The sequence below is a fragment of the Helianthus annuus genome, chromosome 1 (genome assembly GCF_002127325.2).
Source record: "Helianthus annuus cultivar XRQ/B chromosome 1, HanXRQr2.0-SUNRISE, whole genome shotgun sequence".
NCBI lineage: Eukaryota > Viridiplantae > Streptophyta > Magnoliopsida > Asterales > Asteraceae > Helianthus > Helianthus annuus.
The window spans coordinates 82,532,619-82,587,534 of NC_035433.2; the positions used below are offsets into that span (position 1 = coordinate 82,532,619).

Sequence of the window (54,916 nt, forward strand, 5' to 3'; positions counted from 1 at the left end):
ATTTACAATGTGTTAAAGATGTTTTTGTCGGTTACGCCTGTATTACTATCTTATACAAATAAGTAATTCACCAAATAAGCTCAATACAATTACTGGTATCATAATTACTACGTTACATGACTTTTACCCATATAAGTAACCTATCGTATTAAGCTCCCCGCGTTGCGGCGGGGGCGTAAAACCGTAACAAATAGCACCAATGCCACACTATAGTCAACGACCACCAACATTGAAGTTGCGGCGTCTTAACGTGGAAAAATTAGACCGGCATATAAACCATAGAAAATAATAACTAATTTGATTTATGACTCGCACGTTGTGACGAACTTATTAAATGGGAAAAAATAGATGACGTAAAAACACACGTACGTTGCCCCATGTTAACTCGCAAAATTTAGAACGAAGCGTATAACAAAACGTAAAATCGTTGAACCACATACACACATTGTGCCGTGTTAACTCGCAAAATTTAGATCTAAACGTAAAAAGAAAAATTTTGCAAAATATGAAAAACATAGGGATCAAAGTTGAAAGTAAAAAGGTTGTGAGGTTAAATTGGAAAACAAAAAACTTTTGGGTTAAAACTACAAAATCAAGTAGTTTTGGGTTTAAAATGAAACATCAATTTTTTTTTTTGAAAAACCCCCAAAACATGGGGTACAAGTACAACACCCCAATGCCTTAACTTGTAAATTTATATTATGTAAATATACTACAAAAATCAGTCATAAAGTCAACTTAAGCTCATTGAGTTGCTACATGGGTGGATCTTCTTATAGGCCCGGGTGTCCTGACCCTTACTGATTTTTCGCTCGTAGTGTTAATTTTACTAAAATATATTGATTTTTTTTGTAGTGTAAAATATAGAATTTTTAAGAGTCCAGCCCCCCTCCCCCCCACTAGTTTGGATTTTTGAGAGTCCGGCCTCCACTGATTTTCTGTTCAAGCTCCACCATTGCTAACGATGGTGGATGTTTGGTAGCAACTAGAGTCAGTAGTAACCGGATGTTCGGGGTTAACAACCAGCGGTGCCAAGAGGGATTATTTTAGCTTATTTCTCAAAGTCTAAGGACGCTAAGTTGTCATTTCTCTCGTTAGTCTGAGGCAATAAGTTTTTTTTGAACGGCTAATTTCTTTAATTTCCTGTCGTATGTGGGACTTGAACCCAAGATCTTTCCATTTTCAAACCTAGGGGCAAGAAGTGGGGGACAGATATAGAGAACAAATTTAAATATCAATTTATGACTTATTACAAATTACCTTCCGTTTCTACAGCAGTTCTTTGATCTTTTAGTTATTCGTACATTATTGATTTTAAAACCGTTTTCTTGGCTTGCTTTTGTTTTCTTAAGTTTTAGAATTTTATACCATTCCTTGCCTTCGACTAACCTATTGCTTACCATCCCAAATAAGCCACTTGTCTAGTTGTCTATTTGTGCTATGGTACTAGTAGTTTTTTTAATCGATATTTTATAAACTTTATTACTCATTTATATATATAAAATTAACTTTAGAACATGATGAAACAATGGTTAACCAGTCAGGGTTGACACAGTTGACTCCTCCGACAATCTGATCTCCCCGGAGGATACTGGTGATCTGAACCTTAAGTTTGCTGATGGGGAGAAGCAACAGTCTGATGCTGAAAAGCACAAGACTCCTACTGCCGAGAAGGCTTCTGGTTCCACTTCTGGAGGTGCGGGTTATGAAGGACCTCCTATTCAGCCTGTAGAGTCTGAATTGGTGTTTTATTTCCGCACCTATACGGAGGATCGGAGTACGACCTACCACCGACCCCATGGAGTGTTATGCAGGGGGTGACATTTCAAGTGATCCTTCTGCTTGTAAGGAGATTTTGGGTGTCTTGGGCACTCCGTTAGAAGTTAACCGTGTCCGTGCCTTGCCCCGTGAGCTCCGTATCAACCAACTCTTCTCCATGCTTGTGGGGAGTTCCATAGTGGCGAATGCCATTATGGAAGATTATAAGGTGCTGGGGCGCAGGGAGGAGGAAACTGCTCGCTTGTGGGCCGAGGCAGAAGAGTTGGTGAAGGCTGCTCGTGAGGGTGCGGAGCAGCTCGAAAGGGATAAGGCTGCCTTTGAGCAGCATAAGCAGACTGAGGAGTGGGCTGCAACTGCTGGCCTTAAACAGGTTCGTACTCTCGCCAAGTTACTTTCTGATGAGCGCAAGAGTTGGAAATAAACACTTTCTAATGAGTGCAAGAGCTGGAAAGAATATTGGGCCAAACAGAATGAAACGCTGTTTCGTGTTCGTCAGGAGCTGACTAATGTCAAGGCGGCGAATGCTGCTTTGGGCAAGGAGAATGCCGCGGCTGGAGCGGTTGCTGGTAAGGCCAAGGAGGCGGAGGCCCGGACTGCAAAAGCTCTTGAAGAGGCCAAAGCGGCGGGGGCTCGTGTTGCCGAATCCAGCCTGCCCAATGATGGGAGAGGACTTATGTCACACCCCCAAAAACCCCACCCCGCCTTGGAGGCGTGACATGCCCAGGATCATAGCCACCAATCATATTGAACAAACATGTAAGTAATTTATAAAATTCAACACAATACAAGTGGTGTCAAAACATAGTTTAAGTTTACAACGGAAGCATAAAACCAAAACATATGTTTAATATAAGTTGAAATGTTTTCCCACAACGATCACGCCTCCACATGCAAGCTCCTTAAGCTAGGGACCTAACGACCTGCAAGGCATGTAACAACGAGTCAACAATAAAGTTGAGTGAATTCACGGTTGGTTCGCTGGCTTACTAGCCGTGGGGGTTACCCCATAGTTGTAGTTGTCCTACCCAAGGAGAACGAACGTACGTAATCTACCCAAGGAGAATACGCAGGATTTATAGTGGCATCCTACCTATGGAGGATGGCCGTACATATCCTACCCAAGGAGAATATGCAGGAATTAATACTGTTGGCAGCCTACCCACGGAGGATGGCCGTGCCTTGTAGAAAGTGTGAACTCACCTTTTCTTTGCTCGGTAGATAAACAAAATGGTCACTTGAGCTATCTACTTTGATTTGTAAGTGTATGGGGTAGAGTTTAGCTTATTGATAAACCTAATAACCTAATTTAAACAATGATGCACACGAAACTAGGTAAATAACTTAATACCACATTTACGATAACTCACAAGATCAAACCCTCACAACGAATGACAAAGTGCAATACTTAAACATCCAACGGATTCGCAATGAATGACAGAGTATAGCCCGAGTTCGGACAACACTCAAACATCCCGTTGGAATCACGACAAATGATAAAGTATAACCCTAATTTGAGCAGCACTTAAACATTCATCGGATAGTTTTAATCGATCGGACATTGAATCGTAATAGCGATCGAGTTATTACCCTGTTTTACGGCATCGTTTCGTGCTAGTGTGTGTTTTGTAGTAATCAGACGATATCTTGAAGTGTAGAGAGAATTTTAACGTCGAACGAACGCAGAAATCTAAGTGCCAATGCCCTCTATTTATACTGAAAATTTGGGACCTTCGCGTGACGCGAGGGGTCACATAGGGGGCGTCGCGTGATGCAACGGGTCTCACTCTACCATAGGGTAGCCACGTGTGTTTGTAGTCAGGTGAGTCAGCGGTTCATAAAAATTCAATTTTGACAGCAACTTATGAGGATAATCGTAAGTAGGGAATACCCCCTCCCCCCCGAGTTTTAGTGGCCCTGATCCTAATTCTGATTGTTCTGAAAATTTTAGGGTTTGTGCAGAATCACTTGGGGGTCTTAATTAGGGTTTCCTTTTGGACAATAAATCATAAGAAATAGAAATTTTTAATGAGGGTTGTTACATTCTCCCCACCTTAATAAAAATCTCGTCCTCGAGATTTATTGGAATAAGTGAGGATACTACCTCGTCTACTTATAATTTGGCTAATCTCTCCATATCAAAGGTTTTCTTTATACAACTCAAAATAAGTCGGGTTAAAATTTCCCCAGAAATGAGAAGTAGGGTGACTATCTGGATTTAATGCAATAGATAACGGGATTCTATGCAATGAGGCTATTTCATCCTTATATAACTTAACTAAGTGTTTTATGCTAAAGGTTTCCTTCATTGGTAGAAAATACACTGATTTGGTTAATCCATTTATAATTCAGCCCTATTGTGCTAGTCATTCGTCCCCGTTTTGTGTTTGGTATACCTTATGTGGCAAGAAACATCGGGGAGGACTTAACCTAACCGTAGCACTTAAAATGAATATTATAGAACACCAGTAAAGTATTGAGTCTTGCACTTGGAGTGAAGCGTCGTTGCGGATCATTGAGCACTGTACAGGTTATAGTCTGGTTTTATCAAAAACTTTTCCCTTTTTAAAACCAAGTTCACTATAACCAATGGCTCTGATACCAATCTGTCACACCCCCAAAAACCCCACCCCGCCTTAGAGGCGTGACATGCCCAGGATCATAGCCACCAATCATATTGAACAAACATGTAAGTAATTTATAAAATCCAACACAATACAATTGGTGTCAAAACATAGTTTAAGTTTACAACTTAAGCATAAAACCAAAACATAAGTTTAATATAAGTTGAAATGTTTTCCCACAACGACCACGCCTCCTCGTGCAAGCTCCTTAAGCTAGGGACCTAACGACCTGCAAGGCATGTAACAACGAGTCAACAACAAAGTTGAGTGAATTCACGGTTGGTTCGCTGGCATACTAGCCGTGGGGGTTACCCCATAGTTGTAGGTGTCCTACCCAAGGAGAACGAATGTACGTAATCTACCCAAGGAGAATACGCAGGATTTATAGTGGCATCCTACCTATGGAGGATGGCCATACATATCCTACCCAAGGAGAATATGCAGGAATTAATATTGTTGGCATCCTACCCACGGAGGATGGCCGTGCCTTGTAGAAAGTGTGAACTCACCTTTGCTTTGCTCGGTAGATAAACAAAATGGTCACTTGAGCTATCTACTTTGATTTGTAAGTGTATGGGGTAGAGTTTACCTTACTGATAAACCTAATAACCTAATTTAAACAATGATGCACACGAAACTAGGTTTCACGGCCCCCGCGCCCGGTTTGACCCGGTCCAGGAGCCGCAGGACAGAAACCTGTGGTACAACGGAAGTCTAGCAGGATCGTTTAAACTTGAAAATACCCGAGTATTATTTTATTTCATAATTTGGGATAACCCCGTAATTTACAATAGAGGAATTTTACAGGAATTCCCTTATTTCACAAAACATGTTTATTTATTTATTTATTTGAGCCACCACTTCAAGCTTGAGAGTGCTCCGTTGCACTTTTCCTTGATTCACAGTAGATCACCTGAAACATGTTTTAAAAATATTTTGTCAGCGGGGAAATACTGGTGAGTCACTCCATTTGATGAAATGACACATAGCTATAATTTACAGCATAAGAGCGATTACAATGGCTTCTATCTTATTTTTATCTGGCGCCGTGTCACCTCCTGGTGACGATGGTCATACCACTATTGGGCCCTTTCACCCAAGTAGTGATGATTATCACTGTTAGGATTTATTAGCCTAACAGTGAGAAATTAGTAATGTGCACAATACCCCACTTGCCAGTGATTCAAGATAACCACGACTTAATCCCTGTAATTATAACTTTTGAAAATAATTTGGAGTATTGTAAAACATAATTTGATAAAAAAAGAGAATGACTCACATTGCAAGTTTATACGGGCAGGACTTAGCCTACTGATAAGCCGAATAACCTAGTTTAAATCACAATGCACACGAACTAGGTTAGTAACTAATACAGCGTTTACGATAACTCATGAGATACAACCCTCACAACGAATGACAAAGTGCCATACTAAACATCCATCGAATTTACGACGAATGACAAAGTATAACCCTAATGCGGGCAGCACTTAAACATCCATTGGATAGTTTCAATCGATCGGATATTGAATCGTAGCAGCGATCGAGTTAATACCCGGTATCGTGGCAGCACCTCACTATATGAAAATTATAATTTTGAGCAGTATAACTTCGTTTTTTGAAAGTTTTCGTCGACACAGAATGAAAGCCCCATGCACAAGCTATTTATAGCCTGAATTTGGGTTTTACGCGGTCCGCGTAAACCCATACATAAGTCTTACGCGGCCCGCGAGGCCACCTAGTCTAGGCGTAGGTATGGTTGGTCACTAGTAGGGTCACCAGGTAGTCAACACGTGGTCCCGGAACACTTATCCGGTCAAACATGAGTTGACGCGGCCCGCGTAAGTTTCCCTTTATGGCTTACGCGGCCCGCCTGGAACCTTAAAAACTTATCTGGTCAATTGCCTAGTTGACGCGGCCCGCGTAAGGCTATGCTTAACCTTTAAGCGGCCCGCCTAAAACTAATTTTTCTTGTTTTCTTGGTTTTTCATGCACAGTAGGGTTTTTAGGGTCCGGGTTTTTATTTATGGGTTGTTTAGGGACATTTTTGCAGTCCTTACATCCTCCCCACCTTATTTAGAATCTCGTCCTCGATATTTATTGAAATAAGTGAGGATACTTTCGCTTCATCTCCGATTCCAGCTCCCAAGTATATTCAGGTCCTCTCTTTGAATCCCACTTGACCTTGACCAGCACCAATCGTTTGTGCTTGAGAAACTTGATCTTTCTATCTTCTATTTGAAGTGGTTTTTCAACAAACTTCAACTTTCCATTTACTTGCACATCATGGAGAGGGACTACCAGTGATTCATCAGATAAACATTTCTTGAGATTGGATACATGAAACACATCATGTACTCCAGCTAACTCTTCTGGTAGTTGTAAACGATAAGTAACTGGTCCTATTCGCTGGATTACTGGGAATGGTCCTATGTACCTTGGGCTTAGTTTCCCTTTCTTTCCGAATCGCACTACTCCTTTCCAAGGAGAAACTTTCAAGAGTACCTTGTCACCGACTTGAAAATCTAGTGGCTTGCATCGATTGTCTGAATAACTCTTCTGGCGATCTCGAGCTGTCTTTAGTCTTTCTTTGATTTGAGTTATCTTGTCCGTGGTCTCTTGCACAATTTCAGGACCTGATAATTGACTTTCTCCTATTTCTGCCCAACAAACTGGTGTTCTACACTTGCGTCCATACAGTGCTTCGAACGGGGCAGCTTCAATGCTAGAATGGTAACTATTGTTATAGGAGAATTCAATTAAGGGTAGATGATCATCCCAGTTTCCACCAAAATCTATTACACATGCCCTGAGCATGTCTTCCAGGGTTTGAATCGTTCTTTCACTTTGTCCGTCTGTCTAGGGATGATAAGCTTTACTTAAATTTAATCGTGTACCCATGGCTTCTTGGAAACTTGTCCAGAAATATGAAGTGAAACGACTATCTCTATCTGATACAATAGAGAGTGGAACTCCATGTAGAGATACTACTTCGTCTACGTATAGTTTTGCTAATCTTTCCATGCTGAAAGTTTCTTTCATGGGTAGAAAATGAGCTGATTTGGTTAATCGATCCACGATTACCCAGATCGCATCATTACTTTTTCTGGTTTTGGGCAACTTAGTAATGAAATCCATGGTTATTAATTCCCATTTCCAAACAGGCATTTCTAATTGTTGAAGTAACCCTGAAGGTTTCTGATGTTCTGCCTTTACTTGTGAACAAGTAAGACACTTAGATACATAACTAGCTATGTCCTTTTTCATTCCTATCCACCAGAAATTATTTCTTAAATCTTGGTACATCTTATTATTTCCAGGGTGCATGGTATACCTAGATTTATGAGCTTCTTTTAAAATCTTATTCCTTAAATTTCCCTGCTTAGGTACCCAAATTCTTTTCTTATGAAATCTCCAAATTCCATCAGTTCCTTGCTCCAATTCTTTTATTCGTCCTTTCATTCCTTCAGCATCATCCTTGATTGCTATGGCTTGAACATCTTTCAATTGTTCCATTAAATCTAATTTTAGATTTAATCTAAGTGCACGAACTCGCTTTTGCTTTTCATGATACTTACAACTTAAGGCATCTGCAGCGACATTTGCTTTTCCTTCGTGATACTGAATATCACAGTCGTAATCGCTTAAAATTTCCATCCATCTTCTTTGCCTCATGTTTAGTTCTTTTTTCCCAAATATGTACCTTAAGCTTTTATGATCTGTATAAACAGTAAACTTACTTCCATACAGATAATGCCTCCAAATCTTAAGGGCAAAAATTACCGCTCCCAATTCTAAGTCGTGAGTCGTATAGTTTTCTTCGTGCTTTTTCAATTGCCTTGAGGCATACACAATTACCTTTTTGCGTTGCATTAACACACATCCTAATCCTAGCTTAGAAGCATCGCAGTAGACTTCAAAATCTTCTGTTCCTTCTGGCAATGCTAAGATTGGGGCGTTTGTTAACTTTTGCTTTAAAATCCTAAAAGCCTCCTCCTGTCTGGGTCCCCATTCAAATTTTACGACTTTACAGAATGGAACTGCTATCTTAGAAAAATCTTTAATAAAGCGTCTATAGTATCCAGCTAATCCTAGAAAACTTCTAACTTCCATAGCCGATTGCGGGGCCTTCCATTTGGTAATCCCTTCTATTTTTAAGGGATCTATGTGAATACCTTCATGATTCACCATATGACCTAAAAATTGCACCTCCTGTAGCCAAAATTCACACTTTGAGAATTTGGCGTAAAGCTTTTCCCCTCTTAACAAAGTTAAGAGTGTATGCAGGTGCTCACAATATTCCTCCTGACTTTTGGAATAAATAAGTATATCGTCGATGAAAACAATTACAAATTTATCCAAATACGGTTTACAAATCCTATTCATCATGTCCATGAATGCTGCAGGAGCATTAGTTAATCCGAAGGGCATGACTATAAACTCGTAATGTTCATACCTAGTTTTGAAAGCAGTTTTAGGTATGTCTTTTTCTTGTACCTTCAATTGATGATATCCGGAGCGCAAATCTATCTTAGAAAAATATCTAGCTCCTTGCAATTGATCAAAAAGATCATCAATATTTTAGGTATCGATTCTTAATTGTAACCTTGTTTAATTCCCTATAATCGATACACTCTCATCGATCCATCCTTCTTTTTTACAAACAACACTGGAGCTCCCCATGGAGAGGAACTAGGTTGTATAAATCCTTTGCTTAATAATTCATCTAACTGTCTCTTTAATTCTAGCATTTCAGTAGGAGCTAACCGATAAGGTGCCTTGGCTGTCGGTATAGTTCCTGGGATTAGATGAATTCTAAATTCTACTTCTCTCACGGGTGGTAAGCCTGGTAGGTCTTCCGGAAAGACATCCGGGTATTCTGATACTATTGGAATATCCTTAAGTTCCTTACTTTTGGTATGAACAATTACCGAAATCATATATGCTATTCTTTGTTTTCTTGAATAATTGGCCAACTTCATTACTGAAATAAATTCCAGTGGTTTTTGTGGCTTATCTCCGGTAATCATCATTAATTCTCCTGTGGGTGTATGGATTTCTATGGAATTTTTATCACAGAGAATTCGAGCATGGTTGGCTACTAACCAATCCATTCCTAACACCACATCGAATCCGGCTAAATTCATAGGTAATAGATTTGCAGTAAATTTGTGGCCTAAAAGTTCTATCTTTCCTTCTCGTGAAACTTTATCTATTTTAAGAGTGTTACCATCCGTTGTTTCGACTGTAAGAATCTGCCTAAGGTTGGTTAAGGGTAAATTAAGAGCTTGGCAGATCGAAGTATTTATAAAACTTTGGTTTGCACCAGAGTCAAATAATACTTTCGCATAAATGTTGTGAACTAAGAACGTACTAGCTATGACGTCAGGAATTAATTCAGCTTCTTGGGTAGTCAATTGAAAGGCTCTTGCGTTCTTTTTAGTAGTTCCTTCTGCAGGTTTAGCTTTATTGTCAGCTGGTTTGACCAATTTAGGGCATTCTGGTCGGAAATGCCCAGCTTCTCCACAGTTGAAGCAGACTTTTGTTCTCTTTTTCCTGCAATCTTCTTCTTGATGTCCTGGAATTTTGCAGAAGTTACAGTACCCTTTGCATTTTCCAAAATGCCTTCCTTTGCAGGTACCGCAAAATGGGACAGTGGAAGATCGCCCGGTTCCTCTTTTCCTGAAATTACTGCTATTACCCATACGAAATCCTTGGGTAATCATTTGGGCCACTTCCTTCCTTTTATTTTCTTCTCGCGTGCGCACCAGACCGTCAGTCAAGGTGTTAGCTAATTCCACCGCATCGTCAATCGTGCGGGGTCTAGCAGCCTTGACAATATCACGAATCTCGCTAATTAAACGCCAAATATAGCGAGAAATAAGTACCGGTTCTGGCGATGCCAGGGTTGGCACAATTCTGGCATACTCGAAGAATTTCGAAGTATACCCTCGACAGTCAACATCCACCATTCGGTGGCTCAGGAACTTGTTTGCCATTTGTTCTTTTTCATATTCAGGACAAAATTTTCTTTCTATTAATTGCCTGAATTTTTCCCAATTCATGGCATAAGCCGAGTCACTTCCTTTGGCTTGCAGTACCCTATTCCACCATTCTAATGCTTCTTCCTTGAAAAGGTGAGAAGCATACATAACTTTATCCTCCTCGGCACATTTACTTATTTTAATTACTCCCTCGGTTTTCTCCAACCAACGCAGTGCTGCAGTTGCCCCTTCATTGCCTGCAAATTCAGCTGGTTTATAGGCAAGGAACTCCTTGTAAGTGCAACCAGGTGTTGCAGCTTTCATTCTTTTGTGTACTGGGGCTTGAATCCCATTATTATTATTACCGCCTCCATTAATACTATTACTGGAAGTATCGTCACGCGTACGTTTACTAGGGTGAGCTTGCGAAGGCTCAGCAGGACTTTTTACAGCAGCGGCGATTGCTGGAATAGCATTAACTATTCCCTGAGCAACGATGTTTTCTATATCTTGCCGGTTTAGAAAGTGATCCTCGTTATTGTGTTCCGATTGATTCACTTCATTAACTGGTTCATTAACCGCGTGTTCCATCTGGATGTTTATCAAGCACAACTATTATTTAGTATAAATACTTTAGGTATAATTGTACAACCAGACTTTATTTAAAATAGAAAACACAACAACCTTATATATTTATTACAACTTACAACTGGAATTCAAAATATACTATTATTTAATTTATCTAGGACGATTATGCTTCGTATTTATTTATCTAACTTCCAGGGTTGGTCTAGGTTTGGCAGTTTATCTTAATTAAGGATCAAGATTCACTGCTGTAGTGGCTAACATATAGAGATCTGATCATTTTTCATCTAATTTGTCTTCCCACGGCGGGTTTTTGTCTATTTCCTGAGTCTCCTTATTAACTATCACTTCTTTTGAATTGGACGTCCCTATTTTCTCGTGGCTTTTTCTAATAATCCAATTTCTTTTCTTGGTAGTAAGTGGGTTCTCATACTGTGCTTTACGAATAAATATTCCTTCATTAGTATTTACTGAATATCTTGAGGAATTTGATTGAGATGAGGTTCCCTTATCCTTTTGGGTACTATCTACTTGACGATAAATGTCCGAAAGCTTTTGCTTACCCATGCTGTAAATTAGCAAGTAGTTAAATAACACGAAAAAGACCAATAATCAAACTAACACGTATAGCCAAAATTGCCGACCTTGCGACTATTCGATTTTATATATTTTATATTATATTATGCATCCGTACACACTGATTATCTTACAAAAGTTTTATTTTTAAGCTATTTTACAAGATTATTATTATTATTATTATTATTATTATTATTATTATTATTATTATTATTATTATTATTATTATTATTATTATTATTATTATTTTACACTACAACCACACCACCCCATGCTATCCCTGTTAGCTGGCAATTTAGTAACGACGTTCCCTCTCGTCGTACTTCCAGGAGATCTGCTCTCCCACCTCCGGGATCCTATTTCCGGCATCCACCAGCTCCTCGCCATAACAGCGGAGTTCAGCTAAGTTTTCATTGCTCATTGGTGGGTTCGGGGCAGGTTCCGGGTCGAATTGAGGGAAAAAGGTATTAGGGCTATTCATAAGGTTCTGAAATTGCCAGTCGGTAGTCCACCATTCTTCCAGTGCTCCTGGTAGAGGTCTAGGGTGAACAATAGGGTCTGGAATGGCAGATTCTAGGTTAACAGGAAGTAGGGCTTCAGCTGGGTAGTTAAAGAGAGTTTCATCGGCAGGTCCGATGATGTCACCAAGTGCCAATTTACGGTCCAACTCTTCTTCCCAAGATAGCATTTCCTGGTTTTGCCTAGAACTCTCCCCAGTATCTATGCCTTTTACTTTATCTTTTGGGTCTTCCTTTTTCATAGTTTTCTGTGTTGCTGGCTTTTTCCTACGTACACGCCTCCAACCTACCCACCTATGCCTCTTTTTCACTACTTTTAGTTTTTCCTGTGGTTGGGCTTTGAACACCATAGGCTCCTCCATATCCGCCTGGTAACCAGTAGTAGTACCAGTGGTATCCATATCTGTACTATGGATAGAGAAATTTTGAAGGGCTTCTTGATAGTTCGTTCATGCTGTTAGCACACACGAAGACGCACACAATCCTAAGTTCAAATTTTGTAAACTAAAATTTTCACAAAATCACAGAATGGCAATCAGATAAATTAATCTAAATACTTGGCTTAAACCAGTGGCTCTGATACCACCTTTTTCTGTCACGGCCCCCGCGCCCGCTTTGACCCGGTCCAGGAGCCGCAGGACAGAAACCTGTGGTACAGCGGAAGTCTAACAGGATCGTTTAAACTTGAAAATGCCCGAATATTATTTTATTTCATAATTTGGGATAACCCCGTAATTTTCAATAGAGGAATTTTACAGGAATTCCCTTATTTCACAAAACATGTTTATTTATTTGAGCCACTACTTCAAGCTTGAGAGTGCTCCGTAGCACTTTTCCTTGATTCACAGTAGATCACCTGAAACATGTTTTAAAAATATTTTGTCAGCGGGAAATACTGGTGAGTCACTCCATTTGATGAAATGACACATAGCTATAATTTACAGCATAAGAGCGATTACAATGGCTTCTATCTTATTTTTATCTCGCGCCGTGTCACCTCCTGGTGACGATGGTCATACCACTATTGGGCCCTTTCACCCAAGTAGTGATGATTATCACTGTTAGGATTTATTAGCCTAACAGTGAGAAATTAGTAATGTGCACAATACCCCACTTGCCAGTGATTCAAGATAACCACGACTTAATCCCTGTAATTATAACTTTTGAAAATAATTTGGAGTATTGTAAAACATAATTTGATAAAAAAAAAGAGAATGACTCACATTGCAAGTTTATACGGGCAAGACTTATCCTACTGATAAGCCGAATAACCTAGTTTAAATCACAATGCACACGAACTAGGTTAGTAACTAATACAACATTTACGATAACTCACGAGATACAACCCTCACAACGAATGACAAAGTTCCATACCAGACATCCATCGAATTTACGACGAATGACAAAGTATAACCCTAATGCGGGCAGCACTTAAACATCCATTGGATAGTTTCAATCGATCGGATATTGAATCGTAGCAGGGATCGAGTTAATACCCGGTATCGTGGCAGCACCTCACTATATGAAAATTATAATTTTGAGCAGTATAACTTCGTTTTTGAAAGTTTTCGTCGACACAGAATGAAAGCCCCATGCACAGGCTATTTATAGCCTGAATTTGGGTTTTACGCGGCCCGCGTAAACCCATACATAAGTCTTACGCGGCCCGCGAGGCCGCCTAGTCTAGGTGTAGGTCTGGTTGGTCACTAGTAGGGTCACCAGGTAGTCAACACGTGGTCCCGGAACACTTATCCGGTCAAACATGAGTTGACGCGGCCCGCGTAAGTTTCCCTTTATGGCTTACGCGGCCCGCCTTGAACCTTAAACACTCATCTGGTTAATTTCCTAGTTGACGCGGCCGGCGTAAGGCTATGCTTAACCTTTACGTGGCCCGCCTAAAACTAATTTTTGTTGTTTTCTTGGTTTTTCATGCACAGTAGGGTTTTTAGGGTCCGGGTTTTTATTTATGGGTTGTTTAGGGACATTTTTGCAGTCCTTACACTAGGTAAGTAACTTAATACCACATTTACGATAACTCACGAGATCAAACCCTCACAACGAATGACAAAGTGCGATACTTAAACATCCAGCGGATTCGCAATGAATGACAGAGTATAGCCCGAGTTCGGACAACACTCAAACATCCCGTCGGAATCACGACAAATGACAAAGTATAACCCTAATTTGAGCAGCACTTAAACATTCATCGGATAGTTTCAATCGATTGGACATTGAATCGTAATAGCGATCGAGTTATTACCCTGTTTTGCGGCAGTGTTTTGTGCTAGTGTGTGTTTTGTAGTAATCAGACGATATCTTGAAGTGTAGAGCGAATTTTAACGTCGAACGAATGCAGAAATCTAAGTGCCAATGCCCTCTATTTATACTGAAAATTTGGGACCTTCACGTGACGCGAGGGGTCACATAGGGGGTGTCGCGTGATGCCACGGGTCTCACTCTACGAAAGGGTAGCCACGTGTGTTTGTAGCTCAGGTGAGTCAGCGGTTCGTAAAAATTCAATTTTGACAGCAATTTATGAGGATAATCGTAAGTAGGAAATACCCCCCCCCCTGAGTTTTAGGGGCCCTGATACTAATTCTGATTGTTCTGAAAATTTTAGGGTTTGTGCAGAATCACTTGAGGGTCTTAATTAGGGTTTCCTTTTGGATAATAAATCATAAGAAATAGAAATTTTTAATGAGGGTTGTCACAACTTACCTGGAGTATGAGAACGGTATAGTAATGCGGCGTGGCACCGCATCTGGTGTATGAAAACGGTGTACACATAGCGATGCGGCCTAGCACCGCATCCTACGCTGCACCGCATCTGGTGTATGAAAACGGTGTACACATAGCGATGCGGCCTAGCACCGCATCCTGTGAACACTTCTATCAATACAAGGGATCTGGATAACATCAACAGTCACCACAAGTGGCAATGCGGCCTGGCACCGCATCCCACAGTCTTTGCCAGAAGGACTACGCGGGAACAACGGCAGTTACCGCAGGTAGCGATGCGGGGCGGCACCGCATCCGGCACACAAGACAAGTGGGACTGACAATACAGAGCAAGTGGCACCAATGACGGTCGCCTGTCAGACCACACGTAAGCGACAGACTGACACTGCAGTAGGACGTGGCTTCACCTCCACAGCCGACAAGCCTGACACACCTGCATAAGGGCTGCATGTCGTTAGTCCGTCCTTTCAACTCCTCCTTCACTCCTCGGCTATAAATACCAACCCCAAACCAGGTTTGAGGTATCTCTTCACAACTCTCTCACTACTACTACTATCACACTTTGTTTCCTAAGCAAATTACTGATTCTCACGCCGGAGAGTGGTAACAAGGAGCACCCCCCACCCCATCCTCCTTGTTACGAGTCACGGCTTGTTTCCTTGTGCAGGAGATCAACCGGAGGACGATCCAACCAGCGATCCTCGAGAGGAAGGGATTAACCCTTCTTGACGAGACTAGTGTGTTAACCCTGCCCGGTTAACCATTGTTTCAGGCGATCGAGCGCATGCCATCACCTTCCACGATGAAAGAAATGCAACGACTAGCCGGCAGGCTAGCCGCACTGAATAGGTTCTTAGCCAATCACGCAGCTAAGTCCTATCCTTTCATCAAGACCCTGCGGAACTGTTTAAAAAAGGAACAATTCCAATGGACCGCAGAGGCCGAAGACGCTTTCCGGGAGATGAAGGAGTGTTTGATACAACTCCCAACTCTAACCGCACCACGCAAGAAAGAACCACTTATCTTGTACTTATCTGCCACAGACAACGCGGTAGGTGCGGTACTCATAGTGGAGCGAGAGGGAGTTCAAACACCCATATACTACATCAGCAAAATGCTCAACGACCCAGAGACAAGATACTCCATCATGGAGAAGTTGGTGCTCGCACTAGTGCACGCGTCAAGACGGATGCGACGTTACTTCGCAAACCACGTCATCACGGTGCTAACCAACTATAGGATCGGCCCGATCCTATCAAAACCTGACATCTCTGGGAGATTAGCAAAATGGGCAATTCAACTGGGCGCACACACGCTGAACTATAAGTCGCGCCCCACAATCAAAGGCCAAGTTCTGGCTGACTTCGTTGCCGAAGTACCGGCAAATCGCATCCAAGAATGCGAAGAAGAACAACACCCTGCACCACCACCATCCTCTTCAGAAACCTGGGCACTATATACCGATGGTGCATCCAATGAGGAAGGTGTAGGCGCGGGTCTGCGACTCGTCAGCCCCGATGGCCAAGAGCTTACCTATGCAATCCGCCTCGATTTCAAAAGCACAAATAACGAGGCAGCATATAAGGCTCTATTGGCAGGGCTACACCTGGCAGTCAAGCTCGGCGTACAACATCTGGAAGCACACGTCGACTCCTTGTTAGTTGCAGGGCAGGTGAGCGGTGACTATGCCGTAAAAGGGAATATCATGATCCTCTACCTCGAGCAAGCCTTGCAACTGAAATCAAAATTCATTTCCTTCAATATCCACCATATCAACAGAAGTGAAAATAAATCCGCGGATGCACTGTCAAAACTCGCATCCACCAGCTTCCAGCACCTGGCAAAGGAGATACGCATTGAGATTCTGCAAAATCTCTCAGTACCCCTGCGCCAAGTCAATGTCGTCCAGTATGGTACAACATCCTGGATGACACCAATCATTGCATACTTGCAATCAGGTGTTACTCCCGAAAGCAAGTCAGAGGCACGTAAGTTGCGATACAAAGCGTGCCATTATCAAATGGGAGACGGTATCCTATACCGTAAATCATACCTGGGCCCACTCCTACACTGCGTCGATCCCCAAGATGCAACATACCTTATCAGAGAGATACACGAGGGAATATGTGGCACACACGCTGGTCCACGCATGGTAGTGGCCAAGATTATGAATGCTGGGTATTACTGGCCCGGCATGCACCTGGATGCAGTCAAAGTCTTGCGCAAGTGTTTCACTTGTTAGCGACATGCTCCCAAGACCTTGCGCCCCAAGAACAACTTGATCCGTGTCACCACCGCATGGCCCTTCCGGAAATGGGCAATTGACGTGGTAGGACCATTCCCAGACGCACCAGGTGCGGTGAAATTTATCATAGTGGCTATCGATTACTTCACAAAATGGGTAGAGGCAAAACCACTCGCCTCAACCACCGCTATGATAACAAGGAAATTCATTTGGGAACACATCATCTGCCGTTTCGGTCTACCGATGTGCATCGTTACCGACAACGGCACCAACTTCGCCGCCGACGACTTTCAAAAATGGCTAGAAGAACTACACATTGAACACATATTCTCCTCAGTGGCACATCCGCAAAGGAATGGCCAAGTTGAGAGTATCAATAAAAGTCTAGTCGAAGGCATCAAAGCACGGTTGGGAACAGCCAGACGCGGCTGGGTCGATGAACTCCCAAGTATCTTTTGGGCCCACAGGACAAGCCCAAAAACAAGTCACGGCGAGACACCCTTCAGGCTGGTCTGTGGCTCGGAAGCCGTGATCCCTGCGGAAGTAGGTCTTCCCTCACCTCGGATGTTGGCTATCAACAAAATAGCCAACAATGAGGCACGCAGGCTTGACTTTGACCTCCTAGAAGAAAGGCGTGAAAACGCTGCCATCAACGAGGCCAAGTACAAAACCAAGCTTGAAAAATACTACAATTCACGCGTACGCGTTTGTACTTTTAACCCGGGAGACTACGTCCTTCGCGATAACGAAGCATCGAACGCTGAACGCCCAGGAAAACTTGCCCCCAAGTGGGAAGGACCCTACCTCATCCAAGAGGTCTTGGGCAATGGCGCGTATAAACTACAAACGTTAGAGGACGAAACTATCGCACACACATGGAATGCAAAACAGCTGCGACACTGTTACATGTAAGCCATGTTTTTACATTTTCCATGTAACCCATCGGGCCGCAGGCCATTTGCAAATAAATAAATGAGCGATTCAATGCAATATTGTTTATTACTACTATTACAAATGCGTGTTCCACTTTGCGGTATCTGCAAAAACAGATTGGCAAAATCTTCATTCGCGATACCCACACAAAGTGGTGACCACACACAAATATTGTAATAGGCCAGCAAAGGCAAAACATTAAGTGTCTATCCGGCCGGATACACACATACGGTTTTTACAAAACCAACACAATTCCTAACCTTTAACGAGACAAACACAGGAATTGACTAATACTCATACGACAAAGGTGTAGAGTATACTCAACCGCGCTTCACAGCCGATAGAGTTCTTCATACTTGCATATCACCTAGATATGCAAAGGGCAAATCCAGACTTAGTGTTGTTCACAATAACATTAACTCATACAAGTTCAAACATGCAAGTAATAAAAACACTTGTACAAATCGAACAAAAACGGTTAAACTTTATATTCAAAAAAATTTCTACACCCACCCGGTGTACAAGAGATTTACATAAAGTCTAACATTTACATTAAGGAAACAAAAAAGGGCACGCAGGCCAACCTAGTCCTTCTTTGTACCGGTGGTACCCGCGCCACCTTTGTCGTCACCAGCAGTCTCTTCCTTTTCCGACTCTTCAGCATCAGCATACAACATCCGTAAATGATCTACATAGTCTTCCGCATCCAAGCATTCGTCAAGCTTCTCAAGGGAGGAAATAGACATGTTCTCGTATGCGGCAAGAGCGGCAGCAAGAAGCCCTTCCGTATCAATGCCATGAAACCCGGACCTTTCATCAGTATATCCGCATCGGGATAAAACGTTGATATGACTGATGCATCAATTATAACCAGCTTTAAAACCAGCATCCTGTGCGCGCAGCCTAATCTGGTCTACACCAGTTACGTTCTCAGGGGCATCAAGGATAGCCTTAACAATCTGCAAAGCACAACCAATGAGGTTATCATAGGCAAACATAAACAAAAGCAAAGACATCGGATACTTACATGCCCGATACCGTGATCGCGCATCCAATCGCGATCGTCAAGAAAAAAGGCTATCTCTAGCCTCAGCAACCTCCCTTGCCCGCGCTTCAGCTTCGGCCGCGCGGGCAGTGACCTCAGCAACAATGGTCACCTAGTTCTGCACTTCAGCCTTTCAACAAACAAAGAACACAAGCATATAAAGATAAACATACTTGTGAAAGCAATTTACAAATTCAACAGAAAAAGCAACTCATACCTGAAGGCCCGCAACGGTCTGGTTTAAGTGGGTGCGATCAGCATTTGCTTCTTCAAGGGCCTTGGCAACACGAGCCCCCGCCTCTTTGGCCTCTTCAAGAGCTTTTGTAGTCCGGGCCTCCGCCTCCTTGGCCTTACCAGCAACCGCTTCAGCCGCAACCTTCTCCTTGCCCAAAGCAGCATTCGCTGCCTTGACATTAGTCAGCTCCTGACGAACACGAAACAGCGTTTCATTCTGTTTGGCCCAAGATTCTTTCCAGCTCTTGCGCTCATTAGAAAGTGTTTCTTTCCAACTTTGCGCTCATCAGAAAGTAACTTGGCGAGAGTACGAACCTCTTTAAGGCCAGAAGTTGCAGCCCACTCCTCAGTCTGCTTATGCTACTCAAAGGCAGCCTTATCCCTTTCGAGCTGCTCCGCACCCTCACGAGCAGCCTTCACCAACTCTTCCGCCTCGGCCCGCAAGCGAGCAGTTTCCTCCTCCCTGCGCCCCAGCACCTTATAATCTTCCATAATGGCATTCGCCACTATGGAACTCCCCACAAGCATGGAGGAGAGTTGGTTGATACGGAGCTCACGGGGCAAGGCACGGGCACCTCCAGAAGCGGAACCAGAAGCCTTCTCGGTAGTAGGAGTCTTGTGCTTTTCAGCATCAGACTGTTGCTTCTCCCCATCAGCAAACTTAAGGTTCAGATCACCAGTATCCTCCGGGGAGATCAGATTGTCGGAGGAGTCAACTGTGTCAAAAATCTGAGCCGCAGTCTTCTTCACAATATCCTCTGCCCGCGCAGGGGGCTCGCTTACCACCTTGACAAAAGGGCAGGTAAATTCCTTATTAACCCCCGCATCCATGGCCGTGTCATGCGGGGGAGAAAGGGGAGCATCAAACAAAGAGGAGAAGTCTCGTTGTTGCGGTTCTGTAAACAAAAAAGTAATAACCATCAAAAAACAAGTTACAATGGCAAATACTTACAAAGGATAAGTCACTTACCAGCTGCAACCACAGGCTTTGTTTGAGAAACAACAGTTGTCCGCTTGGTTTGTATCCGCGAACGCTTCTTTTCACCAGCATCAACAGCCTTCTCTGGTTTTCTCTTCCTCTCATCAGCAGGCTTGGAACCGACAGAGGTCCCACCTGCAGCCGCACCACCACCTGAAACACCCAAACCCTCAACGGTGTCAGATACTACCACGTAATCGGTATATCTGCGGTAACAAGAACGAGAGATACCTGCCGCATGCGACACCAAAGAAGGCACGGCAGTGGCCTCAGGTTTTTTCTTCTGGAAGCCCCGCACAAGTTTTTCTGCATGCTTCTTCTCCGCATGCTTCTTGGGGACGGTCTTCGCTTCAAACATTCCCAGAGCCCCAAGATTACCTGCGTTTAAACAATCAAGTATCAAATCACAAGGGGAACTTCTTTTCAAAGCAGTTACGAAGGTTATGGATTATACCTTTGCCTTGCGGCAGGGGTGCATTCAACACATCACGCGTAGGAACGCGAAAGTTGCCAACAATGTCCAGATTAAAACCTTCACCTTCCGCGCACGGAAGTAACTCAACCTTGCCCTTGAAGTCCGGATCAAACATCCTCCATAGGGCAGCATCCTCTGATGATACATTTGCATTTCAGTAAAATACAAGGGAATAAGAAAAACGGCACAAAACAGAAGGTACTTACCACCACTCTTTTCCCGCACAACGGGCCTTGCCCTCCTATCAGGCCTGGTCAACATCATCCGCAGCACCCACAGCTCATTGTTGTCTAGTTTTTTGAGTTCAATAGGTCTCAGCCTGGGAAACCAATCCACCGTCTTTGCGGTAGGAAGAGCAATATCCTCCGCAGGAATGCCCACATTCACATTCTGCAAGGTCATTTTAGCATGGACCGCAACAGCTTTAACGTAGATAAACTTCTTCTTCCACTTCCTGATACCCTAGGGAGGGGTCATCAGCTTGGTGCTCCCATACCGTTGATTAAAGGAAAAGAATCCTGTGTTCACCGTCAGCTGGTAGAACCGCCGGAAATTTTCAACGGAAATCTCCAAACCAAGAGCACGAAAAGTGTACTCGAAATTTCTTATCCGAAACATCCCAAACGGACTCAGTTGGGAGATATGAATATGGTAGTACTCCAACACCTCGGCAACAAACACCGTTAATGGCAGTCGGAGGTTGCCATCATAGAAGAAGTCAGCCCACAGGGTGATGAACCCCGCCGGAGCATCGGCACCGGTGTCACCCTCTTGTGGGTATGTAGCCCCAAACTCTCTGGGCATTTGAATACTGGTCATCAGGGTCTCAAACTGACCCTTCGACCACTTTAGAATTGGTAGACCACCGCCGGGTGCACCACCATCATCTTCATCTTCCTCCGCCGCCGCCGGCGACGAATGTTCAGGGTTTTCACCCTCCACATTGTGAGGATTAGATGGTTCAGCCATAGCACTGTTTGAAATAGAGAATAAAACAACGAGTTCTCAAAGAACTTGGAAACCTCACCGGAAAATTCGGACAATTGATTAGAGAAGACGAAGGAACTTTCTTTCTCTCACCGGGAAAATTTTGAAATTTTGAACAAGTGAGGGGAAACCACGAATGGTTTTCCACTTATATACTCATCGCAGTAAATGCGGAGGGGTAACTGAATCATCACGATCAAAAAGAACGAGTTACGCGGCGACACCTGTCTAGCGACAGTTCCGCTGACGGTTACCACGCGCCTGACAAAGGAGACGTTTACACTCCTGCTACAGTGCATTTATGACCTTGGGCAGTGCAAACGTGCTTTCGTTTCAGCACATGCAAAAAATCCTACCAACTTTCACCAACTCACACGTGCGTTCAACCACGTATGCAGCAAAAAAGCGACAACATTATCCAAATATAAGCGGCATGCAGTTTCTCTGGTACAACCGCGCCATAACCCATACCGCATTTCGTTTTTTACATACCCCTCAAAAAAGGCAAAAAATATATATCTCTACATTATGTAAAGGGGTATAAATAATATCCTCACATTCCCACGAGCACACATGGAATATGCGGAGATGACACACACGAGCCCGCACAGGTGTGTCAGATACTCAGAACCAGCGTTGTTCTTTGGACTGCGAGAACCGCATCTCAGGAACAGGTAACCCGCATCACCTTGAAGTTCTTCAAGCTTCAAATCCCTCGTGTCCGGTTCACATCCACAGAGGGTACGCAAACAGTTTCTCCGTAGGGAAAAAGGATGGGAATGTACGCGACCGCACATCAGCAACCCTGACTCCTGATCCTTCAAGAGCTACATCAAAGAGAAACCTTCCTTCAAAGCGAGTCTTCTGAAAGAAACCACAGACACTCATGAGTCACTGCGGTCATATATCCAGCTACGCGAATGGTAGCTACGGAAGAGCCACGACTAAGTCATCACACAGATGAACGAACCTACTTCAAGGAAAACTGATTCCCATTGAAGCGTGAAGGAAAATGGCTACAGAACGAATGCGAACGAGATATCCAACCATCTCGAGAGCCCTCGTTGAGCAACAAGCGAACGAATAGTGGTAACAAGTCTGCTTATAACTTCGTTTGCCCGCTTGTGAGATGGATAGAATAAACAATGGTGGGTATAACCATGCCTATGACCATGTTTATTTGACCATTATCTAGATTCAAATTGTTCGACCAAACACGGCCAACAATGACGAAAGTACCCCACATTGTTCGACCAAACATGGCCAACAATGCAAAGGAACGAGGTAACCGCAAAGGGGTCATAACCCCCGTCCCCCTAATTTCCTGGGAACGGGTGGCCGCGAACTCAGTATTGGTGGTATCGGTGTTTATTAATTTGGCAGCGGAATTTACATTAGGACCGTAGTTAGGAAATTATTTTATCAGAGTAAAACACCACATTTTATAAATAAACACATTGGGATAAAACCCAAGTTTTCATTACAAACTGATTTATACGGATAAATCCCATTTTATTGAATTTAAAACGCCCTCTTTATTTAGGTAACTTTTATAGCCACTTTTCCAAGCCTTCAGTGTTGTCCAGCTGGCTCCTATTTGGCTTTCACATTGTGTTACCTGAAACGCGTTTTTAAAAACATTTGTCAGTGGGAAATACTGGTGAGTGAATCCCAGTTTAATCAAGAAAAGTGTTATCAATTTAAACAGTATTGAGAGCGATTACAATGTTTATATCTACACAATTACTCATTCAGTACTTGCCACTCGACCGTATCTGTGGCTATGGTCATATCACACATTGGCTAACTCGTTGTCCAATTGTGAAGGTTATCAAGTAATGTATACAAAACCCCATATTACCGACAGTAATCGAAGAATTACAAAGACTCAATCACTGCTAAATTGCATTGTAAAATATTTAAGGTCTTGTAAAAACTGTTTACAAAAATGAGATTACTCACATTGTTGTTTTAGGGTTTTCAGTAAGGATTTCCTGGGAATAATATATAAATTACACAAATGCACGCGTGTTAGTATAATAACCCATTTTAACATTAGTAATACCCTCCCTAAGACGGCATTCCAGCGACTACGTCGGGCAGAACCACGACAGCCGTTACGGAACCCTAGATCAATCGGGCAGAGTATCTAATACGTCTCCAGGGGTTATAATACTTACATCGTAGCAGAACCTCGCTATTTAGGGGGTATTAGACTCGGGTATAATGCTCGCTATGTAAAATTGAGAGAAAGAAAGAAAGATTTCGACGAAACAGACTGAAGATCCGATGCATTCTATTTATAGGTGCTGATCCTGACTCTCTCGCGACCCGCGTAAGGTAAGGCAAAGCCTTACGCGGCCCGCGTCAACCCTGGGTCAACGAGTAGCTTGGCTGGGTCAGCATGTAGGTCCGCCGGGTGTTGGGCCACGTGGCCGCACCAGGTTTTGCCACCATTTTGATCTCACGCGGCCCGCGTAAGAGTTAAGGTGAGCTTACGCGGCCCGCCTAAACTTAAAATTCAACGAACTCTGGCCTTAGCCTTGATACCGCCCGCGTAAATGGTTGGGGTGGGTCTACGCGGCCCACCTCAACTTAAGTTTCAGATTTTAAATTTTATTTTTAATGATATGCTGTATTTCGGGCTCGGTTTTCACATACGGGGTGTATTTAAAGACATATTAGGATATTTTAGATGTATTAGGGCATCGGAAATTAATTGAGGGTGTTGGTTTACGTTTGGGTTGTTATATCCTCCCCACCTTGTTTTAGAGCTCGTCCTCTAGATCTACTGGAACAAGTGCGGATATTTCCTTTGCATTTCTGATTCAAGCTCCCATGTGTATTCAGGTCCTCTTTTGGAGTCCCACTTTACTTTGACCAGAACTAATCTCTTATGCTTGAGATTCTTAATTTTCTTATCTTCAATTTGTAGAGGCCTTTCTACAAACTTGAGTTGTTCATTTACCTCTATATCCTTAAGAGGCACTACGAGAGATTCATCGGCTAAGCATTTCTTGAGATTAGACACATGAAATACATCATGTATTCCTGCCATTTCCTCTGGCAGTTGTAGCTGATAGGCTGCAGGTCCTATTCTTCTAACAATTTCAAAAGGTCCAATATACCTGGGACTTAGCTTTCCTCTTTTGATGAATCTTACCACTCCTTTCCAAGGAGAGACTTTTAACAATACCTTATCACCTACTTGGAATTCTAACGGTTTACGTCTGTTATCAGCGTAGCTCTTTTGTCGATCACGTGCTGCTTTCAGTCGTTCCTTAACTTGAATGATTTTGTCGGTTGTTTCCTGCACTATCTCAGGTCCAGATAGTTTCTTTTCCCCAATTTCTGCCCAACAGACTGGGGTTCTGCACTTTCGTCCATACAGTGCTTCGAATGGTGCAACATTAATACTTGTGTGATAACTATTATTATAAGAAAATTCTATTAAAGGTAAGTGATCATCCCAATTACCTCCGAAATCAATTACACAAGCTCTAAGCATGTCCTCCATTATCTGAATTGTTCTTTCATTTTGTCCGTCCGTTTGAGGATGATAAGCTGTGCTTAGATTCAGCTTGGTTCCCATTGCTTTTTGGAAACTTGCCCAAAAATGAGAGGTAAAACGGCTATCCCTATCAGAAACAATTGATAAAGGTATTCCATGTAATGAAACAATTTCATTTACATACAATTTGGCTAATTGTTCCATACTAAAAGTTTCCTTCATTGGTAGGAAATGAGCTGACTTGGTTAGCCTATCTACAATCACCCAGATTGTGTCATTACCTTTTCTTGTTTTGGGTAATTTGGTAACAAAATCCATTGTTATCAATTCCCATTTCCAAACTGGCATTTCTAATTGCTGTAACAAACCTGAGGGTTTCTGATATTCAGCTTTAACTTGTGAACAAGTTAAACATTTAGAAACATAAGCTGTTATATCCTTCTTCATTCCTATCCACCAGAAATTTTTCCTTAAATCCTGGTACATCTTATCACCTCTTGGATGCATCGTATATTTAGACTTATGGGCTTCCTCCAATATACAGTGACGTAAATTTCCTAATTTAGGTATTCACATTCTCTTTTTATGGAATCTCCAAATCCCATCTGTTCCTTGATCTAATTCCTTAATCATTCCTTTTAATTTTTCAGTATCTTCCTTGATTACTGATTCTTGTGCTTTTCTAATCTGTTCATTTAAATCTACTTGTAGATTTAATTTAAGAGAACGTACCCTTCTTGGTTTTTCGTGATACTTTCGACTTAAGGCATCTGCTACTACATTGGCTTTTCCTTCATGATATTGGATATCACAATCATAATCACTAAGCAATTCCATCCAACGTCTTTGTCTCATATTCAACTCCTTTTGCCCGAAAACATACCTTAAACTTTTATGATCTGTAAAAATAGTAAACTTGCTACCATAAAGATAATGTCTCCAAATTTTAAGGGCGAAAATTATAGCTCCTAATTCCAAATCATGGGTTGAATAATTCTCTTCGTGATTCTTAAGCTGTCTAGAGGCGTAAGCTATAACCTTTTGACGTTGCATCAACACACATCCATAACCTAACTTAGAAGCGTCACAATAGACTACAAAGTCTTCAGTTCCTTCTGGTAACACTAGTATGAGTGCATGGGTCAATCTTTGCTTAAGGATTCTAAAGGCTTCTTCTTGTTTTGGTCACCATTCAAACTTAACAGATTTACCGGTTAACTTAGTTAAGGGAATGGCTATTCTAGAAAAATCTTGAATAAATCTTCTATAATAACCGGCCAATCCTAAGAAACTTCTAACCTCGGTTGGTGACTCAGGGGTTTTCCATTTGGTAATTGCCTCGATCTTTGTTGGATCCACATGAATTCCTTCATGGTTAACTAAATGTCCAAGAAATTGTACATGTTTTAACCAAAACTCGCACTTTGAAAATTTAGCGTAAAGCTTTTCCTTTCTTAATAAACTTAAAAGTAAGTGCAAGTGCTTTGCATGCTCCTCTTTACTTTTAGAGTAAATTAGAATATCATCTATGAAGATAATTATGAATTTATCCAAATATAGCTTACATATTCGGTTCATCATGTCCATAAATGCGGCTGGGGCATTGGTTAAACCAAATGGCATGACAGTAAATTCATAATGACCAAATAAATAAATGAGCGATTCAATGCAATATTGTTTATTACTACTATTACAAATGCGTGTTCCACTTTGCGGTATCTGCAAAAACAGATTGGCAAAATCTTCATTCGCGATACCCAAACAAAGTGGTGACCACTCACAAATATTGTAATAGGCCAGCAAAGGCAAAACATTAAGTGTCTATCCGGCCGGATACAGACATACGGTTTTTACAAAACCAACACAATTCCTAGCCCTTAACGGGACAAACACAGGAATTGAATATTACTCATACGACAAAGGTGTAGAGTATACTCAACCGCGCTTCACAGCCGGTAGAGTTCTTCATACTTGCATATCACCTAGATATGCAAAGGGTAAATCCAGACTTAATGTTGTTCACAATAACATTAACTCATACAAGTTCAAACATGCAAGTAATAAAAACACTTGTACAAATCGAACAAAAACGGTTAAACTTTATATTCAAAAAATTTTCTACACCCACGCGGTGTACAAGAGATTTACATAAAGTCTAACATTTACATTAAGGAAACAAAAAAGGGCACGCAGGCCAACCTAGTCCTTCTTTGTACCGCTGGTACCCGCGCCACCTTTGCCGTCACCAACAGTCTCTTCCTTTTCCGACTCTTCAGCATCAGCATACAACATCCGTAAACAATCTACATAGTCTTCTGCATCCAAGCATTCGTCAAGCTTCTCAAGGGCGGAAATAGACATGTTCTCGTATGCGGCAAGAGCGGCAGCAAGAAGCCCTTCCGTATCAACGCCATGAAACCCGGACCTTTCACCAGTATATCCGCCTCGGGATAAAACGTTGATATGACTGATGCATCGATTATAACCAGCTTTAAAACCAACATCCCGTGCGTGCAGCCTAATCTGGTCTACACCAGTTGCGTTCTCAGGGGCATCAAGGATAGCCTTAATAATCTGCAAAGCACAACCAATAAGGTTATCATAGGCAAACATAAACAAAAGCAAAGACATCGGATACTACATGTCCGATACCGTGATCGCGCATCCAATCGCGATTGTCCTTGAGCTGATTAAATGAAGAAACAAGGCTATCTCTAGCCTCAGCAACCTCCCTTGCCCGCGCTTCAGCTTCGGCCGCGCGGGCAGTGACCTCAGCAACAATGGTCACCGGGTTCTGCACTTCAGCCTTTCAATAAACAAAGAACACAAGCATATAAAGATAAACATACTTGTGAAAGCAATTTACAAATTCAACAGAAAAAGCAACTCATACCTGAAGGCCCGCAACGGTCTGGTTTAAGTGGGTGCGATCAGCATTCGCTTCTTCAAGGGCCTTGGCAACACGAGCCCCCGCCGCTTTGGCCTCTTCAAGAGCTTTTGCAGTCCCGGCCTCCGCCTCCTTGGCCTTACCAGCAACCGCTTCAGCCGCGGCCTTCTCCTTGCCCAAAGCAGCATTCGTTGCCTTGACATTAGTCAGCTCCTGACGAACACGAAACAGCGTTTCATTCTGTTTGGCCCTAGATTCTTTCCAGCTCTTGCGCTCATTAGAAAGTGTTTCTTTCCAACTCTTGCGCTCATCAGAAAGTAACTTGGTGAGAGTACGAACCTGTTTAAGGCCAGCAGTTGCAGCCCACTCCTCAGTCTGCTTATGCTGCTCAAAGGCAGCCTTATCCTTTTCGAGCTGCTCCGCACCCTCACGAGCAGCCTTCACCAACTCTTCCGCCTCGGCCCGCAAGCGAGCAGTTTCCTCCTCCCTGCGCCCCAGCACCTTATAATCTTCCATAAGGGCATTCGCCACTATGGAACTCCCCACAAGCATGGAGGAGAGTTGGTTGATACGGAGCTCACGGGGCAAGGCACGGGCACGGTTAACTTCAAACGGAGTGACCAAGCCACCCAAAATCTCCTTACAAGCAGAAGGATCACTTGAAATGTCATCCCCCTGCATACCACTCCAGGGGGATCGGTGGTAGGTCGTACTCCGATCCTCCGTATAGGTGCGGAAATAAAACTCCAATTCAGACTCTCCAGGCTAAATAGGATGTCCTTCATAACCCGCACCTCCAGAAGCGGAACCAGAAGCCTTCTCAGCAGTAGGAGTCTTATGCTTTTCAGCATCAGACTATTGCTTGTCCCCATCAGCAAACTTAAGGTTCAGATCACCAGTATCCTCCGGGGAGATCAGATTGTCGGAGGAGTCAACTGGGTCAAAAATCTGAGCCACAGTCTTCTTCACAATATCCTCTGCCCGCGCAGAGGGCTTGCTTACCACCTTGACAAAATGGCAGGTAAATTCCTTATTAACCCTCGCATCCGCAGCCGTGTCATGCGGGGGAGAAAGGGGAGCATCAAACAAAGAGGAGAAGTCTCCTTGTTGCGGTTCTGCAAACAAAAAAGCAATAACCATCAAAAAACAAGTTACAGTGGCAAATACTTACAAAGGATAAGTCACTTACCAGCCGCAACCACAGGCTTTGCTTGAGAAACAGCAGTTGTTGAACTAAGTTAAGCTAATTGCAAGAAAATAAAATTCAAGAGTTGATTTGATTGGATTGGTTTTAAAACTAAGTTTGACTAAATAAATTGCAAAATTGAGAATTAATTTTTGTAAACAATTTTCGAGACAAATGACTATCTTGAGTTTCCGGTTTGCTTCGACTTTTGTGCTAACATTCAACTAGAAAGAACTACATAGACATAGTTCGTGTATGACCAATTGCAGTGATGAAAGGGAACTAAGTACTCAGATTCCTAGAACTTGAGGTTGTTACCCGATGATCAATTAACCCTTACCCAAGCCTAACTATACCCATGATATCTCGATTGCCAACGACACCAAGAACGTATGGTTTCTAATTAGTTTAGCATAAAAATCAATACTTTACTAACAATCAATCATGCACCATAACAAAAAATTCAAAGAGAAAGGAGTTGTTATTCTAGAAATATAAAATAAAAGCACAAGTCTTACACAACCTTCAACCCAAGATAATCATAGAATGTTTAGCCACACATGGCTTGAAGTGACATCATAATGCAAAAATAGAAGGTAATGTTGTTCAACAAGATCACCAACAAAACTAGATGAAAGATAGATGATAAGATGATGTTCGTCACTCCCAAGAGCCTCTAATATACTCCCAATCTCGTTCTCCTCAAGTAGTAACCGAAAAACAATCATAAGTCTCCATAAAACCCCATCAAATGACCAATAAATGTGCAAGTTACAAAATAAGATCAGTCGGAGGTGTAACCTACGGCCCCCAGCCGTAGGTTACGGCGGTCAGCAGCTCCAAGGTCAACATAGGGTGTCGTAACCTACGGTCCTCAGCCGTAGGTTACGGCTCTGAGTGGTTCTTTACGGCAAGCCTCTTCTGTTTTACGGCAGAACTTTTGATGCAAAGGTTGGGGCCGTAACCTACGGCCAAGTGTCGTAGGTTACGGCGCTGAGTGTTAGTTTTTCCTTGTTTCCTTCATTTAATTCACCATTTCTTCAATCCCAACACCGCTAACTTCTAGCATCCATCCAAGCTCCATAAAACCTGCATTTTAAGCTCTTTAACACCTGTAACATCAAACATCTTGTGATTACCAAATTCAAGCTATTAACCGGGTAAAGTATGGTATTTTAGTCTATTTAAAGTCCTTAAGGGTTGTCCTACGGACCACCCGTCACATCCCCACACTTACCCGTTGCTTGTCCCAAGCAACTCATTCAAAAACTATTTTCAACACATACGCGATCAACATAAACAAAACAAAAACATGTCATCCTTTTACTAACCGTTCTTAACACCTAAAACAGTACACCCCTCTCTAAATCTCTCCTCTCGGCTACAAGTAAGTACTAGCAAAGATAAGCTAGACACACAATAGGCAAATGGGTGATTGCACAACTATAGGCTTGTACCTAAATCGGTCCTCCTCCTACAAGTGCCAAACATGAATGCAAATCAAATGGGCTTTTAAGGTTGTAACGAGGCTCGGCGAATGGGTAGGAAATGGAATATATATGAAGTAGCGAAAAATTAACCCGGTCTTTTATTACCCAAAGAAACAAACGAACAACTATCAAACTTAACTACTATATACAAGGCAACTAAACACCACTTTTTTTTTTCATTTTTTTTTCATTTTTCATTGCTTTTTCTCTTTTTTTTCTTTTCTTTCTGTTCTTTTTTTTTATAAAACAAACTAACTCACAAACTACTAAACAACCACTAATACTATAAGACCGGGTCAAATCGGGTAAATTTTTAGGTAACTAACTAGGGGTAACAAACGATAGGCTTGTAGGCACAAAATTGGGCAACTAAATGTCCAAACCCCCGCTCCTCTCACAACCATGCTCATATATATAATTTATGAGGTACAACCCCCCAAATCCCACACTCACACACACTAAAGACGAGGCTACCTAAATGCCCTTATCCTTTTCACATTCACGTCCAACTAAGGACTCAAACCGCATTCAAGCACAAGTTCTAATGCACCCCCGCCCGTTGCCACTCTCATCAAAGATAAATTTTATTTATGTACAAGTGTGGCTTCAACTCTCACCAAGAACAAAAGGGTATTAAGGGTTTCCGATGCATCATCTGGGGTTAGACTAAGGTGTTCAAATTTTTCATGTTTTGCTTGATTTAAAAAATTTTCAAAAATCTCAAAATTTCTCCCCATCCCCACACTTGGGATACATTGTCCCAATGTATGGCTTTGAGGAAAAGATCGCTTTTAACCAACAACATTAGCTTTCGCTAATACTCTCAAATCCCAAATTTCTTTTTATTTTTTTTATTTCTTTTTTATTCTAATTATTAGGAACACCACCAATCCTTCACAACCCATAAACTAAACACATCAAAACACCACCTATCCGCCCAACCATGAACAAAAACATGAATATATACAAAGGTGCACACAATGAGAAAAAGACACGACCTGATCTGTAAATCAGTAGTGTCGGTAATGATGCAGCTGTAGTAATCGGACAGGAACATAAACATCTCTTGGATTCGCTGATATCTCAACGGGGATGTTGCCAAACATCCCCACACTTGAATCATTGCATCCGCGAGGATTGAAACATAGTAACCTGTAAAAACACAAACACAACACCAAAACAAAATAAAACAGAACAAAATACAAAACACGAATACAATACTCTACATCCTCGGGTTGCCTCCGAGAGCGCTAAGTTTAAAGGTCTTCAGCCAGACCATACCTGATATGTGTTATGGTGGTCTGAATGCACACTTACCCAAAACATTTCCAATGAACGCCCGGAAATTTACATGCCATCTCCATAGATTTGTCAGTATAATTGGCATGTTAAGACTGCACCTGTGGGTTTCACTAATCCACTTCATGATGTATACCCTGATATCTTGTGGTTTCACCCTTCTCATCTTCTTACTCGAACCCTCTTCCCCACACTTATTATTTTGAATGATTGATATGGGAAGAGGTTCGGTACACATATTCATCTCCTCAGACTGTTCTGCCTCATCATCTGCACACACCATCTGATCCACCAGTGACTCTTCATCAGATAAAGGACTCATTGGTGTGGTGTTATCCTCCACAACCTCATCCTTCATGTGAGAATAATCTCTAATATCATCAGGTAATGGTGAGAGGCGTTGTTCTATCTCTATCTTCATTTTTAAATTATGACACTTAGAAACTAAACAGCTGATTCGATCTTCATCGGACAGGTTGGGTGTTGCTAAATATTGCTCAAGTTTAGACAAAGTCACTTCCAATATAGCATGCTCTTTCTCCTCCTCGGTCTGATAAGTATAAACACCTTCGGGCTCAGAATACTCTTCGGGATGATATTGTCGATATCCCTGATATGGTCTTAAGATGCGCACATCCATCATTTTTTTATTCCAATACTTTGGGTTTTCTGAATACACCGTGCACACATCATAATCATAAGTGTGATCGCGACCGCAACAAAAACATAGACTATCCGTCCTTGTCTCATAGTAAACATCCTCGTCCCGATCATATCCATCCGAGTAATAATCATCTTCCATTTCTGATTCATAATCATCAACGTATGATGGAGGTGGAAGCTGTGAAACATAAGACACCGGTTTTCCATGTGCCCTCCTGTAGTGGGCCTCATGGCAACCGATACACGGATGACGTGGACCCCCGCACAGTCTACACGTAGAGAAGCTGAAATCTGTGTAATGCACTGTCATCCTGCACAACACCACTCAACTACCAAGTGTAAATCACGAACATCAAAGAAAATCTTTTTGGGATTTTTTAAAATTTTTTTATTTTATTTTTTTAACTAATACACAAGATAACACACATTGCGCACTACTCCCCGGCAACGGCGCCAAAATTTGACGTGATATCGTGGTCACAATCAAATTTAATCCAATTACTACTAAATAGATAGCGGTAAGTGGGTATCGAACACATGGAGTTTGTGGAATATGTGTTATTTGAAGATTTATCTAAGTGAACTAAGTTAAGCTAATTGCAAGAAAATAAAATTCAAGAGTTGATTTGATTGGATTGGTTTTAAAACTAAGTTTGACTAAATAAATTGCAAAATTGAGAATTGATTTTTGTAAACAATTTTCGAGACAAATGACTATCTTGAGTTTCCGGTTTGCTTCGACTTTTGTGCTAACATTCAACTAGAAAGAACTACATAGACATAGTTCGTGTATGACCAATTGCAGTGATGAAAGGGAACTAAGTACTTAGATTCCTAGAACGTGAGGTTGTTACCCGATGATCAATTAACCCTTACCCAAGCCTAACTATACCCATGATATCTCGATTGCCAACGACACCAAGAACGTATGGTTTCTAATTAGTTTAGCATAAAAATCAATACTTTACTAACAATCAATCATGCACCATAACAAACAATTCAAAGAGAAAGGAGTTGTTATTCTAGAAATATAAAATAAAAGCACAAGTCTTACACAACCTTCAACCCAAGATAATCATAGAATGTTTAGCCACACATGGCTTGAAGTGACATCATAATGCAAAAATAGAAGGTAATGTTGTTCAACAAGATCACCAACAAAACTAGATGAAAGATAGATGATAAGATGATGTTCTTCACTCCCAAGAGCCTCTAATATACTCCCAATCTCGTTCTCCTCAAGTAGTAACTGAAAAACAATCATAAGTCTCCATAAAACCCCATCAAATGACCAATAAACGTGCAAGTTACAAAATAAGATCAGTCGGAGTCGTAACCTACGGCCCCCAGCCGTAGGTTACGGCGGTCAGCAGCTCCAAGGTCAACATAGGGTGCCGTAACCTACGGCCCTCAGCCGTAGGTTACGGCTCTGAGTGGTTCTTTACGGCAAGCCTCTCCTGTTTTACGGCAGAACTTTTGATGCAAAGGTTGGGGCCGTAACCTACGGCCAAGTGCCGTAGGTTACGGCGCTGAGTGTTAGTTTTTCCTTGTTTCCTTCATTTAATTCACCATTTCTTCAATCCCAACACCGCCAACTTCTAGCATTCATCCAAGCTCCATAAAACCCGCATTTTAAGCTCTTTAACACCTGTAACATCAAACATCTTGTGATTACCAAATTCAAGCTAGTAACCGGGTAAAGTATGGTATTTTAGTCTATTTAAAGGCCTTAAGGGTTGTCCTACGGACCACCCGTCAGTTGTCCGCTTGGTTTGTATCTGCGAACGCTTTTTCTCACCAGCATCAACAGCCTTCTCTGGTATTCTCTTCCTCTCATCAGCAGGCTTGGAACCCACAGAGGTTCCACCTGCAGCCGCACCACCACCTGGAACACCCAAACCCTCAAGGGTGTCAGATACTACCACGTAATCGGTATATCTGCAGTAACAAGAACGAGAGATACCTGCCGCATGCGACTCCAAAGAAGGCACGACAGTGGCCTCAAGTTTTTTCTTCTGGCGGCCCCGCACAAGTTTTTCTACATGCTTCTTCTCCGCATGCTTCTTGGGGACGGTCTTCGCTTCAAACTTTCCCAAAGCCCCAAGATTTCCTGCGTTTAAACAATCAAGCATCAAATCACAAGGGGAACTTCTTTACAAAGCAGTTATGACGGTTATGGATTATACCTTTGCCTTGTGGCAGGGGTGCATTCAACACATCACGCGTAGGAACGCGAAAGTTGCCAACAATGTCTAGATTAAAACCTTCACCTTCCGCGCACGGAAGTAACTCAACCTTGCCCTTGAAGTCCGGATCAAAGATCCTCCATAGGGCAGCATCCTCTGATGATACATTTGCATTTCAGTAAAATACAAGGGAATAAGAAAAACCGCACAAAACAGAAGGTACTTACCACCACTCTTTTCCCGCACAACGGGCCTTGCCCTCCTATCAGGCTTGGTCAACATCATTCGCAGCACCCACAGCTCATTGTTGTCTAGTTTTTTGAGTTCAATAGGTCTCAGCCTGGGAAACCAATCCACCGTCTTTGCGGTAGGAAGAGCAATATCCTCCGCAGGAATGCCCTCATTCACATTCCGCAAGGTCATGTTAGCATGGACCGCAACAGCTTTAACGTAGAAAAACTTCTTCTACCACTTCGTGATACCCTTGGGAGGGGTTATTAGCTTGGTGCTCCCATACCGTTGATTAAAGGAAAAGAATCCGATGTTCACCGTCAGCTGGTAGAACCGCCGAAAATTTTCAACGAAAATCTCCAAACCATGAGCATGAAAAGTGTACTCGAAATTTCTGATCCGAAACATCCCAAACGGACTCAGTTGGGAGATATGAATATGGTAGTACTCCAACACCTCGGCAACAAACACCGTCAATGGCAGTCGGAGGTAGCCATCATAGAAGAAGTCAGCCCACAGGGTGATGAACCCCACCAGAGCATCGGCACCGGTGTCACCCTCTTGTGGGTATATAGCCCCAAACTCTCTGGGCATTTGAATACTGGTCATCAGGGTCTCAAACTGACCCTTCGACCACTTTAGAACTGGTAGACCACCGTCGGGTGCACCGCCATCATCTTCATCTTCCTCCGCCGCCGCCGGCGATGAATGTTCAGGGTTTTCACCCTCCACATTGTGAGGATTAGATGGTTCAGCCATAACACTGTTTGAAACAGAGAATAAAACAACGAGTTCTCAAAGAACTTGGAAACCTCACCGGAAAATTAGGACAATTGATCGGAGAAGACGAAGGAACTTTCTTTCTCTCACCGGGAAAATTCAGCTTAGTGTCTGACTTAAAACAAGATTGCCAGTTCCAATGATTGGGCACGGGGCGTGTTCAGCGGGCACGACCCGTGCTGAGTTCCGCAGAAGCTGAAAAACTAAGAAAATCCTAAAAAAATAAAAATAAAATAAAATAAATGATTAGGCCGCTGATTCCTTACTTTCTTAAAATCCTTGTGTCCCCGGCAACGGTGCCAAAAACTTGATGCATGTGAAGTGTGTATATATTTTAAGCCCTTTTTACACTTTTTAGCCAAGTTTTAAATTTATAAACATGATATTCACTAACACTAAACACACATATGGGCAAGTGCACCCATCGTGGACGTAGTATAGTGTTGGTAAGATACCGAGGTCGTCCAAGGACACAAGAGCTTTTAGTACCGGTTTATCCTCAACGTCTAATCAAATCAAAATGTTAGAAAAAGATTTTTTAAACTAGGAAAATAAAACTAACTAAAATGCTGAAAAGTAAAATAAAAATAAAAACAGATAGACAAGATGAATCACTTGGATCCGACTCGTGTGTAGTGTAACCTTTGATTATTTTCGCACTTTTGCACTTGTTTAAGAGATTATCTTAGTTATTGTAGTAGGCCCCTCTTTTGAAGGTGACGCTACCCTCAACCCAGTAGTTTGAGTCAACAAGGATACAATCCTAAATGGTCGGATTATTGAAAGATAATTAATTAAGTTATTAATGCATAATGTGGTAGGCCCCTCTTTTGAAGGTGACGTTACCCTCGGCTAAGTAGTCTGAGTCAGCAGGGATACAGTCCTAAGTAGCCGGGTTAAAGTTTTAATAGTAGTTTAAATTATGAGGGGATCAAAGAGTTTGGATCCCCGCCATCCAATACCGTTGGGTATTGAAGGAGGTCCTACTAAATTTGACCTAGGTCCTTTGCAGGATCTATACACTGAACAATGGCAAGACTCTTACCAAACCGTTCCCTTAACCCCCGACCAGGTAGCCAACATACCTCCATATAGACCGTGGAGATATGAATGGTGAAAATCTTTTATTTTATATAGATAGTAAAATAATGCCAAGACACCAGGACAAACGATAAGGAAGAATCACCTTCAACATAAGAAACTAGTAATTAAAATCATTAATACAAAACCAATTAAAAAGTGCAAAAGATTAAAAATAAAAAGTATTACACTAAACACTTGTCTTCACCAAGTGATGTAAGAGACTTAGGCAAAAATGGCCTTTGATTGTCAAGAACTCTTACGATCAATCTTGGATCCCGAGATGACTCACACACTCTATGATGGACAATGGATGATGGTGGTGGATGATGGTGTTGTGATGGTGGTGGGTGGTGGGTGAAGTGTGAGAGAGGTGGTGTGCCAAGGGATGAGTTGCAAGAGCTCCAAGTACTCCTATTTATAGGCTGAACAGAAGCTCGGGCACGGCCCCGTGTCCACTGGGCACGGCCCCGTGTCCATCCGACTCTCTCTCTTCATTAATTGCAATTTGCAATTTCATTTAATGCGTCTGCAACAGTTGACCACGCCCCCGTGTCCACTGAGCACGGCCCCGTGGTGAGCAATAGAAGCTTCTACCACTTTGTCTTTTCTGCTGACACTTGGGCACGCCCCCGTGCTCACTGAGCATGGGGCGTGTTCAGTCTTCTGTCTTCTTGTTTTGCTTTGGAAGATGCTGTCGGGAGGTCGGGCATGCCACGTTTTGTTCCTTTTCTTGTATTTATGTTAAATTTAGCTGCCTTTTTGCTTCTTTTGTTCATTTGAGCTCATTTAATCCTGAAAATACAAAAGGAAGACAAAAGCACACTTTTTCCAACATTAGTACTAAAAAATGGTTAGTTTTATGCCACAATTGATGTAATTTATATGTTGTATTTTGTGCACATCAAATACCCCCACACTTGAATCTTTGTTTGTCCTCAAGCAAAACTCTTTATAATGTGGCTTTTTCACTCCCAAATGGAATGGGTAGAAGAGAAGGTTTTTGGACTTGTCATAGAGTGTCGGAATTTCCAAGATTCTTTATTTAAGTTTTATATTTATTTATTTACAATCCTATTCGTCATGATTTATTAAAAACGTTTCATAAGATAAATTACTTATTAGGGCATAACATGCCTTTTTAAAATTCCATTTATATACAAGTTCACATACCTCACGGGGGATCACTCAACACTCGGCCAAAGGTGTATTTTTAGTGAATCACTCGAGAGCGGCATGGAACTTACTCCTACCATAAGCTTGCCAAGCAATCAATCCTCCTCCTTTTTAACTATATACCTTTGTAAATATCAAGAGGACTTTTGGGGTGAAGGGTTAGGCTTGGGCTAAAGGTGGGTGGTTGGGTTAGTGGTTAGTAAAAGGGCGAAAAGCGTAAAAAGCATCGGTTTTTAAAAGACTTTTTATTTTCCACAATTTTATTTTTATTTTGATGAACCATTTCTTTCAAACGAGGTTAATTTTGATGAACTTGTTTGTTTATTTGGTTTCATCAACTATGTATATATATATATATATATATATATATATATATATATATATATATTGGAAAGTCATAAGAAAAACCGAGCTTTGTTACTAAAAGAAAGGGTTAAAATAAAAAGGTTTAGGTGGGTAAATAGGGTGATTGTTTTGGGTTAAGAAATGAAAAGGTTTAGGCTCAAAGGGGTTAACTAGGGGGATTTTGGGTAGGTGGTAAAAAAATGAAAAATAATGGTGTGGAAAGAAAAAAAAGGGTTAGTCCTAATGCCTCCATCATTTACTTATTTGGTTTTAAGTTGGTAAGGACCGAGAATGCATTGTTGTGGCAAGTTCTAGAGTCGTACGAACCAAGAGACTATTCACACAAGAAACGAAAAATGAGCATTTAGTGTAAAGATATGTATTTGTATGCTCAATAAAGGCTCAAAACTCACTTTTGTGGGAATGAGTTTTTATGTGATCAAGTATATATAATCAAATTTTAACTAAGCTTATCATGTCGTTTCATAATTTTCTTATATTGGTTCTTTTTATCACGACGCTATCGGTTGTAAATTTGTAAAAATATAACCTTTTTAGAACTTGAAATTCCCAACTTAAACTTAGACAAGTAAAAAAAATGAATTTTTTTTTTGAAAAAATATGGGGTGATTAGCGATTCCACACTACTAGAAAATACACTTCTCTTGACACGCGAACAATGACACGCGTATATTTTATGACATTCAAAAGCGTATGTCAAGAAAAAAATGTCATGGTTTACAAAATTTAATAAATCTATGACATTCTTTTTTGTGTGTCATGTTTTTAGCGTCATAAAAAAAACAATATTTATCTTGACACGCAAACAATGACACACGCTCATTTTATGACATTCGAAAGTGCCTGTCAAGAAAAAAATGTCATGGTTTTACAAAATTCAATATATTTATGACACATTTTTTTTGTGTGTTATCCTTTTAGCGTCATTAAAAAACAAGATATATCTTGATAATCGAATAATGACACACGCTTATTTTATTGTGAAGGTCCCATAATTTATCCTGGTAAAATGACTTTAGTGCATCGGCCTTTGGGAGGGAATTTTTGAAAGGGGGGAATATTAGTGAGTAGGAAAATTTGATATTAGTGGAGGGAAAATTGACAAATTTAAATTATTTAACTAATTTTAGATAGAATAAGCTAACATAAAAATTGAATTAGTTCTTAATAATTATCATATATTCTGTATATAAAACTATAGAGTGTAAATTAAAACCTTCATATAAAATTCAATTCGGTTTATTAAATTATAAATAAAAAGTGTTATATACACCTTGCAAAATGTTGTTAATATCATAAATAAGAAGTGTTATATACACCTAGCAAAATGGGTGGGTTAGTTCAAAAAGGGTAACAATCATAGTGAATTCGTGTCATAATAGGTGGTCAAAATGGGCCATCTAAATGGAGTATAAATTTGGTTCGGTCAAAACGTGTTTTTGTTAATATTTGTTTGGATCAAAACATCCACTATAATACATTAAGACATATAGTATTTAATAACCCTTTATGACCTATAAAGACTCACCACATCCTGATATAACATTTTAAGACCCAATCCAATATAACATAATAAAACATGTCATTCATGATCCATTAAGAGTCAGTATTACTATTAAAGCACAATACAGTCTATTAAGAGATACATAATCATTTATTGTACATCCTCGTCTAATATGGTTGGCTCACTACAACCCAATATAACCCTATAATACCCAATATGGTGTAATAAAGTCCGTCATCGTTCATTAAGAGCCATCTTGACTAGTAAAGCCTATTGATCAATTACAACCCATTATAATCCATTTGGAGTTAATGTGCCCTAACAAAGCCCATCCTGCTTACCTAAAAGTCATCATGATTGTTAATGCCCAAAATGATCAAATAGGACATATGATTAATGTGTTATTTCTCGTTAAAGTCTAATGCAACTAAATATAACCTTTTAAGACGTGATACAGCAAGGGGTTCAAACGAGCCGAGCCCGAGCTTGACCAAGCTCGGGCTCGATTAACTTATGAGAGCTCGGGCTCGAGCTCGGCTCGATCCGAGCTTTATTTTGAAGGCTCGAGCTTGACTCGTTTGTATTTTCTCAAGCTCAAGCTCAGCTCGGGATCGGCTCGTTTATTATCTATTAATTAATATATTAAATAAAAATAATAGACTTTTTAGGCTCGCGAGCTCGATAAGTGAAGCTCGGGCTCAGGCTCGTTGACTAAATAAGCTTATTTTTAGGTTCTAGGTCGGCTTGTAAATAAGTTTGAATAAGCTCGGCTCGCCTCGGCTCGTTTACACTAAGGCTCGATATGGCTCGACTAGCCTAACGAGCTTCACATACGAGGCTCGAGCTCGGGCTGGATAAACAAACGAGCTTTATTTTAGGCTTAAGCTTAGCTCGGGCTTGATAAGACTTGGCTCGTTTTGAGGTTTTTCTCGAGCCGGTCTCGAGTAGCCCGTGAGCCGCTCGGCTTGTTTGTACCCCTAGATACAGCCTAATGAAACCTATATTGACAATGAAGGGCCAATATGAACCATCAAAACACATATAATCTAGAGTAAATTACCCTTTGTGTCCTTTATGTATTACCAAAATTATGAAATGTACCCTTTAAAAAATTTAATTTAAGTTTATGTCCAAAAATCACATGTTATATAACACTTTATATCCTTTAGGGCTAACCTAGTTAAGAGACTCAGTTTATGTCCAACCTAACCCTCAAAGATCTAACATGATCTAATAAAGTTTATCATGGTCTATTAATAGTTATACGGCTTTTAAGGTCCGCATGGCACACTAAGAGTTATCATGACCATGAGTTTAGTTAGGTTAAAGGTAGTTAATTATGATCAAAATAATGTCAATCATATGTAGTACTCGTCAACTAGACCACTCGGTGTGTGTGTGTGTGGGGGGGGGGGTGGGGGAGGGGGTAGAGGGAGCCTATCAACGCCTTGCCTACCACCTTGTCCACATTGACCTTGGGCGTTGCCCAACACCCACTTGACTTTTTGCTCCTTTGCTCTTGCCTTCTTGGGGTTTCACCCACCCCTTCCATTTTGTAATGTAGAGGTTAAATCCCCCAATTTCTACATGGCGCCTACATGGCAGGGAATTTTCCCCTTGTCCTTGCCTACCACACTATGTAGTCTACATGGTGCCTATGGGCACCATCACCCATGGACCTTAGCTTCTTCGGGGAAATAACGCCCCATCCCCATACCATGCTAGCTATTGGGGCAGGGTGCTATTGATAGCCAGTCAAAGCAATAGCGAGCTCTTGTGTGTGTATGTGAGGTATTAAACATGGGGGGGGGGGGGGGGCTACTCTATAGAATTAGAATGAGGGGCTCCATCCCATACCATACTAGCTATTGAGCAAGGACAATAAAGCCCTCTAATTGACATGACACATACATGAGACAACGAAGTCTCTCTCCATACAAGTCCATTTAGTTGGAATATGCGAATCATAATAAAATTTACAATTGAAACTTGTGAGGTAAAAATATAATATTTTTCATTATTATAAAAAAATATTATTTTTATTTTTTATCATAGCTAAATAAAATATATTGCTTAAAACATTTTATATTTATAACTAACATTGTAAAATTACGTCATATATATTTTTTATAATGGATTGTTTTCTTATATATGTTTTTTTTATTTAATAATAATTAATTTGTAAAATTTTACTTTTTGGTTTCCCTCCCAATATCCCAAAATTTTTAGATTTCCCACCCACTGTGACATTCACGCCCAAAATTTTTACTTTGGTTTCCCTCCCCATATCCAAAACTTTGGGGCGGTGGAACTGGTTCCAGAACGTGGAAGGCATCTTCATAAAAAATCGAAGGAATCGTTGTAATTTTCACATGTAGTTCGCTTTGAGAGTCGCAATTGAATGATTGCGTCAATCTTTACTCTTCTCGTGGGTGGAACATTATTGTTGTTTCCAATTTTCTCAATCTGTAAGTTCATCTCTACTCAATTACCATTTTACTTGTAATTCATACAGGGGTTTTGATTATTAACCCATGAAAACTTGTAATGTTGTTCTTCATCCACCATCCAACTTCTAGTTTACGAATTATTTTCTAGAAAGGATTGACCTGATTCTCAATATGCTTGTATTTTTTCCCTTTTATTATGTATTTCAGAAATTAATTTGCTTTGCTTTGCTTTGAGTTGAATGAAATCGAAATTATATATGATTCCTTTTAGTATTATGCACATTGATGAAACAAATTGAACCAAATAATATGCATACTGATGTATTGATAGATAATAAATTATTTGTACTGTTTGTATGCAATTACGAACCTGTGGATTCGATAGAAGAATGTGCATTTTTTTTCTTTCAGTTTGCATTGAACCTCTACTTTAATCTTGTTTGGTGATCCCATTAGTGTGTTTACGTACAATGATCAAACTAGTTTGCCCATGTTATTTTTGCAAATATTACTTGTTCAATTTGATATCATATCGATTTACAGTCCAAAATATGCGTTTTTTGTTTTTGGCATTGCACTTTGAAAATGATGATCTGATTGAATGTGTTACTAAGAAGCAGATGTAGAGTTTCTAGGGTTTGGGTATGCTAGAACTGGTATTGGTTTCAATTATTTAGGGATCATGTAATCAATGTAGGAGTTGCTCAGAAGGTTTGATTTTCAAGCATTTCATGTCTTGTCTATGTGTGTTTTTGATGACTTTAATGAATCTAATGATGAAATTAGTTAGTATAATTATTTTTATAGTATATATTCTTTATATTTATTTATTAATACCGCCTCGTGAGGCGAAACCTCGAAACTTGTTTCTGTTCTTTTAAACCTTGGTTGGTGCTTGAACCCAAATTAGGGATTTTTTTTTTATTTATTTAACTTCAGTATCTTAATTGGATGAAACGAGTTATTGACTTAATGAAAGAATACGAGCACCATGCTTATCTGAATATTAGAATTTCACTTTGTTTTGAATGAGCAAATCATCATAATTTTCTAGTAGGGTAAAGTTCTTGTACAAATAATCTTAACATACTAAACATACAAATTGAAGGAAAACTCAAAAACTAAAATGCTAAAAACTAAACCCCCCCAAAAAACCTAAAAAAATCTAAAAAAATAAAAAAAACACACAAATTATTTTATTTTATTTTTTTAACATTTTTTATTAAAAAATCGCTACTTTTAGTAGCAGCCAAAAAAAAAAATTTTTTTTGCTAACGAAATGTAGCGATTTTTTAATAAAAAATGTTAAAAAAAAAATTGTGTTTTTTTAGGTATTTTTGGTTGTAACTTTGATAGTTGGTGGTAATTACAAAAATGCCACCTTGTCTTTTTGGGTTTTCCTTCAATTTGTATGTTTAGTATGTTAAGATTATTTGTATTTGATCTTTTGCCTTTTCTAGTATGTCATCAGGTGCAAGTTAAAACTACTGGTTACCATCTGGATGTTATAATATAACAGTATATACCTTGAGTAATATGTGATATTGGTGAGTTAAAAACTCAAAATTTTGATGTATATGAATATTTTAATAAACTACATATGATCAATTGTATATATGGATTACTAATGAGTTAAATACATGTTTTATTTCAGGTAAAGCTCCCCAAAATGTGTGAAGAATGCAAGTCTGGGGTTGGACATAATGTTTACATAATTCTAATCTTTTTTATCTAGTTTATTAATCTAGGGTGTTTCTGTAAAATCAAACCTTAACCAATTACAATCTTTTGCAAAGAATACTACTAATCTGATTAATACAAAATGAAATTACCTTTTTGCTATGAAAGTATTAAAAGATCTAGTTTGGGACCTAATATTCCGCGTTATTTCGATTAAAATTTTGACAAGAAAAATCGGGATGCTACATGAGCCAAGCCCAAGCTTGAGCTCGTTTAACTTATGAGAGCTTGAGTTCGAGCTCGGCTTGGTTCGAGCTTTGTTTCTAAGGCTCAAGCGTGTATCCCTGTATGTATACAAGTGCATGTACTTAATGTAAATTCATGAGAAATCTATCTAAACGCATGTTGTTAGGTCATGGCCACATCCAACTTGGAAATTGCAGGTATGTCTATCCGTTGTAATTATTAATATGTATTTAGTTAGGAATTTGGTATACTTTTTAATAGAACACATATTAATATATGAAAAGGATGCACACAATTGTTTATGTTATTGAATTTCATGATTTAATTTATTTGTTGTAAGTTGTAACTATATATTTAAGTACTAGATTTGTTTACAATTTTTTACCTATCTAATTATGTTTTGTTTTAGATTTGGAGTTTTACAAGACATAAGTTGAAAGTTGGTTGCACCATGGTTAAATGGTTTATAACTATTCTAATGGTATACTTACTATAGTTTCTATTTGTCTGTTTTTTCTATGTCATGCATATACATTAGTAGAAGCGGAAATATGACAATGTCAGTTCGGTTCAGTTACAGGTCAAAATGAGTCCTTGCCCAAATAGGTAGGTTTTAGTACAGATTCACATGCAATTGAGTGGTTCGTTAAGTGCTGAAAATACGGGTCATAACTTTGATACTGGACAAAATATGAGAAGGAGATCCTACTTAGCGGGTCAAGTAAATTTCTAACTGAAGATCTCGTCTTTGGAAGAAAGAACAAACAATTCTTATGTATTGAGGTATGTGTTTCTATTTTCTATCTTGCTAACTCTTGTTATACGTCAAGTTTTGGGACCCAAGGGACATGGTATACTTATTGAGTTGTAAATAGTTTTAGAGTCACAAAACTTGATACATGAAGTTTTGGGACATGATATGTTTATTGAGTACTAAATAGTTTAGGGACATGAAATTATGCATGTTGTTATATATCCAAACAAATGCTTAAATTCATATATTAGGATTAAATTCTGATTTTTAAGATTTATTTTATTTAATTGTTGTCTCAGGTTGGGAAAGGAGTAGAGGAATACTCGGCTGCGGATATGGATGGCATTTGCGAAGATTGGTCAACTATGTATTGACAAACAATTCTTTTTTTTTGTTAACATTAAAATATTTGTAGTATACTTGACAAATGATTATGTAATGGATTGTTTTGGTGTGTGTGTATATATATATATATATATATATGTATGTGTTTTATTAAAAAGATTTATTGTTTTTGTTATTGTACTTGTATCCAGGGCAAATTAGTAATTCTATAAAAAAATTAAACAATTAAAAGCATGACACGCGTAAATGAATGTCATACATATGTGTCATAAATGCTTGTCATCAATGGGTGTCATTAAAAAGTGTCATAAAATAAGTGTCATGAATGTGTGTCATTAAAAGATGTCATAAAATGAGTGTCATGAATGCACGTCATTAAATGTGTGTCATAAAAACATGACACACAAATGCATGTCATGTTAATTTCATGACCCCTCAATCAACGACACGCTTTTGCGTGTCATAAGGACCACTTTATGACACACAATGTGCGTCAAGAAATGTGTATTTTCTAGTAGTGCCAATAGAGTTTTGTGGAAGGCTTGTTGATTAGGACTTGCAAGATTCAAAGTTTTAGCATCCCCCCCACACTTAAATTACACATTGTCCTCAATGTGTCCCAAAAATAAGTTTTTTAGGTTGTTTGAATGTGTAAAAGGGTGTTAAAAGCAAAATTTTATGTTACTGGCACTCTAGACACGGCCCCGTGGTGACCGGGCACGGCCCCGTGTTCAGGTGCCAGTGACAAAATTTAGTAAAGAAAAACAGAAGCCTGGACACGGGGGCATGTTCAGTGAACACGGCCCGTGTCCAGTTACCTGAACTTGGCGTTTTCTGCAGATTGCGCAGCATGGGGCCATGTTGGGCGGACACGGCCCGTGCTGGACTTGCTGTAATGAAGAAATTTTTGTCGGATGGCCCTGTTTTCGTGCGTGGGGTGATGTTTCTCGTTTCCCTTGTTATCCTTTACCATCCCGAGTGTGTTTTATTCATTACAACACCATTCAAACATTAAAACCATCATTTCATTGAAGTCATAGAGAGAAATACATAATCCTAGGAAGTTAATATTTTAGATAATCGAGCACAAGAAGCTTAAACCAAGGAGTTCTAGCCTAAAAGTTATTCTAATTAGCAAAATTTCCGAAGAGATAATTCTCTCAGTTAGATGTGGCTTCAAAGAACTCCTTTCTCCGGGCATGGGTTCCTCATACGTCGGCGAGCCATTCCTCTATCTCCCTTGGGAGGAAGAAGGCGGGCTCGTTGGCGTCGGTTTGAGGAGGTACAACTTCCACCGGGACTTCTTGTAGATCTTCAAGGGGAGGCTCCGCTGGAATGTCATCCCATCCGGTAGGGTTGTTGACTCCGAGTGCTAGGTTCCAATCCTCTTGAGGGAGGATTGGTTCCATGGGAGGTGTTACAAGAATATTTAACCTCTGGTGCAAGAGGTTAATTTCTTGAAAACTATTTTCCAGCCCCAACGTAAGATAATTTATACGGTCTATTAGGACCTCCTCCACCGAAGTCATTTCATCGAGAGCTTCCCGTAGTGCCATGACGTAGTGTACAAGGGTAGCTTCAATGGAAGGCCTTCTTCCTCTTCGACTGTTTCTTGAATGTACAGAAGATGTTCCATTGTTTTGACTTGACATTCTACGAAAACAAACCAGAAATAACTTATTTTAGTGAAACAGTACTTTGGACATGGCCCCGTGCTCAACGAGCACGGCCCCGTGTTCACCTTTCTGCAGAATTTTGGGTCAAGGAACCTCGAAGTTTTAAGTTATTTTTTCAATTTGTAAAGCCTTGTTGAGTAATAATAACTTAAAACAATGTTATGCAACTTATTTTTAACAAGATTCCTTGAACTAAACTTCAACAATCCTTACAATAAAGCTTGAAATCTCAAGCTTTAATGGAGGTTTTGGAGAAAGATGAAGAAGAAGGAAATGGATAAAAGAGGAAAGGACAAGATGGTTGTTGGAACCTTCTTTTAGAACATACCTAGGATGGTAGGAGAGAAGATGTCACACCCTCAAATTACCACTTAGGGAGTGTCCCTGTTAGGCGTGTGACCACTAGTAATGAGCCACCAATTACATTGAATCCATAAGTTTTAAATAAAGTTTCAGCATTTAATAGTAATAAAATCCAAACATAAGTAATTCAAAAAAACCATCAAGTTCAGCGGAAGCGTTAACGTAACATAATGTAAATACTTTCCAAACATCCATAGTAAATAAATGTTTGATAAATAAACCCATCAATGCAACCATGACCACTCACGCCCTCCAGCCAGCAAGTTCCTGTTCCCAAGTACCTAACGACCTGCGAGCATGTAACAAGTGTATCAGACAAAGCTGGCGAGTTCACAGTTTTAGAAAACGTTTGTTACCAGTTGTATGTAAAACAGTTCACTGACAAATGCAAGTAATATTGTTAATATCTCAATTCCGAACAAGACGGCTCCTGATGTACATGACTGCCCTTTCGCACGTACTCCTATCCAGTACTGGGCCCGACTGGGTCATTAGTTCACATCCGTCCTATCTAGGAGCGGTGTGAGGGTGCCAAACCTAAGTAGCGCTACCAACTAATACCCGTTACCCTCCAGGTAACAATATAAGGGACTTACAAGAATGATAGGTGAGAATATTAACCAATATACCCGTTTTTACCCAAAAGACATATCCCTCCACGGGATACTCACTGTCTGTCCCCAACCACTGGGACGCATGCTCGAATGTAGTGAACTCACCTTAGAGTGCTCGGTAGGTTACGTTACTTGTGTATAATTGATTTACAGTGGATCAAATACTCCCTATCATGAGTACCAATATCAATCAGTTTTGAATGCACTTATTTTTGACATATCATGCATGTCTAATTCACATACTCTCTAATCACATACCACACAGTTCCATGTACATGTAACACACTCACACTATCCTACGCATTGTACCAGTTAACCATGAAATGAAATCAGCCACATACATCATCATATCACATAGTAATAGTAGTAGGTGATTAAATCCCCAGTGTCCGTTGGTTTTTATGGCCACATGTATAAGTTCTAGCTCGTGCCAGTGTGTGATCCTTATGTCTGTCCGCGGCCCATCATGATTGGCCCACACAAGTACCGCGGACGGTTTCAAAGTGTGCGGCCCAAAGAAACACCCCGGTTCCGCATCACCCACTATAACCCGGAAGGATGCAGCCCAACAGTGCAAAGCCCACCCTGTATAGCCCCAAACAAGTGTGTGTGTGTTTCTTTAACTGAATGGGCCCAAGTAAGCAATCTAATGCACACAAGAGTATGGGCTCGGCTGGTGACCCGGAGTCACGCAGCCCAACCGTATAGGCGTTGGCTGAACAACCACTTAAACCCCTCGACCCAACCGTTTGAATATCACATCTAATATATCGCCACAGTTTGCATAATTTAAGCTATTTCCTAAGTTTCTCATGACTTGGAAATATGATTCTAATACATAACCGAAACATCACATCATTTATCCGAATCTGTTATTCCTCTTGCTTTATCAATTCACTGTTTCATCCTCAATGATTACACACACAGATATGTATAAGGACTTAAATTTCACACATTCATCTTATAAGTTTATCATGACCTATGAGGGTATTTGGTGGTCACATAAAGTCAAGTGTTTAAAAGAGATAAGCTGCATTCCCATAACTAATTGTTGCTGGCCATATACCTGGATGATTAATAATGTTTGCATGTGAGTATAGTGATCATATTGTCAGGATCATGTGTGATAACAGTTATTATGTCGGCCATTACCAAACTAACATAGTTTATCATTCAATTTCATATTCCATTAACACAACAAATCACATATCGAATTTAACGTTTTGTTATCTTTATTAATTGCCAAAACATATTTGAGTCCTAGCCTATGCTTAAATATTCTTGTTTAATTTCCACATCTTGATAACTGTTATTATCACAACCAGTTTAATGCCATGATCATGAGTTCCATACGCTAATCACCAGTTAATCACACACCAGATTTTTTGCACATCAACATTAGTAATCATCTGATTAATATGTGACTGATGGATTTACTTCTAATGCATGTTCATGACAATATCACGTAGGGCATATATACATATAAGATAATGAGAATAAAATACTAACCTGACAAACGAAACAAGGCAAACAATTAACACCCAAGAAGAAGTTGCGACCAAGCTGATTCTCCTACTTGTTGCCGTCCACCTCAAAAGGGTGATTAGGGTTTGAGATTAAGTGTATGTTAATATGAGAGGCCATGTACATGTTACTTATATGCGCGTGTAACCATTAACTCAAGCTAACCGGCCCACTTTCAATATTAACCAGCCCACTTCTAAGTCCTGATTGGGTTTGTGTAGATAGGGCCTAACATGTGTGTATATTCGTTAAAACCACTAGCCGGCCCAATTACAGTGCTCGACTTGGGCTCTACCAAGCCCAAACGTAATTCCGGTGTGTAAATGTACTCGGGTTGGCTTCGGGTGTGTGTGCGTGGACTCACCATCGTCGGCCCAATCACAAGGATTACCAACCCGTCACACCCCTCCAAGACCCCACCCCGCCTTGGAGGCGTGACATGCCCAGGATCATAGCCACCAATCATATTGAACAAGCATGTAATTTATTTATAAAATCCAACACAATACAATTGGTGTCAAAACATAGTTTAAGTTTACAGCGGAAGCAAAACATAAGTTTAGTATAAGTTTTCCCACAACGACCACGCCTCCCAGTGCAAGCTCCTTAAGCTAGGGACCTAACGACCTGCAAGGCATGTAACAACGAGTCAACAACAAAGTTGAGTGAATTCACGGTTGGTTCGCTGGCTTACTAGCCCGTATCGCGGTCTCCCAGACATGTGTGCGAAGGTTAGTATTCGTATCGTATCGTATGTAGAGAGTGTAAGACGGGGTTGCGAGTCTTTCAGGCGAATTCATTTTGATCTAAAAGAATGAAGGTTTTTGTTTGGTGAATAACTACAATTGTTTATAATAGCACAGAGCGTTCCGCACAAGGAAGAGGGATGAATAATGAGAAGTCAGGATCATAAGATTAAACGATAATGACCTTGAAGTTCGGCTTGTCACAGAAGATCCCTTCAAATCTCTGTCCCTGGATGGTCCAAATGTGCAGGATTCTTGGCTGCATTTATAGAAAACGACAACATGCTGGACACGGCCCCGTGTGTAGGCAAGATCCTGACACATTTTGTCCGTATTCTGACGTAAAGTCAGAAAGGGAATCTTTTGGTGGACACGGGGGCGTGTTGGCTGGGCACGGCCCCGTGTCGAAAGGCTGATTATGAAGATTGCCTATTTTCAAGGAACTTATCCGGATCGGGCGGTTCCTTACTGGATGGGACAACCCCAAAGTGCCTAAGATACCTTAATTGCTCTAGATTAAGACGAGAACGCAAGAGGTTGTCGGTGAGGGTGATTCCTATGCTAAATGTAGGTGGACAAGTCCAACCCTTTTCTGGGCTCTCGTTAAAGAAGGTGTATGCCGAATCGCTCAGGTCTATGTATGCATCGAACGAAGTCGATGGGGAGTCCTTCACCGCACAATCGGCACAGGGACGACTATCGTCCAAGTCCTCGCTAGAGTGGAAGGTATTGTTGGGAGCAACGAGGTTGTTTTTATTTGAATGCGAACCCAACAATTCTTCTTGGTCAACGTCTTGAGATGAATTAAGGAAATCCATCTTAAGTTCTTTTAACCAATTAAGAACTAGATCTTCTAGTTGAAATAGTTCGTCGAGGAGCATTTCTCGTAGAATATCTGGTTGAGCGCATTCGAGGGAGAGATAAGGATTATTTTTACTTTCGCCCCTCTTAAGGCTACAGGAAAACGATGGGTCCGTATAGTGGGGCTTATAGTTTAGAAAATAACATTCTAATTCTTTATGACTGCCTCCACATAATTGACACCACGTACCATAAGAGTGCCGAAAGTAAAAAATATCATTATCACTCATGTTTGTGTCAGAAATTACCAACCGTCGGGATCTTACGGTTCTGTTTTCAGTAACTGAATCTTGGGCACGGGGGCGTGTTCAGTGGGCATGGCCCCGTGTTCAGCTTACTGTTTAACTTAAAACAGGATTGCCAGTTCCAATGATTGGGCACGGGGCGTGTTCAGCGGGCACGGCCCGTGCTGAGTTCTGCAGAAGCTGAAAAACTAAGAAAATCCTAAAAAAAAAAAATAAAAATAAAATAAAAAAATGATTAGACCGCTGATTCCTGACTTTCTTAAAATCCTTGTGTCCCCGGTAACGGTGCCAAAAACTTGATGCGTGTGAAGTGTGTATATATTTTAAGCCCTTTTTACACTTTTTAGCCAAGTTTTAAATTTATAAACACGATATTCATTAACACTAAACCCACATATGGGCAAGTGCACCCATCATGGACGTAGTATAGTGTTGGTAAGATACCGAGGTCGTCCAAGGACACAAGAGCTTTTAGTACCGGTTTATCCTCAACGTCTAATCAAATCAAAATGTTAGAAAAAGATTTTTTAAACTAGGAAAATAAAACTAACTAAAATGCTGAAAAGTAAAATAAAAATAAAAACAGATAGACAAGATGAATCACTTGGATCCGACTCGTGTGTAGTGTAACCTTTGATTATTTTCGCACTTTTGCACTTGTTAAGAGATTATCTTAGTTATTGTAGTAGGCCCCTCTTTTGAAGGTGACGTTACCCTCAACCCAGTAGTTTGAGTCAGCAAGGATACAATCCTAAAGGGTCGGATTATTGAAAGATAATTAATTAAGTTATTAATGCATAATGTGGTAGGCCCCTCTTTTGAAGGTGACGTTACCCTCGGCAAAGTAGTCTGAGTCAGCAGGGATACAGTCCTAAGTAGCCGGGTTAAAATTTTAATAGTAGTTTAACTTATGAGGGGATCAAAGAGTTTGGACCCCCGCCATCCAATACCGTTGGGTATTGAAGGAGGTCCTACTAAATTTGACCCAGGTCCTTTGCAGGATCTATAGACTAAACAATGGCAAGACTCTTACCAAACCGTTCCCTTAACCCCCGACCAGGTAGCCAACATACCTCCATATAGACCGTGGAGATATGAATGGTGAAAATCTTTTATTTTATATAGACAGTAAAATAATGCCAAGACACCACGGACAAACGATAAGGAAGAATCACCTCCAACATAAGAAACTAGTAATTAAAGCCATTAATACAAAACCAATTAAAAAGTGCAAAAGATTAAAAATAAAAAGTATTACATTAAACACTTGTCTTCACCAAGTGATGTAAGAGACTTAGGCAAACATGGCCTTTGATTGTCAAGAACTCTTATGATCAATCTTGGATCCCGAGACGACTCACATACTCTATGATGGACAATGGATGATGGTGTTGTGATGGTGGTGGGTGGTGGGTGAAGTGTGAGAGAGGTGGTGTGCCAAGGGATAAGTTGCAAGAGCTCCAAGCACTCCTATTTATAGGCTGAACAGAAGCTCGGGCACGGCCCCGTGTCCACTGGGCACGGCCCCGTGTCCATCCGACTCTCTCTCTTCATTAATTGCAATTTCATTTAATGCGTCTGCAACAGTTGACCACGCCCCCGTGTCCGCTGAGCACGGCCCCGTGGTGAGCAATGGAAGCTTCTACCACTTTGTCTTTTCTGCTGACACTTGGGCACGCCCCCGTGCTCACTGAGCACGGGGCGTGTTCAGTCTTCTGTCTTCTTGTTTTGCTTTGGGAAGATGCTGTCGGGAGGTCGGGCATGCCACGTTTTGTTCCTTTTCTTGTATTTATGTTAGATTTAGCTGCCTTTTTGCTTCTTTTGTTCATTTGAGCTCATTTAATCCTGAAAATACAAAAGGAAGACAAAAGCACACTTTTTCCAACATTAGTACTAAAAAAGAGTTAGTTTTATGTTACAATTGATGTATTTTATATGTTGCATTTTGTGCACATCAGCATATAATTAAATCGATGCTTCCAGGCATTTTAAATAACATAAGTAACATTCAAATTTAACATTTATAGTAACTAGTGGGATTCCCTGCTATGCGTAGGGTATTCGGTCAGTATGCATTCTGTTCGTTTTGTTCGTCTTAACAACCGAAAGGAAAAATAAAATTAAAATCTTATTATCCCAAAAAAGATATTGACACGTGTTTTAAATTAAAATCTTACTATTCCATATATTTTTCCTGAACTTTTCGTAATATAAACGTATGTATAGTTTAAAATTCACTACATACAGATGTGTATAATTCAAGATTTGACAATATACATATATGTATATAGTGAATTTTAAACTATACATATGTGCATATTACAAAAATGGTAGGAAAATATATGATCCAGAATCCTTCTCAAGTTTTTCAAATTAGGTGGTCTTCTCTTATGATCTCTACCCTTAGTCTATCTATTAAACATATTGTGTCATAGTTGAAAGAGATTTCGAAAGTCTAGAAAAAGTTATTGCTAATTGTTTGAAGTGAAAACCAATTTTTTTTGATGAAGACGTTCCTCAATAATATCATTGTGGCTCTCAAAGTCATGCGTTGTAGAAATACCAAACCAAATAAGTAGTGAGGTCCTTAGCTAAACCTTAGAAAATTTTAATGACATAACGTCTTTGAAATCTTCCTAGCCAAACGTGTCACCTATCAACCCATCTAGAAAAAGAAAAAAAAAGTAACAACTTTATAACTATAATTAAAAAAAAATAAACTCAATACATCCACGACCCATTTATGACTTTATTCATATTCACAAACTACTCATAACCGTTTACATATACTTACAACTTGATTACATTCTATTAACACTTCGACCTTTTCACCCATTAAGATGATGAAAACCTTTTTTTTCATGAGAAAATTAGGAAACTAAATATCAGACATGTCTTATATACACATGTGTAATGAATATTATGTACAATACTACATATATGCAACATACATTACACATGTCAGATAATGAGTTTGCTAATCTTCTCAGGGTGTCCGGAGTGGTAATCGGTAAAGGGTGACAAACCCCTTTACCGAGTGGTAAACACCACCGCCAACAAGTGTTTAATCACCAAAGTTTGCCAAATCGGTGGTGGCATGCCGAATTGGTGAGGGGAGGAAGGAAAGAGAGAGGGGGTGTGTGGGTGTGTGGGTGGGGTCCATTCCATCTCTCAACCAATCACACTTTTTCCTTTTTTTTTTTACAAAGTTTACCATTTTATCAAATGTCTAAACCATTGCCAACACTTTTCACCAAAGTTTAAACACTTTTGCCTGATTGACATGACGCGCTCTGATTGGTCGGTTTTTTAGTTTACCACTCCAAAGTGTTTAACCACTCCTTACACCCTCATGA

General features: G+C 40.5%; 1 protein-coding gene and 1 long non-coding RNA gene across 4 annotated transcripts; one reads left to right on the forward strand and one right to left on the reverse strand.

Annotated features, from left to right (window-relative positions):
• Positions 1-18,561: 18,561 nt before the first annotated feature.
• LOC118490521 (uncharacterized abhydrolase domain-containing protein DDB_G0269086-like) lies at positions 18,562-21,112 on the reverse strand. Its single transcript, XM_035988206.1, has 8 exons — positions 20,917-21,112; positions 20,690-20,845; positions 20,467-20,613; positions 20,227-20,388; positions 19,621-20,152; positions 19,240-19,531; positions 18,849-18,936; positions 18,562-18,758 (listed from the first exon to the last, which is right to left on the reverse strand). Exons 1-8 carry the CDS (start codon positions 21,110-21,112, stop codon positions 18,562-18,564), a joined length of 1,770 nt encoding a protein of 589 aa, XP_035844099.1.
• A 21,202-nt stretch (positions 21,113-42,314) lies between these two features.
• On the forward strand, positions 42,315-45,650 carry LOC110870658. 3 transcript variants are annotated; one of them, XR_002553187.2, is made up of 5 exons: positions 42,315-42,524; positions 43,967-44,053; positions 44,161-44,913; positions 45,007-45,215; positions 45,486-45,650. It is a non-coding gene; the product is annotated as an uncharacterized LOC110870658 (long non-coding RNA). The 3 variants fall into 3 exon arrangements; XR_002553186.2 differs by lacking the exon at positions 43,967-44,053; XR_002553188.2 differs by lacking the exon at positions 43,967-44,053 and having other exon boundaries at positions 44,161-44,629; positions 44,842-45,215.
• The last annotated feature ends 9,266 nt before the right edge of the window (positions 45,651-54,916 follow it).

What these genes read in the sequence shown, in the direction of transcription:
- LOC118490521 (XM_035988206.1), bottom strand. Translation starts at nt 21,112, where the DNA reads ATGACCTTGCAGAATGTGAATGTGGGCATTCCTGCGGAGGATATTGCT. An exon ending in AGGGATAAGGCTGCCTTTGA is followed by an intron (nt 19,532 to 19,620) that starts GTAGCATAAGCA and finishes ATGAGCGCAAAG; the next exon opens with TTGGAAAGAAACACTTTCTA. An exon ending in AGACCGTTGCGGGCCTTCAG is followed by an intron (nt 18,937 to 19,239) that starts GTATGAGTTGCT and finishes TGTGCTTTGCAG; the next exon opens with ATTGTTAAGGCTATCCTTGA.